We start from the raw sequence: 72089 nt of genomic DNA, 5'->3' as shown, positions 1-72089 counted from the left end.
CATCAGATCACGTCACAGTCATATCACACAACATGACAGCAAACTTATAGTCTTTCGATTAGGCCAGTGCTTTTCAAAATGCGAAGCAGTGCCTGGGAGGGCTTCCCCGCAGACGATCGCCGTGGCCAGGGATCTAAAATCTTAATTTCAGTCAATGAGCGTCCATCTAGTGTGTAGTAGCAGGCCAGGGTGTCTTTACCACCGGCCGACCTCTCCACCTTTGTTCTCATTAAGTTATTCTCTCTCTTTCTCGCTTTCGCCTCGAAGTCCAAGGTGCTGGCGCTTCCTTTGGTTTGCCCTTCGCTTCTCTTAAACTTATTTTCTTATTCTGTGCAACGATTTGATGCTATTTTTTGTTACTTTATTTTCCCACCAAATTCGAGTCAGTATTAATACGCTGATCTTCAGCTGTAATGGTCGCGTTAACAGCAAGGGCAGACGAAGAAGAAACCGCTTCTCCGGAAGCCGTTGACGAAAGCCGCTCCTGTAGCCCAACGTGCGGTAGAATACATGAATTTGTGCGAGTCTCGCACACAAGGGCCCTCAACCATCAGACACGGTCCTTCAAGCGGCGAGGCAAGGCTTCCTGAAAACAATGGCAAGTCTTTCGTTTTGGCATTCACCTATTCCTGGTTCGCCATTGGCGTCATGGCTGCAGTGTCATTCCTCACCTTTTTCGCGATGTGCATTTGCGTCCACTACGTCATGCACCCCGACCAGTACTGGCAACTCTCTCAGCGGTGCCACCTCAACGCTAGTGGTTGCCCACAGCAGCGCCCCAAAAGTAACTTCGGTGCTGCTCCAGAGAGAACGCTCGTGTGCACGATCGGGCCTTACGCGCTACAGCGGCGTGCCTACCCAGATGACGGCGTGTGCACGCTCATCATCTTTACCCATGTGCGATACGACCCCGTGACAAGCTCCATAGTTCCAGCTGTGATCGACTCCACTACAAAAAAGAGCTGGCGTATCTTCCAGAGACGCGCGATACTCTACAACAAAACATTTTTCATGCCATCCTTTGAGTGGAATGCATTTCTATCTACCCTGACCGCGAGTCTAGCCCGGGGCATCAACGTCACACTGGTGCGAAGCAACATGCTGGGATTGGCCTTGCTTGGCGTGCGTCTTCGGCTAGACGGTCTTCCCGCGGTCACGTCAGCGCTCCACCTCGTACAGCGCGTCAACCCCGGAATGTTCCTTGCGCTGGGCGCTTCCTTTGTAGGAATGACTGACGTCAACTCCGCGTCGTTTATTCCTTCGGAGTTGCTCGACGCAATGGTAACCCCTCTGAGGCTCTTCGTCTTGGAGACGCACATGCCGGTGCCAGGAAACACTTGCATTTCTGGGTACCTTACGCCTACGGAACCGTACGACGATGTTCCACGACTCACGCTTCGTGGTACCTCGGCGCTGCTGTCCCTTCCAGCATTCAGACTGGTGCAAGCGGGACACCTCATCCGTTGCTTTTCAGTGTTCGCCGGTGCCGTAGTTTTCCACTCGAAGAACCTGTCATCTCTGCAGCTGCTGCGTTCCGGTCAAAACTGCGCGTCGTGGCGTTTCGCGAGTCTCAACAGTCTCTGCAATGAGAGCCGCTTTAGAGTGGACGTCGGTGTCCGAGCCGTCTTCGGTTACGTACCCGCCGGCTTCGTCACTTTCGAAAGTGTCTACCAGGTAGACTGGAAGGTAATCACCATGCTCCAAAGGTTCCTGGATGCGGACAACCCAATCGGCTTGGCTGTGTACGGACTAGACCTTGACGTCACACCCGCGGCGAGTGTATCAAAAACGACGTGCAGCGAGCGAGATTGGTGGTGCACGCTCGCAGACTCTTTACGCGGGACACTGAAGTTTGTGAAAAGAAAGGCGATTTAAGGTGGAACGCTCATTTCTTAGAACAGTGGCATTAGTAATGTGCTGCTCAGATTGTTCTTTCGGACGATTTGGGCTCGCGGAACTTTTGATCGCCTCTTGCAAACATTTTAGAATTTATTGTGGATTTCTGGTCAACATGAGCCTTTGAAGAGGTGGTTTGGTTTTGGAGGCCAATACCGGGAAATATACGCCATTATTTAGATCAATATTTTAACCGAATCGATGGGTATGTATATCTCTACAAGAGGGCTTGATAAGGGGAAGGAGGCTTTAAAATTCAATGAGAAGAAACTTTTCACTTCTCCTTTTGTTGCTAGTTGGGCAGAAACTGAAAATTATAAGAGCTGTAAGATCACCCGGCATAACTTAGGCATTTGTTTAGTTGTTGTTTACCCTAGAAATGTACTGTGCCTAAATAAGATCGCTACACCGTGACGCCGCAGGGAGAAAACGTGCCCTCCGCATAAACATGTGAAACAGCTTCTTCGGTGATTTACAGCGCGGTTACATAGAATTAAGTATATGAGGGAATAAAAGGGATACAAGAAATTATCTGCGAAAATTAATGCACATTTCTCCATGTTAACGGATTGCAACATTCCGCCTCAAAACATGCATGTAGTGGCAGTGGAGAACGTAAAAGTAAATATACATATGGCAGAAAAGTCGAAATATCAGTTCTTGTCTTACTGCTAGTCAAGAGTGGTAAAGCGTTTGAACATCTGGGGCTTTCGCTTTTTTTTTTTTGCGATTCGATCTCTTCATTATTCCATCGGTAGTGCTGGCTTTTTGGTTAGACCTGTTACTATCGTAGTCTCAACTACTGTATTGCTAGCTTGTCGCAACCTTCTTTTTTTTTTTTTGCAACAATACCAAGGGGTTAAGGCCCTTGTTCTAGCCGATTACCTGCGACCAGGACTTACACAGATATCTCGGTCTTGCTGCAGCTCGAAGTAATTCTCTATATTCCCACTCGGTAGGGTGAGGAGTGATTTATTTTGGCTGCTCAACCGCCTCGCTTTTCTTGGTAACCAAAACTTCACTTTACATGCAACTTATGTCACAAACTGTTGATAATAAGGCTAATAATATTCTATATCTAACTGCTGCAAGGAAAACCAATAGGCTGAGGCTAAGCTTTGGTTGAACCAGGTAGAGTAGTGAGAGGTAGATACCCCTGGCTACGCGTAGGTTTTGCGTGCGATGTCAGCGCGCGGTAAAGATCCCCAGGTGGTCGAAATTCCTCCGTAGCCCTCCACTACGGCTCCTTTTTCTCTCTTTACCCTTTAACTCCCACCTCCCTCCCTTCCCTTACGGCGCGGTAAATACGTCCCTAAAAAAACAAGTGAGACAGTTACCGCACCTTTCCCTTCCTATAAATCAATCAATCAGTCAGTTGTACGCAGAAAAAGTGTGACAGATATAGCGCCTAAAATTTCTTTCCTGTAAATAAAAAATATGAAAAGACTCATATTTAAAATGCGATGTAATAGGGACCATCGCTGCAATACTCACCGCTGTAAATCTATCACTAGGTTCAAGCCATGCTTATAAACACCAACAGTTTAAAACCAAAGTGGCTGTGGCGCATACAGGCGACGTTACTTGCCCTGCTTTGTGTAGCTGTATGACGAACTACGTGGGCTGTTCTGGTAAATTCGGAGCTTCCTAATTCCTTCCTCCACTGTAGGAAACATCTTACTCGCTTTCGTTGATACTACTGTCAGCACCTACCGTCCCAACTTCTTGCAGCAGCAAACCCCAGCAGCGAATAGCCCCCTTTCTGCCTCACTCGCACAGCGCTCCCGACCTGGCCATCCCATTTGAAGCCGTGTCAGATAGTTTTCAAATTAACTCAAGACACAGCTGCTGCTCTAGCAACTCATCCGGCTCTCGTCTCATCGCTGCCACTGTGAGAGTAGTCACGTAACCACCCGCCTTCGATTCACGGCATCTCAGGACATCTTCCCGACCGAAAACGCCAACCGCTCGCCTCCGCGGCTGAGAGCAAGAGAAATAGCTATCATCACTAATTTTTCCTGTTATTAAGGCGATGGCCTCTCTAGGCTCATGGAGTGAAAATCTATGCGCAGAAGCTGTGCGCGTGATCTATACGTCGCATATGTGCGCTAATGTGTCACTCTCAAACAGAGGACGTGTGAGGAGGAGATCAACAATGAAAACGATTGATTGTGATAGGTAATTAATGAAAGTTAGACTCCGATAGAGTTATTGACTAATGCTAATGGCAAATAATAATGTATAATAATGAGTTAAGACTTTTATTGACAAATAGGTCAAACTACAGTTTGTAATGACCGCAACTAATTGAAAATGAGTAAAACTGCTTAGCGATTATTTATACTGACTACAAAGTTTAATCAAACTACCGTTCTTACCAAGCCAACCCTTTCTCAATAATAAGACGTTTTTCCAGCTTCTAATAATACACGATAAGAACCGCAGTCATTATTGTGGCAAAACCGTATTTAGGGCTATCGACCGAAGCTCGTTCAATAAGGAAAAGCGTATGATTGATCGTTCCTGACACCATTCACGGACAGCTTTTTTCGTTCGAGCGCGGCTATGTTCCCTAAACAAATAATTAGACGTTGTCTCTTAATCGCAGTAAAAATATCAATCCTCATAAAATAAATTATGTCTGGTTATGAGAAAAGCCGAAGTTTGTTTCACATGATCGAAAGATTGCCAGAAAATATCTCCGCAATTTATAAAGAATAGATGACATCATCTACCAGCCGTGTAATGTATACACCTGCAGTACGATACACCACGATACATCACGGCATACATTCACATCATCAGCAACTAATCCTCTACGTGCTGTTATTTTGTATTACATGTCACTGGCCAGATTCCATGTAGCACCACCAAGTTTCCTGATTTTCATATAAAATATATTACGCAGCAGTTTGACGTAGAGTGTTCCAGGATTTCATAGGACTTCTTGTTTAAACCCGCTCACGCTGTATATGCTGTATCAAACGCCGACTGGTGGCTCGGTCGAGGCGAGATCGAGTTCAGACCAAATTACACATTAACCTTCATGTAGGCTTCACATCGAACTTTCTGCAAACTTCGCTCCCAAACGTTACGAGAAGCATTACATTCTATGTGGAATACGCGGATCCACACGCCGTATATATTACTAACAAAAAAAAACTTAGCAGATAGGTTTCGCGGTCCACGAACCATGCATACGAGATCGTTTGCCGAGCCATTCCTACCGACGCCACTCTTCCTCTCTGCTCTAGGCGAATCTGCGATTCATTTGCGACAGTGGAGACTTGTCTTCCTAAATTTCCTAGCAGTAATTGTTGCGAGGAGCTCAAAATAGCTGATGCACCACGATATGTCTCAACACCTACGGTGATAATGGTGAACACATATACCGTGGGCTTGGGGCACTTCATAGCATCCCAGTCGAAAAAAAAAACTACAGAATATTTTCTGTTTTCACAACAAAAATTCTGTACAGTTTTTTCATAGTGAACCTGTTGTGACAACAGAAATTTTTGTAGCTACGACCAAAAGTGCTCGAGAAATACAGAATACAGAAATGTAAGACAGATATAACTGCAGACCTAAATTAGGCACCACATTTCAACATGTTTTTGTAATCCATAGCTCTATATCAGTGTTTTACGGCGGCCCAAGCATTGTTCAATTTCATTACTGCTGAGCACTGTTCTTGTCCAAGATTTCAATGTATTACATCTTTTTTATTTATTATTTATGCCATGCAAAAAATACACTAGTAATAGTACACTACCAAGCTCTCGAATATGTATGAGGAGTCGTAATCCTATGGGAACCGTAATTAAGAACGCAGTCAGAAAATCTAGCACGTGTAGCAAAACATAATGCCAGATTGTTCAAATTGATGAACTCAAGCGCACAAATGCTGCCTTTTGTTTTTTATTTATTTCTGCCTGCCACACACCGACCTGAACATGTTACCTATTTTCTATAGGCTTCAAAGCGGCAGCGAGGTCTAAGTATGAGTGTGCAACAGGTAAACTTTGTTTGCAGCCGTAAAGTATAAAGCTCGTCACAAGACAGCAGCGGATACGAGTGCCGATTTACCGTGCGCTTTGCCTTAATTTCAGATCCATCTTTAAAGTGTTCGCAGCACGAAAATAACGAGGACACGAAGAAACACATACAACAGGATGATTTCAAACACTGGTATGCGTCTCATCTCTTTATTCGTGTTTCTTCGAACGTTTTCAAACTTTCGACCTAAGAATTGTAAAGAGCTTTTCATTATAGCTATAAAAAAGCAGAAAGTATATAGGTCTGATGCTTCCTTCAACGAAGAAGTGGAAGCAACACTCTATTAGAACGCTGGAATACGTTTCAGGGGTTATTTCTTTCTTAGTTTCCCTGCTCTTCCACCCGCATCGCACGGAAAAAATACGACTGGGTCATATAAGTTTAGGAATAGGTCAACAATAGTCAAATTGACGCCATATTTCTTATGGAGTTTTGATTACCTAAAGTAAAATAATTGACCTGAAAACAATATCTTCCACTGGAGAATGCTATGACAGATCAACGTGCTCGTGCTCGGATGTTGAGGGACAGTACAGTGAAAATGTTGCAGAGGAAAACCGCATTGCATTTTATTTGCTGAGCGACCGGTACGAAAACATTCGATTATTGCTAAGTTTATCCAGAGTGGGAACTAAGTTTTAGCAAAAGATTGTTTTTCTTTTCCTATTTTCAGTACATTCCACCTGCCTTCAACTACAAAGATCCTTGTCGTAGAGACTGATGCTTTCTCCGCACAGTTCAGCGTGTACTTCCAGGCAGTAAGATGGGACGGAGTCCTTCATTTCAGGCACGACGACAAGAGTACATTCTGCAAACGTAAACAAAAGAATTGTTTGCCTCATGTGCTGCTACTTACCCCGAAAACAAAACTTCTTTCATCTTCTCTACATATAACACTAGCCGACAGTTATTGCTGCCAAGGGCACCACATGGGAATGTTTGCTACCTTCTTCGTAAGTTCGACGGGTGAGAAATGAGCAATCAGATTTTATCCGGGAACATATATTATGAGACGAAGAATTATGACATCACACCTCTGAGATTTCGACGCACAAACACCTGCGTTTTGCGTTCTGTGCTTTACCAACTGAAATACAGCGATGCCTGTCAGGTCACCTAGTTTAAACTGCACACAGCTTTAATTGATTTCGTGTCCCACTGTGACATTGCTTGTCTTTACGTCTCTGCATATTAATCCAAATACTTCGAGTAAAAATTATTGCGCCGCTACTTTTCCTCCAATAATGCCTACTGATAAACCTAAAAACATTAGCCGTGGCTGCGTTTATTTCAGTCATCGCTTGATTCTCTATTAGGGCTCTCTTTGATACCCTTATCTCTCTCGCTTTCTGCTTATACCTATTTTGTAACGCTCATTAGGATCATAAAATTGATTGCGCATTAATATATTCCACATGACATGAAACAGCAAAGCTAGAGAGATGAAACAAAGTGCTGCGGTTCTAGTAATAATTCCATCACGAAGGACAGATTGGGGAATATAAAAGTGCTAGGTGGTGATTTGTAAACTAAGAATAAACAGCGCTGCGTACAGTAATGACACGTTATGTACACACAAGCAAAACAACTTAGAATAAGAGAAAAAGTTAAGTCAACACTACTTTCGGACCACACAGCTAGTCAGCTCGTTCAACATGTATCTAATCTCTTTCTCTCCTGTGCTGCCGTCCCATAAACACATCTCACACTGCAGATATCCCTGTTCTTGTTCTTGCATTCATCATCAGCCTCACTGCACCTCCTGGATGGCAAACGCTTCTCTTATTTAGTCATGACCGAGTTTTCTAACTATCTACTATACTTGCCTGCAATTTGATGTTTCCCTCTCTAACTGCTCTAGCCTGCCTCAACCGCAGCAATACAGTTATACTTTAGCGTGCTAATGTACACAAAATGAGCCTTACGGTATCCGAAGAACTGCGTTTCCAAGACACCACATACTGTGTTGTCGCTGAAGAGGAAGCGTGATATTTCGGGGTGAGTGTAGTCTGCGAAAAAAGGAAAAGCCATCAGACTGAAGTCAGAGGGAGCCGTGAAGGTACACGTAGCCGAGGACCCGAGAATAAGGTCGGCTTGTAGTTCCGAACACAGAGTCCAGCACCAGCGCGCCGCTCGTGCCAACCACCGCTTCGTCGTCGTCGGCACCAAACACGGCTGTCGCGCGGCGCTAGGCACGTGGCATTATTCCCCCCCCCCCCCCCCCCCCGTGAAAGAAAACATCGTCCCGATGACAAGGTTCGAGGAGAAAAAAAATTAGGCGTGAGGTGAATTGTACAATAAAGCAAGGTTTCACTTGCAGGGAACGCTCAGTCACGCGAAAAGTACGGCTTTAAGCGCACCACATGCACAATTTCAGGCCGCTGGCGTCGAACACTGACGGTCACTGTTCCATCTGGAATGACTTCGTAATTAACGTTGTTTAAGCGGCGCAGGACTTTATAGGGTCCGAAATAGCGGTGGAGTAGTTTCTCGCTCAAGCCTTTGTGGCGCACCGGGGTCCACACCCACACTTGGTCCCCTGGTTCGTAGTGGGCCTCCCTGTGCCGAAAGTTATAGTGTCGAGCGTCGGTGGCATGCTGCTCCTTGATGTGCGAGCGGGCCAGCTGACGGGCTTGCTCGGCTTGTTCTGCGAAATGGGCGGCGTCGGGTTCGACCGCTTCTTCCCCGCACGGGAGCATCGCGTCCAACATCGTGCGGGCCTCTCTGCCATATACGAGACGGAACGGCGTAAACTTCGTGGTTTCCTGCGGCGCCGTATTGTAGGCGAAGGTGACATACGGCAGGATCTCGTCCCACATTTTATGCTCAACGTCGATGTACATTGAGATCATGTCCGCCAAAGTTTTGTTTAGTCGTTCCGTTAATCCATTTGTCTGGGGGTGATACGCTGTTGTTGTGCAATGCTCGGTATGGCTGAGAGTTAAGGTGTCCCGCAGTAGCCGAGCTGTAAACGCCTTTCCTCGGTCAGTAATGATGGTCGACGGTGCACCGTGTCTGAGCACAATGTCGTTCATAAAGAATCGAGCAACTTCGCCGGCAGTACCTCGGGCAAGGGCCTTCGTTTCAGCGTAGCGTGTTAAGTAGTCTGTGGCGACTACGATCCACTTGTGTCCGTTCGAGGATAAAGGAAATGGACCTAAAAGGTCCATGCCCACTTGCTCGAAGGGTGTGAGGGGTGGTTCAATAGATTGTAACATACCGGATGGCTTGAGCGTGGGTTTTCTTCGCCGCTGGCATTGTCGACAAGTCTGTACGTAACGTCTAACGCTCGGAGAAAGATGTGGCCAGTAGTAGTTCTGCCGGACTCGGTTTAGGGTGCGTGTAAAGCCAAGATGCCCTGAAGTTGGTTCGTCGTGGCAGGCCAGGAGGATTTCGTGCCTTAGCTCAGCCGGTATGACTAGCAGGTATGTTTTCGCACTCGACGTAGAATTCTTCTTATAAAGCACCCCATTGCGGAGGCAATACGACGACAACCCCCGAGCAAGATACCGGGGTATTGTAGGATGCCCACCTTCAAGATGGTCAATAATCAGTCGCAGCTCGCCGTCGGCACGCTGTTTGGAGGCGAGATCGGACGTAGTGACTGCTCCGAGGAAGCTATCGTCGTCGGTGGCATCTGACGAAGGAGGGCCGACGGGCGCGCGGGACAGGCTATCAGCATCAGTGTGCTTCCGGCCAGACTTATAAATGACATCGAAATCGCACTCCTGTAGGCGCAATGCCCAACGTGCTAAGCGGCCACAAGGATCCTTTAAGTTTTTCAGCAAACACAACGAGTGATGGTCAGTGATGACGCGAAACGGTCGGCCATAAAGGTACGGGCGGAACTTGGCAGCGGCCCATACTACCGCCAAACATTCTTTTTCAGTGGTGGAATAGTTACACTCAGCACGGGAAAGTGCACGGCTGGCGTAGGCAATTAATTTCTCGGCCCCGTCTTGGTGCTGAACTAGAACGGCACCAAGGCCGACGTTGCTCGCATCCGTGTGTAATTCTGTGTCGGCATCATCGTCAAAATGAGCCAGGATCAAGGGTGACTGGAACCGGCGTCGTAACTCGTCGAAAGCCATCTGTTGCTCGGCGCCCCAGGAAAATTATCCGTCATCTCGAGTCAGGAGAGTCAGAGGGCTGGCCATCTGTGCAAAGATTTTGATAAAGCGACGATAATAGGAGCACAGCCCCAAAAACCGTCGGACTGCTTTTTTGTGGGCGGGGACGGTAAAGGCAGCAACGGCAGCAAATTTCTCAGGGTCAGCTCGGATGCCATAAACACTCACGATGTGCCCAAGAAACTTCAATTCGGTGAACCCGAAGTGGCACTTTTGAGGCTTGAAAGAAAGGGTGGCAGACCGGACAGCTTCGAGACCAGTTCTCAGGCGGTGCAGGTGTTCCGTGAACGTCGGTGAAAAGATTATCACGCCGTCGAGATAAGGCATGTCTGCGATCTGTGAGCACAGTGTCCATCATCGGCTGGAAGGTGGCAGGAGCACAGCAGAGCCCAAATGGGAGGACGCGGAATTCATAGAGCCCATCTGGTGTTACGAAGGCAGTTTTTTCACGGTCCCTCTCATCAACTTCAATTTGCCAATAACCACTCCTGAGGTCAATGGAGGAGAAGTACTTGGCTCGGCGAAGTCGGTCGAGAGAGTCATCAATCCGTGGCAGCGGATAGACGTCCTTCTTTGTCATACTGTTAAGTTTCCGATAGTCAACGCAGAAACAAAGTGTTCCGTCTTTCTTTTTAACGAAGACTACAGGCGACGACCATGGGCTGCTTGAAGGTTGAATGACGCCATCGGCGAGCATCTCCTTGACTTGCTGTTGGATAGCGTCTCTCTCCCGAGGAGACACACGATAGGGCTGCTGATGGATGGGTCGAGTGCCTTCATGCGTGATAATCCGGTGTTTAATGACCGACGTTTGCTGCACTTTAGATGAAGACGTGAAGCACACACGAAACTCCAGCAATAGATCTTGGAGTGGCCTCTTTTCAACAGAGGAAAGGCTAGAATTGATGTCTACAGCGTGTACGGCATCATCCGGTTCAGTGCTAGGCGTAGCTTCCTCTGAAGCAAAACATTCGGCGACTTCGTGCAGATGATCGACGTAAGCAATGACAGTGCCACGAAACAGATGTCGATGTTCATTGGAGAAATTGGTGACAAGTACCTCCGTCTCTCTTCCACGAAGGAAACAAAGACCTCTTACCACAGAAACTCCCAAGGCGAGTGAGAGGGAGACATTACGCTCAACAACCCGAAAGCCGTGATGTGGCTCGTCACAAGTAACTCTGTCGAGGATGCTGGCGCGTGGTGTCACTGTGAGGCTATCATCGGCGACTCGCAGCGTGGAGTGGGACCCGCGGTACTCATGCTTTTCAGTGGCCAGTTTGGCGGAAAACGTCACCAAGCGGTTCGGTAGATCTATAGTGGCACCGTGCTCACGAAGGAAGTCGATGCTAAGAATAACATCACGAGAGCATTGGCGTAGAACAAGAAAAGTCGCAACAAATGTGCAGCCTCGCACCGTAACATGGGCTGTATACATACCCAGTGGTGCAACCACATGCCCGCCTGCCGTGCGTATGTCTGGTCCGTTCCATGGCGTCATCACCTTTTTCAGTGTCCTTGTAAGCCGCCCGCTAAGGATAGAATAATCGGCTCCCGTATCAACTAAAGCGCTGACCTCCTTCGTGTCGACGATAATAGGGATGTCCAGGGAGACCCGGCCAAAACCAGGGCCTGTCGACGTCGGTTCGGAGTGAAGTGAGCGGTGTGGTGGCGGAAGCTGGACGGCGGTTGGGTGGTCGGCATCGGGACAATTCAATGTCGACGGCAGGTCGGAGTGAAGCAAGCGGTGCGGCGACGGAAGCTGGGCGGCAGTTGTGTGGTCTGCGTCGGGGCGATTTAAGTGACACGGCGATGATAACTGGTCGGCGATGCGGACGACGTCGGGGCGATCTGGTCTGTGCGGCGAAAACTGGACAGGAATTCGGCGTTCGACGTCGGGGCGAATCGAGCGGTGCGGCGGTGGAAGCTTTACGGCGAATCGGTGTGCGGCGGCCTCGCCCCCAAAGGTCGCCGGAGCTAGTTTTCCCGATGAGGGCTCGAGGAACCATGGCGTCCAGTGGTATACCGTGGCCCAGAGGGCGAAGAGCGACGAGGCGAAGGCGAGCGCGACTCGCGACGAGGAGAATGTGGCAGACTGGCGGGTGACGTACGCTGGCGGGTGACGTACTCGGCGATGTCCTGAGGCCGCTGACCAGGCCGTGGACGAGGGCTGTCGGGGGAAAATTCTCTAAGGCCCATCTGATGATAAGTAAGCGCAATGCCGGTAGAGGTGACCTGCCTCGCCACAGTGGTAGCAGAGAGGGCGGTTATCTGGAGCGCGCCAGAGATCAGTCTTCTGGGGCGCCTGGCGCCGATCTGCCCAAAGGAGCAGCGGTGCCGCAGCGTGCACAGCGACCTGAGGTTGCGTGTAAGGCAAAGGGGTAGGTAGCAGGGCTGGGCAGCGTGTGACATCAGCATAAGTCATCCGCTGGATGGGGCCCGGGGGTGGTGGTGGAACGACTGTACTTGTTGGTGGCGTGAGTGCGTTCTGGACCTCCTCACGGATGATGCTGGCCAGGGAAGCTGCGCCAGGAGTAAATGATCCATGAAGTTGCTGGAGCTCCTCGCGAACCACGGTGCGAATGAGGTCGCGAAGGGAGCTCATATCTGCCCCGGGATTGTAGTCGGTTCGGTCAGACGGCGGTAGTGTGGAGATGGAATTCAGCGGCCGACCGTACTGGCTGCATCGCTGTTGTAGCAGTTTCTCCATGGTCACAGCTTCAGCCAGAAACGCCGCGACGGTGGTGGGCGGGTTCCGCACGAGGCCGGAAAGAAGCTCTTCTTTGACGCCGTGCATCAGGTGCCGCACCTTCTTCTCCTCACTCATGGACGGGTCGGTGCGATGGCAAAGGCGCATGACGTCTTCAAGTTACATTGCGACCCCCTCATTCTGACGCTGAACTCGAGAGGTCAGGGCACGCTCGGCATTCTCTCGGCGGTCACTGTTGGCGTACGTACCGAGGAGCTGACTTCGGAAGGCCGGCCAAGTAGAGAATGTGGCCTTGCGGTTCTCGAACCATGTCCGAGCAGCGTCTTCAAGGCTGAAGTAGACGTTCCGCATTTTCGCAGCGTCGTCCCAGCCGTTAAACGTCGCGACCCTTTCATAGTGAGCTAGCCAGTCCTCGGCGTCTTCAAACTGCTCACCGTGAAATGGTTTAGGGGTACGTGGGGGTCTGAAGGATGAGACAGGACGAAGGGGTGGAAGGGACAGTCATGGTACGGGCGGGCGGTGTCGTTGCCACAGCAAGAGTCTCTTCGTCAAGAGGGAAGGCCTCGGGGGACAAGCCTCGGAGCCGTCGGCTGGTACGATGAACAGGAGTGGTCACGAGAGGCGGCCGCGTAGGGTCGTCCGCAGGAAAAGGGATCATCGATGGCACCTCCATCAGTGTCACGACTGAAGTCAGAGGGAGCCGTGAAGGTACACGTAGCCGAGGACCCGAGAATAAGATCGGCTTGTAGTTCCGAACACAGTCACAGAGTCCAGCACCAGCGCGCCGCTCGTGCCAACCACCGCTTCGTCGTCGTCGGCACCAAACACGGCTGTCGCGCGGCGCTAGGCACGTGGCAATATATATATATATATATATAAAATGCTCACAATAGAGTGAAAAATTGCAGTCATAGCATATTGGTGTCAGCCAAAATACCAACCTTAAGCCTGCAAGCTGCTAGCCGTTTTTCATGTCCCAGACGTTCTAGCTAGCGTCCAATTCTCCTTTGTGAAATTTATTACCTCTAGTCATTTCCTCTCGCTTGAGGAGAAAACCAGCGCACCAATACTGATGGACAAATGAAATAAGTATTGTGTAAAAATGGCTTATATTTCAAAGTCTCATGGTGTGTTGAAAACAAATGCGCCCCAAAATACTACAAGGATCTCCTGCTGTATCTTCATCTTATCTCTTTCGTTTACATGCACTCTTTGTTAATGCTGGGAACCATGAGTTAACAATGAAATATTTCTTGAGGGGGGGGGGGGGATTTTATCGGAATTGAAAAAGCCTATCTATCATGCATAAAAATGCATCTTTATGCGCGTTTACGAGAACTCACCACTCAAACCCATTGGGCTTCAGTGCAGTTTTTGATAAGCACACTTTCCGTATCGAACATAGGAAACATGTTTGTCATCTATGCTCAGACAGCCATAAAAGCCCCTCTTCATACTTATTGATAACAGCTTTAAACGCCCATATTTTCCAAAGCTCCGCTCTGATCAATCTCAAGAGCCCTCATCTGCTTCGCCGCTTTCACCGATCCTCTTCGCGAAAATATTGTTGTCGTAATTTTTCTCCGCATACTCCACATCAACTTCACAGCATTAAAATTTAAGGCGTTGCAACAGTACTACTTTAGTATCTATCTCTATCCCAAAGGTGCATGTGAAAAGTAAACGCTATAAATAAACTGACATCAAATTGCAGGGCGCATGATAAGTTCTATAGCAACACCTTCGAAGCCGCTCCAGATGTAGTTTTATAAGTGCTTCAAGGCAAAATTATAACAAACGTTCGCTGTCTATTCGTACTTTGGCAACCTCGGACTTCTCTGAAGGGGGATGTGGTGGTGGTGACAAACGTTTATTGATCCAAAAGAGGTGGATCTATGCATCGGCCGGATCTATGAACATCCAGCCCTTACAGATACTGGGTGGGGTCCCTAGTACGGGACCCCAGTGGCGTCGGCCGCTGCCCGGGCGCGCTCGACCAAGGCCTTTTGGGCCTGCAGGTCATAGCAGCCGAGTAGGGTCGCCTCCAAGTCCTCCCGAGTGGGGTTGGGGTGAGGAGGAACAGCTGGGTTGGATGGGCAAGCCCACACCACGTGGTAGATGTCCGAAGACTTCTCCGCACAGTGCGGACAACTGCCCGTGAAGGAGGGATTAAAATGTTTTAGTGCTGCCGGGCCCAGCAGAGTGTTGGTATAAAGACGGAGTAGAAGCCGCTCCTCCGTCTTAGATAGACCTTTACTCGGGCGAAGGGGGATGCCGGCGTCAACTCTGCCTGTGGGCCACGCTACACCCTCCTCCAGTGCAACTGCTATGCTAGCGTTTGCATCGTGACTCTTCGTTCGAGGCTTTATTGTGAGCTAACCGAGCACTGGTAGTAGACCCTACAAGTGTCTCATCTGTTTAATCAGGGAAGAGTCAATATCTTATCTAAAGCTTATTACCGGCTTAAGAACATGTGCATCAGCCTTGCAGCTGCGCAGGAAATATACTCAACAAAGATGATAGAATAGCAGTCACTCCAAAGCTGTATTTATCTTATTCAATGTGCCTCAACGTCTTCCTTCTTGTTAGTGGTACTACCTCAGAGCGAATCAAGTTTCGTGAAATGCGCCTCTAGTATTTCGACTCAGGCGCTAGTCAAAGGAATTCAGAGCTCAACTAGCTAATTTATATTGACGTTTACTAGTTGGCTCTTAATCAACGACTCCGAAGGGTTAACTACTTGGTGTAGTACAGATTTTAACCGACAGAAAGCGTTTTCATATGGTGTCCTTAAGAGCACCATTAAACCTACTGCATTGAGTGCGATACATTGCCGATCGCCATAAGGCGTGCTTCTTCGTTTGTATACGCTACGGGTGGCGATTTATAAAAGCCGCAATGTTGCACGGTAAACTTGTAGGCCCAGACGCAAACTTCGCCTTCTTTTCTACAGTACTTTATCTGCTAATTGCGGAATACACAGCAGAATGAGAGGGATAGGTTGCACAAATTTATATTAGGGTAATCAAACGTGCAACAAGAAGAAACTGCCCTGTACCAAGCCTCTTTTTAATACCTCACTATATTACCTCACTAATGGTATAGCTCAAAGCCAAATTGAGCCGACCACTGCTCTAAAGAGAAACATGTCGAGGCTTACCTGAATTCACAATGGTGTAAGCCCTGTCAGGAGTGCTGCCTTTTGTGAAATTCACCAGAGGGTGTTTCCTGCGCCCGAAATTATCAAGATACAAAAATTTCCTTGGGCTGCCGGCAGTACAAAACTTGCCTTTCTTCGTCTCCGTCGACATTCAATGACCAGCGGTATGTTGCTGATGGTAACACCGGGTCATATTCGATGCGGGTCATAGTAATGCACTTGAGCCTGGGATCTTGATTTACATCACGAACTGCTACGGCGTAAGCAAACTTGGCGAATATCTGCGAATCCAGACATGCGCAATATGAAATCGCGCTCAAAACCTAGTGTTGCAGTAGGGTTGCTTTTTGAGCGTAGTACTACGCCTAAGGGTGTCAGCAGAAAGGAACGAAGTACCTCCACAGGTGCTGATATCGGCTAAAGGAAGTAGCAGTTGTGACAAGCCACAATCTGGTTCATTATAATAATTCATGACGCACGCACTCATGCGGCACTACGTAATGTGCTGTGTACCCATGATTTCCACACAAGGACGCGGTACGGCGTAAGCAAGTAAAGGATGAAACGGTCGCTCCAGCATGTGCAAAAGAAAGACTGGAAGGCGTGCAGCTGTCGCATTGCATCCCTTACCGCGTGACTAAAAGGACACTGCTTGTGTTGTTTTGAGCATACGCTGTTAACTTTGTCCGCGGATAGTATTCAGTGACCTTAGCCATGTGTTTGAGCTTGCACAAAAATAAAACAATCTGATGTCAGTTCGAACAAAATAGCGCTGCGCGTGTGCAGTGCTGTGCGATCTTCACTACACCTTTGGCAATGTCCTTTTGTGCCTCTTTATTGTTACGTGAAAAACCTGCCTGCCCTAAGTGCTGCTTTTCTAGAGCTACTACAGTCAGTGTTGACACCACTTTATCAGTGCAAGCCTTTCCTGTACACAGTAGTGTTAAGAGCATGCCACAAGATCATGTGGCGAGAACACATGCATTGTGTGAGGGGATATAGAACACTATATAATGTTCTGCCGAGTGTACAGCACGTAAGGGCGTGTGTTGTTCGCTTCCCTCAAAATAACAGAAACCCCAACACTTCATTCATTCTTCAGGGCATTTCCTGCCCGCGCCAAAAGAGACACGGGTACATATAACTATTTTCGGTGCACGTATGTAAATCCGATTAAGATCAGCCACGTCTCAGGTGTGTGCCTGATTTTTGGACGCTATTTTACCATACAGTGGGGCAATTTCCGACTGAGCCCGCTATGATATTCCCACCTGTATCTTGCAACAATCTCAACCTAAGCGCCGATAGTAGAACTCCACTACTGATATTCCAACACTGTATTTTAGCTGCGTTCTCAGAACAAGAAAGGACGGTTTAGCGATCAGCTGACCTTATATTAACGATAAAGGCGGAAGGTGACTTCAGAGTGCTTTCTTCATTCGTGCACTGTGTCGGATCGCAAAAGCTGGCTTGCATTCAAGCGAAAGCTTTATAACACTAGGTAGAGCCATGATTCGCGTGTCCGATATATTGACCTTCATGTCGCATTGACTTAATTATGTGTGGGTGTTCAAGATTGCATACTCATTAGTAAGCATACTACGTATTTTTACTGATTCATATGAAGCCTACAAGGAGATTGCTATTACGGCTTCGCAACATGAAATTGCTACGGCCATGCATCATAAAGTCCCTTGGAGTATTTTCGACCACCTGGGGATCTTTAACGTGCGCTGACATCGCACAGCACACGGACGCCACTTCGTTTCGCCTCCATCGAAACGCAGCCGCCGAGGCCGGGATTCGATCCCGGGAACTCCGGCACAGTAGTCGGGCGTCTTACCACTGCACCACCCCGGCGGGGCAAAAGAAAGGCGTGGTGTCTCACTTGTTTTCTGTGGACGCCTAACCGCGCCGTAAGGGAAGGGAGGAAGGTGGGAGTGAAAGTGGAAAGGGAGAAAGAGGAGCCGTAGTGGAGGGATAAGGAGTAAATTTCGACCACATGGAGATCTTTAACGTGCGCTGACATCGCACAGCACACGACGCCCCTTCGTTTCGCCTCCATCGAAACGCAGCCGCCGCGGTCGGGATCGAATCCGGGTACTCCGGCACAGTGGTCGGGCGTCTTACCACTGCGCCACCCCCGCGGGGCAATATATTTGATTTGATTTTGGGGTTTAACATCTCAAGGCGACTCAGGCTATGAGAGATGCCGTAGTGGAGAACTCCGGATATTTCGATCACCTGGGGCTTTTTAACGTGCACTGAGATCGCACAGCACACGGGCGCCTTGCTTTTCCCCTCCAGCGAGTAGTAGTAGTAGTAATAGTAAAAGCATTTATTTTAACGGAGGAGTTCGGGGCGCACAGGCCCTGGGTCCCCGCACGGCCCCACTACACTCAAACGTTCATGTTTCTACGGTTCATGACGTCGGCAGCTCGGTCTGTGGCGGTCTTTTGCCGGACCGGGTCCTCACAGCGTAGCAGAGTCTCCCATTCCTCCCAGGTGGTGAAGTGCTCCAGACCCCGCGGGGGAGGATCCGCTGGGCATTGGAATAGAATGTGGGCGAGGGTGGCAGTGGGGTGGTTGCAAAGGATGCAGGAGGGGTCGGTGAGAGTGGGGTGGTAACGGGACCTAATGTAAAGAGATGGGAGGGTTCGCGTCTGGAGGCGGCACCATATTGTTTGGTGATGATTGCTGAGGGAGGCGTGAGGTGGGGCGCCCTAACCACTGCGCCACTCGGGCGCAGATATCGCGCACAGATTTCGCGCACAGACTTCGCGCACAACTCTCGCGCACGTGATTTCGTTGCATGAGCCTAGAAATGCTTTCGCCTTAAACCAAAGCCACCTGATTGACAGTGCCATAGTATATCAAGCAGTTTACAAAAGGGCATTTCTAGCAATATAGTTAATAATATTTGACAGCATATGAGAAAAACTTTCCTGACTAGCAATGCAGAGGTGTCAATAGCTTTCAATTTTGGCGCACAACCACTCGCTGGAATTGCACCTGCTTCTTACCAAACACTGGCAACCTGATTGAATAGGATTACGAACGCTGCGCAGGCTTACCTTAAGAGCGTCTGGGACATCTGACATCGCTTCATTGCTGAATACCGGAGCAGCAGAAAGGCAAATCTGCAAGGCAACTAGAGCGAGGAGGGGATGCAGCCTTGAAGAAGACATTGTGCCAGCTAAGCGCTCTTCACAACCCGCTATTCCTAAGTGCAATATTTAAATACGCTTTTTTTTTAGCTGCGTGCTTCCACGTTGAGAGTGCAGCAGTTTAGTTCATAAGAGTTCACTGCTGTTTTCAAAAGCACTAGCCGGCAAAAACGGGCGAGCATAAATGTGGCACGGGCTTCTCACGCTGGGCCCGACTTACGAAACAAAATCAACTATGAACGCAGAGTATATATCTAGCGGTGCTCGAGGCCATCAGCTTCAACCTTTATCGCAATTTTTGCAGCCATATATTTAATTGGAACGTCTCTACGGGAATTTGACAGCTACGGAATGTTTTCATCTATTCGTGGCAAGGCCAACTCGCGAACATCTTGGACATTGCCCACATAAATTCTGGTGCCATCAAGTGCTAAATAAAACAGCATAGTTACCCTGCAGCTGTGACAATCAAAACATCATTCCAGCCTTAATCTGCCTTCATGGCTTCGCCAGCGTCCTCTCTGGAAACGTTCAACATTGCGAACAGTTTCTATGTTCCAATTTTCAAGTGTAGAAAAACCTTCAAATAAAATGAAATGTTTAATCTAGCCTGCAAGTCTGGGACGGTTGTTGTATCCATTTTTTTTTTTTTTTTTTTTTGCACAGGATATAAGTGGCCAATGACGTTAGGCGGTCTTCTTTCTTTTTTTTTTTTCAATATTCGTTGTTTCTTTTTTTTTGTGCTTACATTCGCCGGCGCAACTTCCACGAATGCGCTGCTGTGGAGATCGCGCCTTTATCGGATATTTCACGGCGGGCAGCATACGTTTGGTTCATTTGGTTCATTGAGTATCATTTACTTCCCTGCAGGTTACGTATACGCGTCATTGGTACGAGATCGCGCAAGGACGCTAGGAAATTGTCACGGGAGAGCGAGAAACCCTAACATTCATTGCAAGCGTTTCTATTCGTTAAAGCTCGCCTAGGGCGATATTATGGGGCAGTTATCAATTAGCGTATTGTTGTTCGGTTGTAGTAAACTATATGCTCTCTTCTACCCGCTTCTTGAAAGTAACTGAAAGTAATGCGGGAGATGGCTTCATGTAACCGCTAATGTTAGTGGTTCTTTGCTTCTCGCTACTCCTTCGTCAGGAGCAAAGAAGTATGGCCGGGAGAAGGGTTCTGTTGACAGTTTGAACGAGACGCCACATTTGAAACACGGCGTCCCTTTTCCCCGTGCAGCCAGCTAGACCGACTGCGGATAGTTGTAGTCGTATCTGCCTGTTGTGCATATTTGTAGATAGGCAGCATAAAGTATTATTGACTGTTAACCTTTTCGCCTTTCTACCGTAAAAGCAGTACGTTCAATTCCCGAAAGGAACCTATTAACGCGCGTCTACTTAGCCCTTGAGCTGTGACCTCATAGCAATCAGCCTCCATGTGTATTCAGTCACTGTTGACTATTAGTCGAGTGCGTCACAGACTCATCGCCAAGGTTAGAGGTTAGTTAGGGATGAAAGTGAAGGAATAACTGGCTTGGCGCAGCTGTCAGGAAGCATTAAGACGCAAAATGATTATAGAACATGAATACCGTTCGTTATTCACAATTTCATCTTATCGTATCTTTTCGTCCAAACTTATCGGCGCAGCGCTGTTAAAGGTCGTTACGTCAGCCAGATATCTTCCAGAGCAAATTGATCTTTTGTTTTCGTCTTACGGTGCCTCAGCTTCTCTTATATCGTTTGCAATAAGAGACGCTTCCACCAGAAAAGCATCTTGGTACTAAGCCACTGCTACCAACTATAAAAAAAAAAAAGCGGCATCGTAGTTTGGAAGCTTCGGCCGCCTACTACCCACCATCGTTGGTGCTCAATGGAGGTACTTCACGACGTTGCAGTTATGCCAGGTTTGTAAAACAAGGGTCAGCTAGCCGACGTTAAGAGCCAGTTACATAATGCCACATCATTACCCAAAAGAGCCACTAGCGAGTAAGACGAAAGGGATCTCTCTTTTGCCTCTTGTACCTGAAATTTGCGAGATTAAATGGGGGCGCAGGTACCGAAGATGCGGACATCACAAAAACTTAGTCACTGTCTATAGTCTAAGCGATCGCATTTTGCGTGTACGCCACATGTACATACATTTCTAACGTATGCTTTGCCGCATGAGTCATTTAAATTCAATTTTGTTGCCTTATTCATGCTCACGGACAGACTAATCACAGCGCTAATGCATCGTTCAATAAGGTGCCCTCTGCCACCACCGAACCAGTTGAGACACGTGTGCAGATCCGGCTGTCTGTCCTTCGCTTAACTCAACATCCCCTTCTTTTTAAAGGCGTAAGCATTCGAAACGTTTTATCGCGAAAATATTTCGTGATCACACTTTTTGTCCATAAAGCTGTTGCTGTTGTTTAGTGAAGCTTAGCACTTGTTGAAATATTGAAAGATAGCTTAAGCGGAATTCTTGCGTACGTTCGCCAGCACACTTCGCAAGGAAAAAGTGGAACTGCGTTTAAGTAGTCGAATACAACATCCTAATGCAAGTGTGACAGTCTACGCCGAAGAGATGAATCGACTCTTTCGACGCGCAGACCCGACCATGTCGGAAGATAAGAAAGTGCGCCTTTTGATGAAAGGTATTAAAGAGCAGTTATTTGCTGGCCTAGTTCAAAGTCCATCAACAACAGTAGGCGAATTCATCAGTGAAGCGACCACCATCGAAAAGGCACTTGACATGCGTGCCCAGCAATACCAGCGTTCTTTTGTGTCCAAGATCGCCGTCACTGCAGGTGAAGCCATTCAATTTCCCGCGGAATTGTTGCGTGATACGATCCGGGTGATAGTCAGGGGAAGAGGTGGCCAAATACCTGCCGATTCCCCCACAGCCGCAGGTCGCCGCTGTTTCTGACATTATCCGTGAAGAATTACAACAGGCGCTGGACGTGCCTGCTCCCGTCGCAATGCCCCCACCCTTCGCCGCTACATCGCCGCCCAAGACATTGAGTTACGCCACAGTCGCCAGCAGCTACCTGCCGCCAAGACATCGGTCCTTCAAAATCCGCTATGGCGTGCGTTTTGTCTGTGTTGGTGTCGCCACCTATGTACACCTATGAGCTTACCAGTGGCGCCTTATAAGCTGAAACCAAGCCAGTGGTGATTGGAACAAATCAGTTTGTGTTTGGTTCAGCAGCGGCGTGGTTGCCTGTCTCTCTCTCTCTCACCCTTCCGGCACGACAGCACGAGAACGCCCACACAACAGTCCTGAACACCCATGGGTGACCGGTGCGCGTGGCTCATAGTGTCACTTGGTGCTAACAAGGACGTTGGCACCAAAAGAAGACACTAGCTTAATACTACTGAAAGTAACTCTTTATTGGGCTCACTTTCGAACCCGACCGCGGCGGCTGCGTTTCGATGGAGGCGAAACGAAGTGGCGTCGTGTGCTGTGCGATGTCAGCGCACGTTAAAGATCCCCAGGTGGTCGAAATTACTCCGTAGCCCTCCACTACGGCTCCTCTTTCTCTCTTTCCACTTTCATTCCCACCTTCCTCCCTTCCCTTACGGCGCGGTTCGGGTGTCCACAGAGCAAGTGTGACAGTTACTGCGCCTTTCCCTTCCTGTGAACCAATTTATTATTTATTATTGGGCTCACTTGCGCCCGCAAAAGAACTAAGCAACTCGGTTTCGGCGATAGCAACGAACATACTCGTCGATCGTCGAACAAAGAATGCCCGTCACGCTGGTCAACGCTCAATTTAAATGCTGCTCAGAACAATCTAGATAACATCGCAAACAGCTACCAGCACGGGCTGGAACATTGTAGAAAGACACACGAGTGGCCGGAAACTTCAGGACAGATCTCGGTGCATCTTGCGCTACAACGAAACTGATAAAGGTGTGACTCGCGACATCAAGCATTAACAAATCCAGAATTAGAGTGATAAGGCCGTATGCCGGCGGCTGTTAAAAACAACAAATACAGTTTGGAAGGTTTCGCGGCAATAGTAAGGGCGACAATATTAACACCTTGTTCAAACCCACAGGCGCACAAGTTCGGCCCCTTGAGGCTCTAAAATTAGGTCGAGAAATTACGTCTTCGACAATCACATGTTAAAATGGCTATTGAGAGCTCGTAGCGGGACACTGATGAAAAAGGCAATTTTGGTCCAAGCACTTTGAAGCGCCCAAATCAACAACGTCGCCGTTAAGCATGCTAGCGTAGCGCATCTCGTGTGCTTTAATATTAATGGCGGCTTAGGCGAGGTAGTCTTCACTCTAAACGGTGGCGCTGCATCAAGACTACCAAGTCAAGCTCCCGACCGTCGGACTGACTCTCTGTGATGAGCTAGGGCGAAATATGATGTGTTCTTGTTTGCGTAGAAGGGTCGCGGCATTTTATTTAAGGCTCTCGTTTAATGTTTTATTGCTCTCGCTTAAAAGTTCGTAATCGGTGATGCAGGATTAAAAAGAAATATTGCAAAACCGGAGACGATGGCTTGTGTATGCACACGACCGCCATGTTTCACTAGTTTTGTTTTTTTACTGTAGCCTGCATGGATTTCAATTGCGGAAGCGGAACCCCAAAACCTGCAACTATTTTACTTCAGCCAAATAAACCAAGTATACTTCTAGTCACTATCGTTTCCAGAACACGAGAAAATAAATTTTGGCGCACAAATCAACGTTGTTTGTAATCATTTGTCTTCACTAGCTCAAGCCGAGCACACTAGCCCTACTTTAACCTCAAGTGTGGACATTCCTGCCATGTAACAAGATCATTACATATTGAACATTAAGGTGACAGCACAGCTATAGCTGTACTTATACCTGTAGTTTGCCTGAGATTAGAAATAAAACACCCCTCCGACGCTGAATTGGGCTCTGGGTTGTAGGCAAAGTTGGAACCGCCTTCTTACATGAACTCGCTGCAATAACATCGCAGTTCATTTTTAATTTATGTTACAGATGCAAAATACACCTTTTTGGACTAAATTTCAGTTGGCTTGCAAAACAGACAGTATGTAATATATGACCAAAATGGCTTTCTACGTAAATTCATGTCATGTTCTCCGGTAAGCAGTTTTAAGATGAAGATATTGTCAGCGACACATAGTTTATATTCCGCTGCATAGGAAATCAGAGTGCGTGTCCTCTCTTTACAAAGAGTGGACTCAAAAGAAACTTTGTCGATGAGTTAGGTATACCTTCGTCAATATTATTTTGCACATATATGCTGAAATATATTAGATTAGGAGAGAGAAGATGCTGCCCACCTTTTTCTTATCCCTGTGTCACATGCTAGGTGATGCGGTCAACATCAAAACTACAGTGTAGCAACGCCCTGACTGCGGCTCAAAGTTTACTTTTTATTCCGGTTTGTGCAACGTGCGAAAGAGCAATGTGCTATTCATTTCAATTCATAGAATTCAAAACAGCGTTTGATTGACCTGTGTATATAGGAAGGCAGAAATGCAGACCGAGTTGCATGAACGCTACATGTGTATAGCTTTCCGCTTCGATCTAATTATTCTTAGCAATTTCAAACTGAAACATTCGTCCACAAATAATCATTCCATGCTATTCCAATGGCAAGACTGCAATGCTCACAAAACCAATGCAGGAACACCTGTTTCAGTCCTGAGAGAATGAATAATAATACGGCTGTGGAGGACCAGTTTCATATTCTAAACTGTGCTGCAGGAGCGGCTCGCATCATTCTCGGTTCCCCTTTTAAAACAACACTTTCGGAGGGCAGAGAGGTGAAAGACGTCTTTAGCGTAAGCTATAAAATTTGCAGCCTGTAACAGCATCTCCTTGGTGAAAATGCCTTCTGTTCACCGACTGGCTACTTTGGTTCTGGTCAGCACCTGGCCTGTCCTCTTCGCCAAAGTGACACAAACCACCCTGGGACCAAAGGCACTCGATGTCGGCCCCCCGGACTCATTTGAGGTGCGACATAAGTTCGATTGGTGTGTGATGGGCGTTTTTGCAATGCACTGCACTTTTTGTTTTTGTTTTTTTACTCTTGTTACCAAAACTAACCGGCTGATTATCGGCCACTAGATACTTATAAGCTTACTCAGAAGGCAGGAAACGGCAACACCAGTGTCAACCTGAGTGCCGCTTCAGTTTACCTGTGTCCATCAGAGAAGGATCAAGCGCAGCCGAACGAAAGTCAATGCGTTTCCTCTCCGGTTAAGTAAGCTGTCGTTTTGATTAAGAATACTCGAAATAGTTTTTCAGCACTGCCTCCTTCCACGCAAGAGCGGCTTATGTAAAATATGAGCGTTTATTTTTTAATATATCTAGTTTTTGCCACCTGAAGGGTGTCCGTAACGAGTCCATGCACAGCTTCTGAACTACCACTTTAGGGCTCACAGTGCACTGCGAATCTTTCTGACGAAGAAAAACGCCACGTAGCTCGAAACTGTTTTTCTCCTCATCTTTAATATACTTGAGGTCTGCTCCGGTGCAGCCTTGCTTTTTTGTTTTGTCAATTATTTTTCAAACTTTTGATGCGTTCCGAAAACACTAACTCTGCAACAGTCTCAAGCATGCATGTGAAAATACAGCATTTCAACAGGTTGAAAATCTCTTACGAAGCACAGAACTTTTTAATGAATAAACACAAATGTAGTGGCATAAAAAAAAGCTGCTGCTCGCCGCGTGCATGAATGCAGTTTTATTTACGTTGCAAGAAAGCGACCGTTCATTCACCTGTCTTAGGTCGCAGCTCTATTTTCTGAATACATGCACACAATGCTGCTGAACGCAATGAATATCATGTTTTCAAAGGAAAAACATTCAACAAAAAGTTTATGAACACCCCTAAAGAGCCAATATTTTTGCCTGCCTACACACGCGGTCATAAACTTATGGGAATTGTTTTGCATGCCCAGAAGGAAGCGCAATGCACACGCTTCACTTTGTGGCTGCATGTTGGGACTTGGGAAAAACTGTGCTTTCTTCCAATATTTCGCCAGTCTGTTCTGCACATTTGCTTTATGCCAGTCCTGCCACTGCAAAGCGACTTATCGCAAGTAATTTTTAATGACGGTTTGCAGGTCACCGAGGTGTCTAAGCAAGATCGCTCACAGATATTCTGGGCAGCTCACGTTTTCAACACGAAGTTGTTTACGAATGCAGTTGTTTCTCTTTGCTTAACGTTTTGTCACAACCATCCCCCATATATATATATATATATATATATATATATATATATATATATATATATATATATATATATATATATATATATATATATATATATATATGTATACGAAGGAAAGAAGCCAACAGTCACCGAGGCCAAGGAAAGCGTTGGGGATGGTACTTTGTCTTTTCTTTTTTTAATGTTTACTTTGGATAATCGCAGAAATTAGTAATGTAATCTGTTTAGGGGAAAGATAATTGAACACAAAGTAGAAGAAAAAACAACGTGCCGATGGTGGGAACCGAACCCACGACCTCCGAATATCGCGTTCGGTGCTCTACCAACTGAGCTACATCGGCCGCTGTCCCCCCTGCTACTTGCTTGGGTATTTATGTTGTCTGTATACGAACCTTGAGAGTGTTCACCAGCGCCACCCTCAACCATAGCGGCGGACATGCAACGTCCTTTGTTACCGCCAGGTTCGTATACAGACAACATAAATACCCAAGCAAGTAGCAGAGGGGACAGCGGCTGATGTAGCTCAGTTGGTAGAGAACCGGACGCGATATTCGGAGGTCGTGGGTTCGGTTCCCACCATCGGCACGTTGTTTTTTCTTCTACTTTGTGTTCAATTATCTTTCCCCTAAACAGATTACATTACTAATTTCTGTGATTATCCAAAGTAAACATTAAAAAAAGAAAAGACAAAGTACCATCCCCAACGCTTTCCTTGGCCTCGCCGACTGTTTGCTTCTTTCCTTCGTGTATTATAATGAGCACCCTCATTTCCCCTTAATTGATCTGCTTATATCTATATATACAAATACTTTTTTTTTTCGAAACGCTTGTAGCTCCGCATTTCATAGTCAGGAACGCAACAAATTGGTCTTGCACTTGTGCAATGTGCACTTCATAAACCTGCAACAAGTCTGAACTGGATGCGAGTCGGTTCTAGCTTGTCTTTGAATTTTTACTTTTACCCTCTATCGCTCTTTCTAATCTGACGTTGCAGGTATTCAATATCATTGGCTACGCGGTAGCTGTGAGGGACGTGAACCCCAACCCGATATTCAAGTGTCTGACGTCGAGGCGTATCCACCTGGACACGAAGGACGGATCGTCAACGTATGTGTGGTCCCTCAACGCAGGTCAAGGCCAACCAAGGTGAGATTTTTTTCGGTGTTGAGATCAGTTCGCGCTTGTTGTGCCGCTAGAGAATTTCTATAAAAGAGTTGACAGCAGATTGCGTAGTTATAGGAAAAAAGAGAATTAGTCGCTCAAGAACTGCATATTCATATTTCCATCGCCTGTTTGTTTTACATTGTTTTGGGCATACAATTTATTATTGTTTGTTTTGTTATTTAAGATGCGTATCTCATGTATTGTATGTGTGGTGCCAATCTGTTTCAGTGGCATGGATGATCGAAGCACAGTAGAAACATGACAGCGTTTAATACACCTTTGTGATGGGATGCTTCTCACTCGTACAGACGACTGGGACGGCGGCTGTCCGTTGACGCGGCTACTTCCACTTTCTCTACAAAAAAAAAAAAAAATCCTGAATTCAAAAGCGATATTATTACATATACTTAACGTTCTAGTACTCCTCTTTCGCCTAGGTTCTACGTACACGCCCAACTGGCCTTCCGTTGCTGTCTCGAATTCACGGGTGTTGCAGAAAGGCCCGTATGAAAATTTAAACCTAGCGCGCATTTACCTATAATTTCAGGTTTGTTTGCTTTTTTTTCACCTATTCACCGAATATATTTCATCAATTTATCTCTGTTACTTGTCTGTGCCCCTTCTGCCGCCTTCTGGTGTCCCAGTGTCCCCAGAGTACGCGAAGTCGTCAGAACGGGTGGCGGAATCAGAGCGCTTTTTGATGAAATGGCGTACGTCCTAAGATAATCCTTCTCAGCTCCCACAGATAGTATCCTGTCTTTGGTCTACATCTTTGTAGAGTAACGTAGTGTGCTTGCAACGAATTCTTAGGACACAAATGGACGCCTCGAAATTGCATTCTTTCCTGCATGGTGGCATACTTCCTTCATTACAGGTAACTATTCACAACTTTGAAAATATCGTTCTTGTGATGTTTACCCTTCTCCCGAATGGCCACAAAATGAGAATTAGAACACACTGAGAGAACACACTTTCCGCATACCAAAGCATGTTTTATATGATAAACAGCATAAAAATGCAAATGTTATAATATACTTTCCGCATGCATATGATGATCGAGTGACTGCTTTTTTGATTAGACATTGCTCTTTGCTGATGTTTCTGGCTGTGATTCCTTGGTTTAGTATATTTATAATAGCATTGTACGTTTTGTTTGCATAATTGCAATGCAGATAAAGAAATACGCGTGAAGAAGAGGAATCTGTGGATTAATCACCAAATTTTTAAGCTGAAACTAAATGTCAAGAGCCCGAAGCGTGATCAGCGAAAAAACCTAGATTCTTTGGAGGTCTTGCAGCTGAACTTTCTTCTAATAGATCCTTCAGGAAAAGGTACTTCCCTCAGTGTCGTCCGGAATTCATAAAAAGTAATCCAGCTGCAATATGTAATTGCAACTGGAATTCGCATAAGCCGTGGCACAAAATAATTTAATGCGTTGTTACGTGCCAGCAGAGCACTACAAGAGCTTTATTATTTTAAGCCTGCATTCTCAACTGACGAAAATGAAAATATTTAGTTTTGATTGTGGTTCCTCTTGAGCTGCAGCCATTTTCTCTTACGAAGGTGTAATTGAAAGGCGCAATTTCAATATGCATTTTGCGGCACTATATAAAACAATTGTCTCTCATTTTTGTCCAAGAAAATTCGTACATGTCTTCTCGTGCTTTGCCGTTTCAATGACTCAAAGAAAAAGTCGCTCCTATTAATACAACGGCATAAGATCGACTCTTCATAAAGAACTACTTCTATATCTCTCTAACTTCATCCTGTTGCAAACTCATGAAACATATCGGTGGCAATCATATTCTTAAAATAATTAACAGTAATGATGTCTTAAACTCTGCTCAGCAGAGCTTAAACAAGTGATTCTTTAGTACAAGGTAATTTCTAATAATTCATTATGAGTTTAGATGATTGCTTGCCATTGTATTAACTTATGATTGTACTTTCTGCCCTCCCTGCCTGGGAGAGTAAGAAATTCGGCACTTTTGTGTTATTAGAATGAATAAAAACTACAAAAGAGGACTCGATCTCTTTCCTAACAGGTGAAGGGGGATCTATTCTTGGCTTTCGACTCCGTTTTCCTGTCCCTACGCACATGATACAATTATTCCATTTCGAGCTTTGGGATGCATAAACATTACCTGAACCAGTAGTGTTTAATTTTTTTTTTTTGCCTTCTGTCTCTGAATATTCTTCTCTTACATTACAGAAAGCACACAACTATGCACTTCTCTCAAGGCCTCACTCCTGCGACACCAAACCTGGTGGTAGACTCGGGTAAGACAGGCTTGGATCTCTAGCCTCAAACCAGAATTTCAAATTGGTATGCGCGCGGCATTGTCATAAGACTTCTAGAGATGTAAACCTTTCAACAGTGCAGCCTGTTTGTACCACCGTAAAAGCTGTAATAAGCTTAAGAGACAAGAGTAAACCATCTGTTTAAGCAGCTGACTGCTATCTCATTCCGAGTATATACTCTATATGAATTGCTAGAGTAATGAATAGCCGCTTTGCTGCATCAACCTTCGGCAAGACATATTGCACACTTGTCACTTTTTATGCCGAGCTAATGAAGTGGGAAGATGTTGCTGCTTCCCTGATTTGTATAATGTATTATATTTGCGATGTCTAGCAGCCTGTCTCTCCATCGAATAACCCTTTAGAAGTTGTCGTCGGCTACTGCAAACGTGTAAACTTCCTTCTGTGCGTCGGGAAGAAAATGATTCGATTCGCTGACGCTTTTTTCTTTAGTTGTACTCAGCAAGGGCGTGTACTTCTGTGAAAGAACTATCTGCCAACGGCTGACTTTTTTGTAACACAACAGCCGCTGTACCTCGGAGAGCTTGTTCTCTTCAGGAACGTATATCACAATTTTATTTTTAGATGTGTTCTGAAGCAGCAGCTTGTGAGGATTACTGACGTCCCGACTTATTCAAAATACGACAAGTGGCCGTAAGTTACTAGGATAATGCGCGCAATTCACTGCAAATTTAATACCAATAGGAGGGCTACTATGGTGATATAGCACGATGTGACCATAAGTGTAGCTGCAATGGTTCTGGACGGCAACAAAACCTCTCCTTTTAAATTATGAAGGGCTAACCTTCAACATACAACAACACATTTCTTAAAAGCAACAATAAACGGCGATGCGCTGCTCTTGTCCGAACATTTTCTTTATTTGTTGATCTTTGCAAGTCTGACATAGCAGTAGCTGTTAACTACCAGCCGACAAAATAGCTAGCCTTCTGGTTTTGGATAGAGGCAAACAATTCATCACTCAAATTTCAACTTAATGTAGCAAACATTTTGCAAGCGACGAAACATCCTAGACCCGTAAAGCCAACCGAGTGCTGTTTATGGTCGCTTGGCCACGCCTGCATATATTTTCTTTCTTCATAGTTAATTATACAGTAAAAACTAATTCGACGTTTTAATTATTGCTTGAATAATAGCGCGTCTACGGGAAGGACGGGAAAGGGCATCCCAAAGAAAAGCGAGTTTTGTTTTTTGGAATGCGTCTTGAAGCACTGAACGAGCAGCACGGCCGCTTGAAAGAATTGTTTTTAATTGTATGAAGGGGGCAAAATAAAACTGTTTTAAGTGAATGGTTGCTTCGTGCAAACGTATCAATTATCAATTTTTCAAGGCTATCTGCTACCTCAGAACTGACACTTTCATCCTAAAGCAAATAATTCATTAGTTACCATAGCTTTGTGTAGAGTGCCTGGGAGAACTAGAGAAAGACGACTGTTTACACGGTATGGAAGACTACTACCCTTTTTCAGTGTGGTTTCATACTGTGTTTAGTAAAATTAAAGTTTCAGCAAAAATTATATACTACAGCACACAGGACTACGCCACTTTCAAGAACCGTCAGTTACTCTGGATGGGTTGCAGCACTTACCGTTTCAAAAACATGTTGTCCAGCAACTTCGACATATGATATATAGCTATGAATCATTGGTATGGCTAAACTCTTTCATTCCTATAGCAGGTTAAAAAAAATTTACCTTTCTCATTTTTCTCTTCGCCAGTACAACATGGTGTAAATAAATAAAAAAATGCAAAAATATAATTTTGTTTTGTCGCATTATTCTAATAGTAAAGCCACTGAAAAAGGTTTACTTTTTAATTGACACAGCGATCGATGCATGATAGCTGCTCAATTTGATAATGTTTTCTCAACACTAATAAAAATTTCTTGGACAGAACGAAAACTATTGTGTCTAACGCTTAAAACGATAGCGTAAAAGGTTTCATTACTCAGAAAATCCTGTGTCAGCATCGGCGTTCTCCAGCGTAATGAACGAAAAACCATAGGCACTAAGCTTGAGTACTGTAGCTGGCAGCTGGCATGGTCAAGCACTGATTTTTCGGTGATTGAGGCGGGTTCACCAGACCACATAATATCAGAAAGTAGAAGCTAGCTACCAGCCTCATTCAGGGTGCGAAGAAAGAACAAGAATCACCCTTCCGGTGGCTCTTGGGTGGCTCTTGAGGCCTACACGAATGCCAAACGAAGAACCGCTATCGCGACATACCATTAAGGGTGCAGCTGAAGTGTCGTCCGCCTAGTTCTTTTTTTCTGCCGGCCTAATTATTTGGGACAGTTTGCTCCCTTTGTTCTCTTTTAGTAGTTAAAATTCTCAGCGCACTCCTTTAGCTTTTAACTTTGGCGCATTTGCGCTAGATAGTGTGCTATATAGCGCAAATACTTCGTGAGCTTCTTTTTAATTGGACTATGTATGTATAGACGATATATCACTGAGCTCGCGTGTAATATTATGCAAACAAGACAATTCCCAATCTAACCTACCCAGGCAACAAAAACTATCGGACCAGTATTGCAGTGGGTTGACAAAGGAATGACCCTGCATAGGGTTGCACATTGTCAAAATAGCGCCAATATTCGGCTCATGGCTTGTGCTACCTAAGTAGATGTCCCTTTCTTTGATTCCCCACTCATACAATAAATATTTTGTTATACATTTGTTACTGAGAGATTTTCTACTGTGAATGACAAATTGTTTATTATTACCAGCGGTATTCCGGCTTAGCAGACACACCACAACATAGAATAAGATTGGAATATGTGACCACCAGTTTCCCACTCAAAAGCAGTCACTTTAAAGCGCCAGTTCTTCTTACTTACGTTTGTACATTTCGTATCTGTGCTATATTGCGATACCGGCCGTGTATCTGATCAATTGCCGTAGCATTTCAGTCTACTCTTACGCCATTGCAACTCCGCGATGACCGTCATGTAAATTAAGGTCATGACCAGTGTGTGCCCACCATGGTAGTCAAGGCAGCGTGCCACCATAGGTATGATGTCATTCACAAGCGACCATAGGTCAACCAGATTCAGTGACGTCATCGCCTACTCACGTAAGCCGAAATGGCTCATCTCGATGCAATTCGGCAAAACTGCGCCTTAATCTGGAAAAAGAAGATTTGCGGGTTCTGGGGCCACAAGGGGGAAAGTCGAAGCCGCAGTCATGAGAAGTCTTGCAGGGCAAGTCCCGCTTCGTGCTGGTATTACCTTGATCAGCCATTGTGTTGACAGTCCTTGGGCACCACATGTAGGCCGAAAACCTCAGGAGCGAAGGACAAGACAGAGTCACCATTGCTGTCTGGTCCACCGTTTTGGCGCAGAGGGCTCGGAGTGGTGGCAAGCAATGCGTTACAAGATGGTTTACTAGTTGAGTTGAGACCCGGCATGTGTGCTACCCGCCCATAGCTAAAACTCTTCTGTGGAACACATGAAAATGTAGCGGCAGTGATTTTTTTCTTACAGCTTTTTCCAGTGTGACTGCTTTTTATTTATGATAGTGTGCCACATTTACTCAACTCTGTCTGTAACAATCACAAGCTGATGTCAGAAAGTGTTACGCACGTTGTACGCATAGCACTTTACATGGAAATGAGTTGCCCACGCTCAAACGTCAGCGATGCACCTTTTGTTTATTGAAGCGACTCTTTCTTGTTTCGCAGATACCGCTCATCCTGACACTGTGCGCTACCTGTACACCCACAATGACTGCGGCATTATGGAAGTACACTACTTCGGATACCGTAAGCATTTTGCATTTCTTTCCAAGTTATGGGTTTTCCACATCGCGCTCGAGGATTACGCTCACTGCATCCTGTTGGATTGGCTCGAAAACATAATTAGCAAACCACTTACACTTGTATGAAATGAGTACCTGTCAAATGTCCACAACTAGAACGCTCATTGGCGACAATCAGGTAAACTCTTGCGCATGTTCTAACTCGCTATTTGGCGAGGATGTGTACCAAAGCCAAAAACCTGCGATGAATTCCCGAACAGGCAGTTTAATGGCTGAACAGAAAAACGGAGCACTTTTAAATCGGTTCCATAGCAGAGTTTTCAAGCCTCGCAGACACCCAGCATAGTAGTTCCCGACCAGCTTCTCCCTTACATGCTCGAGCAACAGATTACGATCCTGTTTCTCGAGCGTTATTATTTGTTATTCCTTCCTAGACTGGTATTCTAACCAACTAAGAACAGATATCATACCGTAGCACTGAAATAAATTATTAGGCTACTGTACGAAGCAATTTCAAAATTTTTTGGGCGAGCTGGTACTATTCTGGTTCACTTTCCCCATTTACATTGTCATTTTTCATTGAATATAGTGGCGACAACGATAAACATATACCACTTCAAATCAGAAATTACAACAGTACAAAAGTACATATGCAGAAATCTTTATAATGCAGAATAAGAGAAGCCAAACATGGAGTTTTTGTTTCTGACAATAAGGCAGACTTTAGACCAGGACTGAAGATACTGGGTCCCTTTTAAGTTGTTAGAGCTTCTCACCCATCACAGTCCTTCATTCTCTCGTCACAGCTTCAGATGGTTATCGAAAGGTTTATGAACTTTATTGAACTATTTTACCTTACTGCTCACTGTCTAAACAACTGGGTGGACACAAATTATTACTTCAGCAAATTTTTAGTGTGTTAGCACTACGACTCCACCCACATTTTGCCGATGCTTGGTTGTCTAGCACCGCTCTGGAGTGTGCCTCTGACAGGTGGTAGTTGTAAGCTGGCATTGATTCGTCGAATGTTTCTGTGAAGTCGGAAACCCGCAAATCATGACTGAATTGGCGAAAGCTGCCAACGTGGGCAGAGATTTTGAGATGGATATCGAACACACTCGGTCGGTTTGTCCCGAGTCAGACAAACAACTCTTACGCTACGCCATCTCGTTCGTACGCCTTACAGGAAGTGAGGCTTCTTATGTTTGTCGGGTCATCTTTCCTATGTTGTGTTAGATTACGACCGCATGTTAATGAGTGTGTGGGACCCGGCGTAAAAAGCCCCACTTGGAACAAAAACCCCAGCTCTCCGCGTGTTTCTCAGCAATAGTGCGCACGGTCTGAACCGGTTTACAAAGACATCTTCTCACCCGCAAGTCCGTGCTGCACCGATACCACTGGCAGCCGTGCGCACGTGTATTGTCCTTTCTCTCCGCTCCGTCAGAAAACCAGCCATAGTGTCGCGGAGCTAACTCCGGCGTGGGTTCACTATAAGCAGTATCAAAAAAGTGTAGGAAGGACTATAAGTTAACGGTTATTAAAGAAAGCTTTGTGTAAGCAGCCCGTTGTTCTGCAACAAAAATATTGATATCAACAGTTCGTAAAGAAGACGATGTCGATGTTGTCTTAGTCATAAATATATTTCCACCACAAATATATTTCAGAGTACTGCAAAAAGTAAACTCTCAACGGTTTTAGGTACGTCTTTAGAGATATCTAACGAAACCATTGTGAAACTCACCAGCGGCAGTTGTGTGAGCTGTGAGGAGAAAAGGACTGCTGATTTAAACGTGATTGTAAGGTGATTTAATTATGAGATGCATACTGTTGCTGTATTTTTCATATAGCATGCCGAAAATAACCATACATTGTGTACGTACACCTCCGACACGCGCTGATTAGTGTATTCAATTGCTGCTATTTGAGCTGTGAGGTTCAGCAAAATCCCATTTGAGCATTTCGTTGCCCTCAGCTAGAATCTGCATTTTTTTAGCTTTCCAATCGGGATATTCGCATCACAGATAGTATGACCTTCTATGATCACATGAAAATATATATTTGTTTTAAGTATGCAATTGTTTTCCTTTCATAATTTCCACTTTCACTCCCACCTTCCTCCCTTCCCTTACGGCGCGGTTCAGGTGTCCACAGAGCAAGTGTGACAGATACTGCGCCTTTCCCTTCCTGTGAACCAACCTACCAACCAACCATCATAATTTTGGAAACATTCATTTGCCATTTCGTGCTGCTTATACCCACAGCTCGGCTTGAGCAGAGGTTTCCTAGTATTGATAGTGAACGACAGGGCTGCGTTCGTACACTGCTCTCTTAGACCAAGTGATTTTATTTGGTTAATTAAGTGGTAAATTTTAACAAAACGAAAACCAATAGATGGGGCATATTCACTATATGCGGAATGAGTGAGCTGAAAACATATAATGAATGACATGAATTGGTAAAATAGAGACCTGTGCTATTCATGTCTGTTTCTGTTTGGTGTATATTTCAGAATGCACTCTCTGGGTGGCTGACAGCGTGAAAGACTCGATTCCGGAAGAATGTCTCAGGCACCAGGAAGCCATCTGTGGCAAGAGTGTTTCACTGTATGACAAAGAATCATGCAATGAATAGATAAATAAATAAAGCATGTACCTATTTTTATATTGAAGACTTCGACCATCATCCAGGGGCTTGCGTAAACAACAAGACTCATATGTAAACATATCTTCCGCTATCAGCATTGCAGTCCTTAAAGTAGCCTCATCGTTTTAGTCTTTGGTACGCCACGCAGGCTTTGTAAAAATTTCCAAAGGCAGAAATTTATCCCGAAGTCCTGTACGGAAGTCCCTCTCGGCGTCCGTAATTCCCAACTTATTGATTGTGAAGAAGACTCATGTCGGCATCCTTGCCCCTCCTCCACGGAGTACTAGAATTTGAACACTGTCGTAAGTCCTTCCCTCCCAGACATCACAACTAACCTTGTTTACGACGAAACTTTAATCAAGGACGCAGAAGCCGCCAGCAGCCCACCACAGATGGGCACAAAGATTTGGTTTCCCCATATATTACAATAGCAATGTGAATAATATTACGCCACCTTTAATCAGATCGAATGGCCGGAGGTAATCTTTAGCCAGTGGGGTGGACAGACAAATTGACTTACCACTCGACCCTTGACCAAACATGCAAGGACTTGCATGTCTGGCAATGCTGAACATACCGGTGTGCCTACTTTGATCGGCATGAGGAAAGATAGCAATGGGAAGTCAAAGCGTTAAGGGATTCAGCACCAAGCAATGATATTGTATTTGAAGCTCTTATGCATGTGGCATGTCTGAATGAGTTATAACTGTGACAAACCGTTGAAATTCGTTTTCTTTTGCATCGTCTGATACGAATATTAGAACAGTATGAGGAGAGTTGTGATAACCAACCAGAGAGGTCTACCAATGCAGAAATGTTTTATTATCAAAAGCGGCCCCCTGACGTTAAACTTTCACCTAAATGTCTAGTTTGCATTATCGATGAAAACTTCATGCAACCAGGTTTATTACGAGCTGAATTATTTTTATAGGTGTACCAAGAAACAGGTGCATGGTAAACTTCTTATATGAAAAAGATACCTCTATCAGTCCTAGAATGTTCTAAAATGCGAGAGTTCGGTTTGCCCAAAGCTGGTGGCTTTAGTTCTTGCCAGTAAATGCAAGACCACCTTGACATTGGGTTTTATTATATCTGACCGGTGCCTTTCCTCCATCCCTGTGCTCTGTGCACACATGCTCGCAGCTCCTGGCACTGTAATATTTTGAACTCGTGAAAATCAGCATTAAATAGCTTGTTGTGTGTTGAGATATGCAAGATAAAAATAGCCTGCATAAAAGAAACTACACAATGCGAAAGACTTCACACTCACAAAGCTAAGTACATAAGGAGTGGGGATAAGTGTTCTCTTTCTTATGAGCGAACCCAACAAGAATACTGCAGCTATCTTTCTTTCTTTTCGACTCATATATTTATAAGTATATACGGACTTTTATACATCGGTGTTGCCTCTACATACTAGAAATCTGCAACATACTATTCAGGTAGTGCAGGAAAGCAAGACTGATACCCCTATAAAAGCGGGAAACTCCTTTGTTGCTTCAAATATTGTTTCAGGCGAGCAGAGTTACATGTAAGCACCATTATACGCAATGGTAAGAATAACAGCAAAGGCCTACGTGCTCCCAGGGTGCTGAAGACTGCGCTGGTGTGTTTGTTGTATTGCTTGTCTCAAAACAAAAATATTTAATAGAAGTACAATTCGGGGGTCCTTATACTCCGCCGTTAAGGGTATGACGTGAGAGCATTTCCCACAAACGGAAGTATATTTTTTGTCATATATTTTATACACCAAATATTGGCATCTGTACACATTGACTTTGCAATGTAAGCAGTTCGACAGCTTTGAGCACATTTTTCCTTTTTTTCAAATCTTTAAGTTATTTACTTTACTTGATCAATTAATAATAAAAATAATTATTAATTGAACAAGTAAAGTAAATAATTTTGCTACTTAGCCTCCTCGAGCTTCGGCTTTCCATCTTGGGCAGTATGAAATCCTCCAACGCATTTTCATGTTTCAATTATTCACTTATTGGATCAAATACACATTCTAAATTCTCTTAGCCTAATCAAGCATTGCATCTTTGAGTACCCCTTTAACAAACTTTACCGTTTCCACTTCCATTCTTTAAGTCATAAATTAATTGAAATGATTTCATTGACTAGTCATCGCTTATCACACACCAATCAAACATCCATCACTAGAACCACAAATGACCATGATACGATTTTTTTTTACGCAGCCCTCTATTTTTCACACGCGGTGCCGACTACTACGCCGCCGCCTTTTCGACCCAACGAGCTGTATAAGCTCTTGTTTAACAACTGGAGGGATGGGACTCGGAGGAAAATTATTTGTAGCACTGTACAAGGGTAGCACTGTACTGTACAATTAGCGGTGAGCGGGAGGGCAGAAGAGTTCAGGATCTCGCTACAGAGTAGATATTCAGCTCTAACCAAGGATGGCGACATTACCCTAGAATCAATGAACAATAATTTCAGAGATATCATTACTCGGTGCGCGGTAGAAGTAGGCGGTAGGATAGTTAGAGAGGATGCCGGTAAGCTGTCTAAGGAGACAGATTTGATTAAGAAACGCCAGAGTATGAAAGCTTCTAATCCAACAGACCAGATAGAATTGGCCGAGATATCAAAGCTAATCAATAAGCGCAAGGTGGCCGATATAAGTAAGTACAACATGGAGAAAAGTGAGCAGGCTGTAAAGAACGGGAGAAGCCTTAAAGTGGTAAAGAAGTAATTAGGCATAGGCAAAAACCCGATGTATGCGATAAGGGACAGGAAGGGCAACGTCTTCACGAATATGGACAAGATAGTCAAAGTAGCCGAGGAGTTCTATACAGATCTCTACAGTAGCCAACGTAGTCAGGCCCGTAATGAGATTAGCGGCAGGGAAAAGCAGTCAGACGTTTCACCAGTGACGAAGGACGAGGTCAAGAAAGCATTACAAACAATGAAAAGGGGGAAATCAGCTGGAGAGGATCAGATAACTAAAGATTTGCTAAAAGATGGGAGGGGAGGGGGGGGGGGGGGGATATCGTTCTAGAAAAACTGGCCACCCTGTATACGCAGTGGCTGGTGTCGTCGACGGTACCGGAACCATGGAAGATTGCAAACTTTATCCTCATTCATAAGAAGGGCGACTCTAAGGACCTTAAAAATTACAGACCAATCAGCTTACTGTCTGTTACGTATAAGACATCTGCTAAGGTAATCGCTAATAGAATCAGGAGAACTTAGACTGCGATTTAGCAAAGGATCAATCAGGTTTTCGGAAACGGTACTCTACTATCGATCATATCCATACCATACACCAGATGATAGAAAAATTCTCGGAATATAACCATCCCTTATACATAGCATTCATTGATTACGAAAAAGCATTGACTAAGTAGAAACCTCGGCGGTCATGCAGGCATTGCGAAATCAGGGGGTAGACGAGCCGTACGTGAAAGTGCTGGAAGATATTTATTTATTTATTTATTTTTTATTTTTTTATTTATTTATTTATTTATTTATTTATTTATTTATTTATGTATTTATTTATTTCATAATACTGCAGGCCTTATGGCCCATGCAGGAGGGGCATACCAGGTAACAATCACACACAGAAAAAACAAAAATACAATACACACTATAATTCGGCGAGAAAAAAGGAATCATAATAGTAATAGTAATTATTAAAAAATTTGACAGTCTAACAAATAAAAATAGGCAATAACACACAGCACAATTCGGCATGAACAAAGGAAACAGATATAAAGTACTGAAAAGTTGAGCAGCCTAACCAAACAAATGACCTTCCAGTGCCTTGTTAAAATTACTGCTTTGGAAAAGAAATTCTGGAAGCAAATTCCAATCAGAGATGGTCCGTGGAAAAAAACTGTACTTAAATGAATTTGTTCGGGCAAAGACAGGTTGCAGCATATGTTCCCTAGTGTGTCGTGTTCGTCTGGCAGTAGAAGGTTGGACAAAGTTAGGTAATGGAATATTAATTTCCTGTGACGGAATCTTACGAAGAAACAAAATTCTGTTCATTTTGCGGCGGACTGAAAGGAGCGGGATGTCATTTTCTACCATCAGCTGTGTGGGAGAATCAGATCTGCTGTACTTGTGGAAAATAAACCTGACTGCTTTCCTTTGTATCATTCCAAGAGCAGTTATGTTCTTTTTTGTGTGAGGGTCCCAAATGATAGAGGCGTACTCGAGCTTAGTTCGGATGAATGTGTTGTATGCCAAAAGTTTGATATTAGAGGGGGCGCAATTAAGTTTGCGTTTTAGGAAGCAGAGTGTCGAGAATGCCGAAGAACAAATTTGTGAGATATGCGGTGACCAGTTCAATTGATTGGTAAGTGTCAGCCCTAAATACCTAAGGCTTGCTACTTCTTTAATATCGGAGCCTTGTAGGGAATAAGTAAATGGGCTAAAATGTTTAATATATAGTGCTGCACAGCAACCATGGTTCTGCATAAAGAAAGTAACAAAATTCCCATTCAGAAAGGTGTTAGGCAAGGAGACACGATCTCCCAGTACTATTCCCAGCTTGCTTAGAGGAAGTATTCAGAGACTTGGAATGTGAGCAGTTAGGGATAAGGGTAGGTGGAGAGAGAGAGAGAGAGAGAGAAAACTTTTAATGAGCATAATAATCAGTAACAATTCGCAGGAGCTGGGTGGTCGGTGCCCCTAGTCCAGGGCTCCGCTGGCAGCAGCTGACTTGCGGACTAGCTGGATAATGCAGGCTTGCTGGTCCAGGTTGTCGCTGGTCAGGGCCGCCTCCCACTGCTCGTGTGTCGGGCATGGCACTAGTAACGTTGGATCAGGTTTGTCCTGGCATTCCCAAGAGATGTGATAGAGTGTGGGGCTTGCACCGCACCAAGGACAGGAACTCGTGTATTTTGTCGGGCTTATCTTATTTAAAATGTGAAGATTAGGGAATGTGTTTGTTTGTATTTTTCTCCAATCTATAGCGTCCGAGGAAGGAAGTTGTTTGTGTGGTGGTGAGAAAATTCTTCTTTCTAACCGTAGGTGTTCCACCCTGTCGCCGTAGGGTCCTAGGAGAGGGGTGGGGTAGGGATGGGGTTCCGCCCGGTTTGTGACAGCTCGGGCTAGATCATTCGCTACCTCATTTCCTTCTAGGCCTTCGTGTCCTGGTGTCCATGTAATTGTGTGCGTCTGGGAGATGGAACGTAATATTGCACACGCTCTTCTGTGAGGTTTCCCGGCCAGGTAGTCCCTGCAGGCTGGTTGGGAGTCCGTAACTACGTATGATGACTTCTTTTGGTGGTCTTGTGTTTTTATGGTGACGGCTATTGCCAGTGATTCCGCTTCCGCAGGATCCTTGGCATAGATCGAAGCCTGAATAATTGGCCTCTTCTGATGGTCAACTGCAGCTATTGTGAACTTGCCAGGCTCGCCGTAAGCCCCTATGTCCACGTAGACAACTTCCGCGTCTTTAGACAATTGTTTTTCCAATGATTTGACTCTGGCTTTCCTTCGACCCTTCTGTAACTCATGGTGCATGTGCTTGGGTATCGGGTTCACATAGATGTTGTTTCTTATGGATGTCGGAATTTGTGATTTGATCTCAGAAGTTCTTAGTGACTGCCACAGCCCTAGTTTTGACAGGATTTCCCTATTCGCCTGCGTTGTTGTTAGGCGTTGTTTCTGACTCTCTAGAACCGCCTCCTTGAGCTCCTCGAAGTTGTTGTGCACTCCGAGTGCCCAAAGACGTTCCGTTGATGTTGTTGGCGGGAGGTTTAGGGCCGTTTTATAGGCTCCTCTTATGATAGTGTCAATGGCCCTTTTTTCAGTGATTCTAATTTCGTGATATGGGAGCCCGTAGGTAATCCTTGAGAGTGGATTATACAATCAAAACACTCAAAACCACAGTCAACCAAATTTCCAGAATGATTAGAAGGGTGACCTGGCACCGGAAAGGGATGAGGGAGGAGGACACCCTCCGCCTTGTAGAAGCCCTAGTCTTTAGCAGGATTACCTACGGGTAGGTGGAGAATACCGCAGTAATCTACGATTAGCTGATAACATTGCCTTACTAAGTAACTCGAGGGATGAACTGCAAATAAGGGTTGATGACCAAATCAGGAAAAGTAGACCTAAAAATCAATATGCAGAAAACTAAGGTAATCTTGAACAGCCTCTGGAAGGAACAGCAGTTTACGTTAGGTAGCGAAGCATTGGAAGTAGTAGGCGAATATGTCTACTTAAGACAGGTATTAATCGCAGATCCGGACCATGAAAAGGAAATATCAAGAAGAATAAGATTGGGACGGCACGCTTTTGGCAAAAACTCACAGATTATGACTAGCAGCTTACCAGTATCGCTCCAGAGGAAAGTATACAAAAGTTGAATCTTACCTGTACTCACCTATGGGGCTGAAACGTGGAGGATAACCAAAAGGGTTCTACTTAAGTTTACGACAACCCAGAGGGCTACGGAACGAAAAATGGTAGGAGTAACATTAAGCGATAGGAAGCGTGCAGAGTGGGTCAGAGAAATAACTCAAGTTACTGACATTCTAGTGGAAATTAAGAAGAAGAAAGGGGCATGGCCAGGACATGTAGTGCAAAGAGAGGATAACCGATGGTCGCTTAGGGTAACAAACTGGATTCCAAGGGAAGGAAAGCGTAGCAGGGGGCGGCAGAAAGTTAGGTGGGCCGATGAGGTTAAGAAGTTCGCAGAGGTCAAGTGCATGCAGCTACCACAGAAGCGAGTTAATTGGAAAAATATGGGAGAAGCCTTCGCCCTGCAGTGGGTATAGTCAGGCTGATGATGATGACAAGTACCTGCCATTAGTGCGATATTCGTGGGTGTTAATGATCGTCAGGTGGTCTATTACTCCGGAGCCCTCTACTACACCATCTATTGTCTTCTTTCACTCCCACCTCCCTCCCTCCATCACGGTGCGGGTCAGGTGCCCACCCAAAAGTGTGACAGATACTGCGCCTTTCATTTCCAATTAACCAATTAACATCAATAACCACCATGACTTAAAGTAACCTATCAGGCCCCCGCCGGCGTGACGCAGTGGTTACTGCGCTCGAATACTGTTCCCAAGGACGCGGGGTCGAATCCCTGCCTCGGCGGCCGCTTTTCAGTGGAGGCGAAAAGCAAGGCGCCCGTGTGCTGTGCGATGTCACTTCCCTTAAAGAACCCCAGGTGGTCGAACTTTTTGGAGTCCTCCACTAAGGCGTCTCTCATAGCCTAAGTCGCTTTGGGAAGTTAAACCCCACAAACCAAACCAACCTATCAGGCGCCCAAGCGAAACGGAATGTTTGCGCCAAAGTGAGACGGGATCACAAGCTTGCCCAATATCCGCGAGGTCTCAAGGGCAAAGATATGCAAGGTACGCATCCGGTGGCACGCACACTCAGGATGAATGATTGTGCAACTGTCTGCTACTGGCGTCTGCTCATGATAAGGCGTTTCTTTTTTTTTTTTTATTCCTCTACCCGCACTTCTCGAAAAAACATTTGTCGGCTTCCAGCTGCGCCCCGCCGGGGTGGTGCAGTAGTAAGACGCCTGACTACTGTGCCGGCGTACCCGGTGGTGGTGGTAACAGCTTTTATTGCCACAAAATGAAAGGAATTATTTCGGGCAGGGGCGAGTCTAGGGTGGCCTCCAGTCGGGAGCGACCTCTTGAGCTCGCGTGACGAGGGCCAGTTGCGTAGTTTTTCTTGGGCTGGCCAACAGTTTGTCCCATTCCTCCGCTGAGGGAGCTGGCTAAGAGTGTCTTTGGAGGGGGATTGCTGGCGCATTCCCCACAGTGGCCTGCGTCCCGTCACCGCAGTGCCGGCATGCAGGGTTTAATTCTCCGTTCGTAATTAACGATAATCGGTAGGGGCTAAGAATGGCCTTTGTTTGTTGGCGTCTGAGTGTCGTGGCTTGCGCCCGGTCGAGGTCGGGGTGAGGGGCGGGGTACGTGCATCTTAGCTCGCGATAAAAGTTTGTTATCTCCGCGTATGTGCGCGCCGCCTCGACAGGCGCGTCCGTTCCCGATAAATCTCCCGTCTCCCGGTTGGTTAAGCCTCGGGCTAGACGATCGACCCCTTCGTTTCCGGAGTTACCCGCGTTAGCCGGAACCCATACGAGATTGATGTTGTGATTGAGAGATCGGTTGCGCAGAATTCGCGCCGCTAGTGCGCTTACAGAATTTTAACGAAATTTTGAACGGCGCTTTTTGAGTCGCTTAGAATAGTTTTGGTGCGGGGATCCGCGATGGCCAGTGCGATAGCTACTTCCTCTGCCTCGCATATGGAGCTAGCATGAAATGTTATGGCGTTAATGAAGGTTGACATTGGAGGGGCCATACATGCCACGTATGCTCCGTTTTTTGATGTGTTGAGCTGCATCCACGTACACTGATTGTGGATCGTCCTCATACTGCTTCTCAAGGGTCTGTGCCCTTGTCTTCCTGCGGGCATCATGTCTGCCTGGTAGCATATTTTTGGCTATTGGTTTAACAACTAGTCTACTAGTTATGTGAGCCGATAATAGGGATGTTGCGCACACCTCCTCAGAAGGGTGTATGTGGAGCGTGTCGAGAATTACGCGGCCCGCAAGGCTGCGTGACAAGCGGGTCACTTGTGCTGTCTTATGGGCTTCAATTAGTTCAGATGCGTGTTAAAAATTCCCAACTGCAGTAGTCGATCTGAGTTAGGGTATACTGGCAAGCCAAGGGCTGCTTTGTATGCTCTTCTAATTATGCTATTAAGTGCATCTTCGTCCCTACGACGCAGATGATAGTACGGGCAAGCGTGCATGATTCTGCTTATCATAAAGGCTTGAATGATCCTGCACAGGTCGGCTTCTCTCATACCCCTGCGACGTGTGGCAATGCGTCTCACCAGCCCACCTATCTGGTGCGCCGTGACGCGTAGCCGGCGTATAGATTCTGTGTTCTGCGTATTATTCTGAATCAACATTCCGAGAACTCTGGTCGTGGCTACCGAGAGTATCGGATGGTTGTCGATGTGTAACTGGATAGGTTCTCGAGAATCATGGTTCTGCCTGTGAAGCTGGTTTGTTCCTTATAACTAATAGTTCTGATTTAACCGGTGAACAGGTAAGGCCGTTTTCATGCACATAAGACTACCGTGTCGATAGCTCGTTGTGATGACTCTGTAATATCTTCATCGGAGCCAGAATTGGTCCATATGGTGATGTCGTCGGCGTATATTGAATGATGTATGTGTGGGATATCATCTAACAGACGCGGGAGGTCGCTTATAGCGATGTTGAAGAGAAAAGGTGAAAGTACGGCGCCTTGCGGTGTTCCTCTCGTCCCTAGTGTAATTTTGTCGCTAGCTTTGTCAACGAAATGGAGCGTAGCCGTACGCGCATTCAGAAAGGCAGCGATGTAGTCGTATGTCCGTTTGCCTACGTTTAACTATGAGAGGTGAGTGAGGATGGAAGCGTGTGACACATTGTCGAAGGCCTTACTAACATCTAGACCTAGGATGGTTCGCGTGGCTCTTATGTGATTTGTATCTAGAATGTCTTGTTGAATTTTCCACATGATGTCCTGAGCCTTAAGACCTGCTGGAAACCCAATCATGAACTGGGTAAATGTGCCTTCCGCATCGGTGTGCATAAGGAGCCTGTTTAAGACAACGTGTTCCATTACCTTCCCGAGTTTGCATGACGTTATCGCGGTTGGCCGGAGGTTCCCCATCTCGAGTCTTTTGCCCGGTTTAGGTATGAAAATAATTTTAGCGTGCTTCCATTCCTCAGTGACGCTGCCCTCTGTTCAGTACCTGTTGAAGAGGTCCGTAAGAGCAGAGCCTCTACTGACTAGTCCTCTATATTGAGCAACATCTTATTGGTGATGCAATCTTCCCCCGGTGCCGAGGTGGTGTTAATTTGGTTCAGAGCGGCTCTGACCTCTGCTACGGTAAAGACGCTATCCATGCGAGGATTATCCAATCCTGAGTACCCATCTGTCGTGGATATATCCTGGGAGGTGTTAATGTATTTATTTTTTTAATGTGGTCATGAGCTCTTCGTCGGTGCCTTGGAAAGATTGCGAGATCCTATGTAGGTTCTTGTGGGATTCGGCCTTAGTTCTCGTAGGATCCAGTGAATGTCTAAGTAAAAACCATGTGTTTTTGTTGCCCAGTTGCTTCGATCCAGACCTCCGCGGCTGAGTTTCGATGGAGGCGAAATGAAGAGGCGTCCGTGTGCTGTGCGATGTCAGCGCACGTTAAAGATCCCCAGGTGGTCGGAATTACTCCGTAGCACTCCACTACGGCTCCTCTTTCTCTTTTTCCACTTTCATTCCCACCTTCCTTTCTTCCTTCCCGTACGGCGCGGGCAAGTGTCCACAGAAGCAAGTGTGGCAAGTGTGGCCTTCCCCTCCCTGTGAACCAATTATTATTATTATTCCAGCTGCCTGCTCGCTTTAGCTCCATGCGAGAGACGACACATGCAGACCATGCGCCGCACTTTCTGTATTAGCGTCCTCATGTTCTTTTCGCGTAACTATTTTCGATTATTTATGCCCCTCCTTCCCAATGAGCATTTGAGATGTCATCCCCTCAGTGCAGACAATGGTAGTGCTGCTTTAATGCGACACCATTAAAAGCATCACCATCAACAACAGTAGCAGCATAACTACAAACATTGCTAGGCCTATTTTATATCCCTTAAATTAGCCTGCTCTTGTGCCAGCTGTATCAACCTGGTCCTCTGAAGTTTTCTAATCTAATCCGTTCACTTAATTTTCTGATGTCCACTGCTATGTTCGTCTTCTTTAGAAATCTAGCTAGTTAACCTTAGTACCCATCGCTAATGTCGCCTTCACACTACATGCCCTACCCGTGCCCGATTCTGCGTGCCCTAAAATTTCATGTCAGACAATTCCAAGCCGTGCTTATTATAAAATTTCCCGAATGATCGAGTCAGCGATTACATCAAAGGGCCACATGACATGGGCGAGCGCTGATTGGCTGACGGGGTTGTGACCTCATAACACCAGGTGACGTCACCTCGCTGGCGGGTGCGACATCACATGCCATTTGGAGTTGAAATGATCGAGCGCGCAATAGTAATAAAGGTGTGGGCTGTTATGAGACCATACAACCTGACCGAGTTAGTAGGTGCGCTGACACTGTGCGGTGCGCTGGTCAAGTTGAGATAGCATTAACATCCCAGCTAGAATCACAGATTGGTTAGTGATAAAAGTATCTGATTAATCGAGACAGCGATGACGTCCCAATGTTATGGAACGTTTCCAGTGAAATAAAAATTCAGTCAAGTCGAAACCGCACAAAGTGTCGCTTGAACGCGCTGTTTCATTCATTGGAGAAGACAACGCTGATGCCCTCACTGGCACCTGCAGTCTAAAAACGACGATTACCATCCCCGTCATCCAAAAGCTCTATAAGCGGGCGGGGGGATCGCGCTCACTCGTTTTGCTCGGTTTGAGAAAACTCAAAGCCACTTTCATTAGCTGATGGCAGACAAAACCTGATGCACATGGGCGAGGTATTGAAACCACAATTGTCTCATTGCCCCGCCGGGGTGGTGCAGTGGTAAGACGCCCGACTACTGTGCCGGAGTTCCCGGGTTCGAACCCGACCACGGCGGCTGCGTTTCGATGGAGGCGAAACGAAGTGGCGTCCGTGTGCTGTGCGATGTCAGCGCACGTTAAAGATCCCCAGGTGGTCGAAATTACTCCGTAGCCCTCCACTACGGCTCCTCTTTCTCTCTATCCCCTTTCACTCCCACCCTCATCCCTTCCCTTACGGCGCGGTTCAGGTGTCCACAGAGCAAGTGTGACAGATACCGCGCCTTTCCCTTCCTATGAACCAACCAACCCAATAAGCATTATGTCATCACGCTTGCCATGGCATGAGTTGGCCAGAAAAGTTTGCTTTAAAGCGCCTAAACAATATTGCACCTCGTATAAATAACGGGTCATAATATTTCAGACTATTCGAACGTAAACCATACAATTTTTCACACCGATTTCTGCTTAACAGAAAAAGTCAGAATTTGCAGATTGAGTTCTCCGCTAAAACCCATTCTGAGTGCGAAGAGTGAGAAAGGTATAAGTGCTCAAGGATGCTGCCACTTCCTAAGAAAGTCTTCATAACACCTGTTATGTTGCGAACTGCGAGCTCTCTTTGCCCTCACTGGCGATAGCAGAGAACAAGGCGGTTAGGTGGCACACTCCCAAAACGAACCCAGCTACCTCCTGAATCGAGGCAAGATGGAGGATGAAAGGTTTCTAAGTAGCCTAAAGAAGCAATTTTCAGGTGAATTTGTTTTTAATGATTTCATAAAAACACATCCCGCAAAAACACGTGGGCAGTACATATAAGTGATATATATACTTATAAGTACTTATAAGAGGGCAGTACTTATAATGTCGTAAATATGCAGGACAGGCATAAATTTATCTCACGATTCACGCAAAAGTCAGACGCCCGATTCCATTTCTGTGCAAATTTACACAAAGGTCGTTTAAGCTCAGTTGCTGCCTTGAAAAGCGCTGCTAAGATTACGGATATAGTGATGATATAATTATGATTGCCGATATAGTGATGATCCCCACCTGAGCATGCGCAACAGTGTAGCCCTAAAAGATGCCAGAATTTCTTTTCTTTGGAACGAGCGTCTCCATTAGACGCTCAATATTATAACGACCAGAGTCATCGAGGTATTTCCTGTGCTAGTTATTTGAATTTCGTTTACCATGATACACTCTTTCCCAGGTAGCACAGAATGTGGGGCCCCAGTAGGTCCGATGTAGGCAAGTGGGGCTGTGACAACCATCATAAAACCTGCATCGGTCCCCGATGGGGCAAATGTGGGCAAGCCCCATTTGGGCTTGCCCCTGCTCGACCTGCATGGGTCCCATAGCGGCGTTTCTTGGGCTAATGCAGAGCACATTCCTGCATCCAGACCACAAGGGTCCCTTGCCGGATATTTGAGGGCAATCCAACCTAAATGTGGGCTTTTTATGGGAAAGCCCTCATAGATCCGAAGTGAGGCCGCCCCCATTAAATCTTTGTGGGACCAACATCGGCCGTAGTGGGGCAAGAAAACGGACATACCCACATGCTGCCCAAATCGGCCCCTTGTAGGTTACTTGAGGGCAGGTGAAATATGAATAAGGGCTCAATTTGGGCAAGCCCTCGTGAAGCCCAAATGAGGCAGCCTTAGCTAAATCGCTTTAGGTCCCACATAGGCTGTAATGGGGCTGGAAGGCGGGCGTGCCCGCATGGTACCAAAATCGGTCCTTTGTGAGGGCTTTGAAGGCTCGTGCGACAGCAGGTGGGCTCTAGGTTCAAAAACGACATCCAGCCCAATTGGGGCTGCCCACATAAAACTGCTTTATATCCCACATGGGCCGTAATGGGGCTGGAAGGCGGGAGGGCCCGCATGATACCGAAATTGGTCCCTTGTGGGGAATTTGAAGGCACGTGCAATAGCAAGTGGGCTTTAGGTTCAAAACCAGCACCCAGCCCAATTGGGGCTGCCCACACAAAACCGCTGTAGGTCCCACATCGGCCGTAATGGGGCTAGAAGTCGTGCGTGCAATTGCGTAATCATTGTTTCCAACTTTTATTTGCATTAGATGTTGCCCTAAATTACTGTTATAGATGATTTGTATAACAGTTGTGGCCATGTTTAGTCGATTAGAAATTTACATGGCTTTAGTTCTCGCGCTCGTGCAAATTGCGCTACAAATACTAAAACAAACTGATTGCTAACTGTTGCCTCTTATGTGGTTGCTTTGGACAGCCTGCAACTCGCAGTACAATATTACTGTTCAGAACACACATCTCCATAGCCTGAACAAGATGTACATGAAGTCATTTCGGCTAGATGAATGTTATGAATTATTGTAAAATTTAATATTGTGGCTGTTTAGAAAGTGCAGACATGCATAAAGTAATTACCTAATTATGTGCCTAAATATTGATTGGGAAAACTTGGACTAGGTCTTTCCATCCATTTCCTACGTCGGACCCCTATGAGAATAATGTGGGCAAGCCCAAGTGTGGCTAGCGCTATAGAACCCGCATTGGTCCTATGTCATTTTCTGAGGGGCTAACTGAAATAAAAAAAAATGTTCCTCCAAAGTGGCTGCCCAAATCGGTCCAAAGTAGGACCATCGCGGGGAGTTGGTGGGATGTGCCCTTTTAACAATGCCGGAAAAATGAGGCCAGCCCCGCAAGGGCTGCCTGCATCGGCCCCTAGTGGGGCCAATTGGGGCTTTGTCGACAGCCCGCTTCGGGCCTACGTCGGCCCCTCTTGCAGCACCCACATTGAGCCCACCGGGGCTGTCCTGCATTGCCTACATCGGGCCCACCGGGGCCCACCCTTCATAGCCCACTTTGTGCTACCTGGGTTGCCAAGTAAGTCGCATGCATCTTTATCCAGTCTCAAAAACGTTTTCTGTCTGTATGAACATCTGATATAGCGAGGCTAAATGGCATGAAGCAGGAACGCCAGTCTTACAACAGTAATGAGCCAAAGCAGAATCATCAGCGGGGGAGGGGGGGCTAAGTTTTCATCACACAAGGCTAAACAAAATCTGGTTGTTATCGCGTGAAATTGAGTTCGCAAGAGCGGTCACTGAGTTCGCTGCTTCTAACTGTATCAGCGACAGAATTCATAAAACGAATAACACTTCAAGTATTGCCGTCATCTTTAGAAAATTTGATGATAATAGGCAAGGCAAATGTTTAAAGGTTGGCAGAGTTCAAGATAAGGGGGAGGGGCAGACGTTTAAAACAGTCATTGGTGCCAGGGCTAACGCAGTCAATTCGAAGAAACCAGTTTTCAAATTGATCAAGTTCGTTATATCAAAAATGCGCTCTTTATATCTACTAGACGTTCTAGGCTTTCACTTGTCTGCACCCGCAAAGATAATACCTAATATTTGATCATTAGTCAACATCATTACCAGTAATAAGTATCTTATTCATATCGCGGTAAAAATAGAATATTTCACACAATAGCGTTATAGGGAGGATGGAGTAGGCGCACAAATTACTTTTTCTCAACTTCTTTCACAAAATATCCCCCTCCGCTTCTTGGCATAAAATGAGCTTTAGTGAATCTGATAACATACAACCTTGAAAATGTAGCACCAATCCCTTTAGCGCTGTACCTTTTCGCTATGCAATAAATTTCTCTCAATTCAGTTTTTCCTCCCTTCAGGGTGCTAAAATTTTTATTCATTGTGCTGGCAACCGTATTAGGCTCGTTGCAACTCGCCGCTGTATTGGATTGAAATGGATTGAATTGCATACAACTGCACTGGGATTATATCATTCACCGATCGACTGAATGTAATAGTTTTCACGTTAAACCTACATCTAGGTTATTTTGTACAGAGCCCGTTCCAAATTTAATTGCAAAGCTCATTAATCACGTTAGGCTGACCTGCCATTCTCTGCTGCTTTTGGTAAAGGACTGCCTGAGCTTTTCACATTTGCTGACTTTCGCCCGTTTTACAAGCGCGAGTACTTGCAACTACGAGATCCGTCGGTGAACACTTCAGGTTGCGCCAGATTCTTTATTTTTGCTTACGATACCACCTGTAATCTGCCTGAGCAGCATAGGCTTGCGGACGAGCTCTCATTGGAACACCTCCCGGCCTCGATAAGTTAAATTCGTTTCCCGGAACTTGTGGTTACACCGCTGAGAGTGTGCATCCTTAGCAAGACGACAAATGCAGTGCGACGGATCGATACGGAGCATCCCGGGAACTTTAACGTAGATGCGAAGCAAGGAAACCTTCGAGGAGTTTCGCTGCAGTCTGCTCTCCCGGCATCGTCTCAGTCGCAACAATGTCTTCGCTTGGACGATTTCTTCTCGTGGCTGTGGGCGCCATTCTCCTTAGCTCTGCGCCGACGAACGCCTCTCCTGCGGGAAACGACGTCCAAGCAGACACTCCAGATGCTTTAGAGGTAAGGGTGATCTTTCGTTGCCCCTTTGTTTGTTCTTATTTTCTTCTCATGTCATGTGCTGACAAAAAGCGAAATATTCTAAGGCGAGGAGAATGTTCAGTGCAGAAGTGTCGTTCCTGGTTTCGTTTGAATATTTGAGACAATCTATGGGCCGCACGTTTTTCAAAATGTTGAGAGTGAATATTTATCGACAGGAACCACTGCCTTCGGCGTTCGCAGTCTAGTCATGGAAAGAACGCATGACCAAATATTCAGTGTATTTTTTATCTGAACCCGGCTTTGTACAATAACAGAAGATGTTGCGCTATTTAGCACAGATTGCAATGAGCCGACAAGCAAGCTTCCCTACCACAGCAGCTTTTATTACTTCACCGCTATTTTAATAGGGAGTACCTATGCCAGAGTTATAGACCTTAATTGTCATTGTCGAAAGAATGTTCAAGGCTAATATCGCCAGTTGACGCCAACAACCTAAGCTTACAACAGCATGAGCGCGTGACGATCATCATAAGCTGGACAATAAATTATTTGTGTGTGTGTGGTTCTTTTTGCGGGTCACATGGCTTCTTCTCTGATTCTATTAAGACTGGTGCTTATAGACGGCTACTAAGCGTAACATTCAAGAAGCATAAGATAAACTGGGAACGCATTCTTTTGCATGAGATGTGCAATACAATTTGATCTTGCAAAACAAAAAACTCACAAAAAGGGGCCTGAAACGAGTCACGCGCCATTTTTTCTCATAGGTTCACTCTTTTGTTACATCTGTCGTCTTTCGCAGATGATGGCAGCGGTTGAATATGCTGTGGCCATCAGGGACACAAATGAAGACCCCGCGTTCAAGTGTCTCACTGCAAAGCGCTCCAATTTCGACGCGAAGGCCTCGTCGGCCACGTATGTGTGGTCGCTCAATGCAGGAGAAGGCGAGAAGAGGTAAGGAATTTCACGTATTATAATTGATATGTGGTATCGCCGAGATGTACTAAAGGTGAAACCACTATACTCGGGGACAGTTTTTCTTGGCAATGGAGCCAAAGCTATGGAGCCGAAACGCATCATCTTCCCGCGCAGCTGAATATAGTCTCTAGTTACATGATCAATCTCTGCAAAAACAAATTGAAGTCGTAGCGCTAGTTATTTACGGTACATTTTTTATCACGGAACTGATTTTCTGAGATGAAGCTGTTATACCTAAAACACTTTTCTTGGTTCCATATGGGTTTTCTCGTCTGATGTCTGTCGCGGGTTTTTCAGACGCCCTGACTTTGCAGGCAAGATGGCGACAGCTGCCTGCTCGGGTCGTTCCGGTTGTTCTGGTCGTCCACTCCGCAATAGCAGGAAGCGTTTTCACCGGACAAGATTCGAGTCAGGTTGAAGAAGCTCTGGCTGTCGAAGCAAACGAAGGAAATGATCTGCAAAGTCTATGCAAACGGAAACCCGCGCGGTAGAACTGCATGGCGGAATGACACGTTTAAAGACGCCCCGCCTCCCTACCTTCGCGCCTATTGCCAAGAAAAAAGTGTTCTCGAGTATAGGCTTGAAGCATGGGCTACATGAAGAGCTAACAATGGTAACCCACAGATTACAGTACAGAAGAGAACGAAAAAAAAAACGAAGACAATGTAAAACAAGTCATGTACTATAGCTTCTGATTTATTTTCCTTTAATCTGCGCAGCTCTTTGCTTCGAAAATAAATGGCAACTCGCCCACTACGCCATGATGTAACGGGGTGATGTTCCACGTTTGGAAACTCCTCTTTCGGATCAAAGTTAATGGTCATGAAAACGCCAACAAGTCGTCAAAATAGCAGCTGAGTGTGAAACTGGAAAGGTGTTTCAAGACATGAAACAACCGAAGTTTAAACAAGATGGCTGATAAAAAATGTTTTAGTGCTAGCTGACCGACACGAGTTTGAATTGTGAAACTCGTGTCGGTCAGCTAGCACTAAAACATTTTTTATCAGCCATCTTGTTTAAACTTCGGTTGTTTCATGTCTTGAAACACCTTTCCAGTTTCACACTCAGCTGCTATTTTGACGACTTGTTGGCGTTTTCATGACCATTAACTTTGATCCGAAAGAGGAGTTTCCAAACGTGGAACATCACCCCGTTACATCATGGCGTAGTGGGCGAGTTGCCATTTATTTTCGAAGCAAAGAGCTGCGCAGATTAAAGGAAAATAAATCAGAAGCTATAGTACATGACTTGTTTTACATTGTCTTCGTTTTTTTTTTTTCGTTCTCTTCTGTACTGTAATCTGTGGGTTACCATTGTTAGCTCTTCATGTAGCCCATGCTTCAAGCCTTAGTGAGAGACCGGAAAGCGTGGCGTGACATGGTCCATAGGGTCACGAAGAGTCGGACACGACTGAACGCCTGAACTGAACTGACCGACACGAGGAAAGCCGGATGGGGGGGGGGGGGGGGGGGGGGGGGGGGGGAGGAGCACAAAGTCGAATGCAAGGAGACTACAGTGCACATGAAGATACTGCACGTGGAGGTGCCTGCGTCTTCTGAGCAGTGGTAATAAGGTATCTTCACTTCAAGACTGCCTTCGACCTCTGGTACCAGAGGAATGGTCGCTAAGATGAAAACAAACTTATTATTCAGCATCCCATTATCAGCAATCCAAGCGCAAACGTCTGCACAAAACAAGCAGAGAAATGAAACTTAATAGCCAAAAAGTAAGAGCAGATCGGCGGTATACTATTCAAAGGCTGGGCAGTCCGCAGAATACAACACGAAAGACTCGAGTACTCAAATCTGTTCAGTTGCGATTTAATACTACTGAACTTCCGAGTATGGCACTCTAACGTACGCTAAAAGAATGATGGTCATTTATGACACAGCGAGCAGCAATGAACGCTGCGGTTATTGTGGTGCCTCCTCATCATTATACTAGCCTTATCAGTGCAAGTACATCGTTCTTGTCGGTTCTGAATTAAAAGCGCGCTTGGATTCTGTTTTGAGCACCCTTGCTGATAAAAATAAAAAATACCGTTCTCACTTCTCTGCAGACGTGCATGCCTTTTTTATTTACAAAGTTGATGGCTTGCACTCTTTCTACAAAATTTGCTCGAATACGTGGCAATACCCTGTATCGCGCAGTACAGGTCCATGCGCCTGATCAGAGCGTATTTTACAAGTTGTACTTGCCTGCAGGAAAAATGCTACATTCCAGTATGTGCCAGGTGACAGCCCGAACACTGCTCGAGTCGTTGTGAACTCAGGTAAGGGACTCCACCTCTCTGTGACCTTGTAAGTTTACTGTTCACATTGCACTTTTTTTTACAGAAATTCAGTTGGCGCGCGAAGCAAATGCCTACATTTTTTTTTTTTTACTGAGAAATGCATCCGTGTAAGATTCCCAACAACTCATGAACAAGACACGTTGTAGACATTCAAGGCGTTTATCTGTGAAAGCTTTTACTGAAGAAACGTACTCAATTAAATTGCGCAAGACGCGGCAGTCGACAGAATAGCGTAATTTCGTCAATATACAATCAGAAGGCTTCAGCCATTCCTTTTTCTAGAGAAATTTGTACCGCATATTAAACTGGCACAATGAGACAGCCACTAAATGCGCAACTCACGCAGCTATATAATTCACTCGAAGCCCGAAACTTCAGCTAGGCGTTGAAAGAACGTACAACCCGGACCTGTTGCATTTCGGCTGGGCAAAGCAGATTTTCAGAACCACAATACACAAAATGCTACATTACAAGCTGGTGGAGCGCTGTACCACGCACTAAAAAAAAGCTAAGCATAGAGTAGATGCTCTTGGGAAACGAAATATGGATTAATCGTGTCACTTGTAATTAATTATGAGGCAAAAGTGTGAAAACAGTTCAACATGCGCACTCACTTAATTATTATGCAACTTTCAGGCAACGCAGATGCATACTAAAACACAAAAACACCTCCAATAAATGCAGCTTTGTGAGCTCACATCTCCCTCCATATATCTCTCAGACAGGTCGATGGTTTCCTTAGCGTAAATATTATTTTAGAAATATTCAAGTGTTTACAAGCGAAGGCACGTACATCTCAAGCAGGCCTTGTCTAGTAATTCTTCACTCAAATCTCTTTCATGGCTTCAGTTCCAATTATACAGTCTTGAATATGAAGTGTACAACGTTCAAATTTTAAATTATGCCGTTAGAAGCCCCAAAGCTCAACACACACACAAAAAAAAATCAAGGATGATTTCAACAACCTAGGGCTCTTTAACGTGAAATGACACCGCAGAGTACAAGGGTGCATTTAGGTTTCCCCTCATTTAAAAGCTACCGCCAAGTTTGGATGGAGGCATAAAGCAAGGCTCCCGTGCACTATATGTGATGTTAGCGCATGTTAAACAACCCCACGGGGTCGAAACTTCTGGAGTCAGGTTTGAGCCCGAGTTCCCTCTCCTTAGCAACCGAGTGTCATAACCATAGAGTCACCTCAGCGTGTTGCACGATTATTCCCGTATATGCGCTGATAAATTTAGTGAAAACCGAAATTCGGCAGTAGGCTTGTCCGTGACGGCGACCAGCTGTACAAACAAGATCTTGTCTAAACTCTTGTGCATGTGGATTCCTGACTTTTGTCGAACTAAACTTATACAAGATCACTTGTCTGTCAGTTGTATGGAAAAATTATTGCTAAAACACGTTATGAACAGATAAAATAATCTAGAACACTGCTCCCTGTCCAGCAGCCAAGCTATCAGTATCAGGCAAGCACTTGCGATTCCGACCAATTTAGAGTTCTGATAGCGGCTCTGGCTCCAACGCGCGTTAACAGAAAGAATATTTTTCTGCATAAGATTTCACCACCAAATCGTATATCCTTAAGTGGTGTGTAGATTATGGAACCAAGGCTTTACTCAAAAATGTGGTTTTCCATATTTCGCAGACACCATTCACCCCGACGTTGTGAGCTACCCCTACACGGACTTCAAGAGTTGCGCCGTCATGGAAGTCAACTTCCGCGGGCACCGTAAGGGTCATAATCTATTATTTTAAGACGAAAGCTTCCCTAGAGGCTCACGGGGCGAAAATCTGCGTGGGATCTGTGCGCGTAATCTGTGAGCTGATGTGTAACTCGCGAATAGCGGACGTGTGAGGAGGGAGATTAAAAATGAAAACACCTGATGCTGACAGGTAACGAATTAAGGTTATAGATAGACATCGATAGTTAGTGACTAATGTTAATGACTAATAATGATAATTAATAATGACTGAAGACGATTTGTAGTTACCATTTGTCAAATTACAACTTGTTTTAATTACAACTTCTTTCCAGATTGCATGCTTTGGGCGTTGGATGAAGCCAAGGACTCAGTCAATGAAGAGTGCTTGAGAAAGCATGCTGAGATTTGTGGACAAGGCGTCGCCCTATACGATAGAGATACGTGCACTAAATACAGAGTTTAAAATAAGCACATTCGAGACTGAAATCTAAGGAAAATAACCGCGAAATAATTTCATGGCATTTGATCACAATAAAGCGAAATGGAAGAAACGTAATAAATATCACTCAGAAGCAATACGCATTCTTCTTTATAATCACTACTTACAGAACGTAACCGGTCGTGAGCACAACAAGTGGGAATGATTTGCCCACGCACAGTGCAACGTCTGCGGAACGAAATTGTCCCAAAACCAGAACCACTCTAAAAGTTACTTCTCATAAAAAAAATTGAGAAACATAGACTAACTTAAATATGGGCTGTAGCTGCTAAAGTGGAATAAGTGGAATACATCAGGTAGTGGGAACAGTTTAAAATGACCTAGTGCACACGTGCATATAACAAATAGCAATCTTTAGAGCTTAACAAAAACACCACTAAAACATGCCTTTCATATAATTTATAACAGAAAATTTATTATCCGCGTTCTTGCATTTCGCTCAAACAACTCGCCCCAAGTTGGATTCAACCCCAGGCCGAAGTAAATATAGCCGCTTAGTGGGCAACATCGTAAGTATCCTTCACCACCTCGCTATTCGGCTTCCTCACATGTTAAGGTTACAGTATTTCCGGATGTTTCTACTCGGACCAGGCGGAAGAAGCCGCAATCGCTTTAGCCATCGCTACAACAGATGCGGACATAATTGTCAGCAATTCAAAGCCTGCCATATGTAACTTCTCGCGTGGCAGAATATCAAATACTGCCAGAAACATCCTCGCGGATACCAGACCCGACAGAGAGATAGAACTCGTATAGACACCCGCCCACTCAGGGAACCCAGGCAACGAGGCTGCTCATCAACACGCTCGAGGTTTTGTCGGCCGAGCGGTGACACCTAATGCCGAGGAACTTGGAATGGAAGGATTGCTCTCCTACAGCGACCTTAGACAACACTTCAACCTCTCTAGGAGAGTGTGCCCACCATCCCACAAATCACTAACAAGACAACAAGAAATTGTTTGGAGGAAACTACAAATGAACTTCTTCCCCAACCCTGTGGTTCACGCACACATTTTCCGGACAGCATAAGCTCATCCTGCACTAAGTGCGGAGAGAAAGCCGACCTTAATCATATCCTGTGGGACTGCTCAGAGGACTCGCCTCCCAAGGCTCTCATAAAATCTTCCTCACTCTAATCCTGGGAGGAAGTGGTGCGTAACGAGAGCCCCGATATACAATTAGGCGCCGTAAACCGCAGTGAAGAAGTCGCCGCAAGCCACCTGCAGCTAACGGCCACTTGGCTCTTCCACTGAAACCCAGTAAAACTACTCCCGACAGTAAATTTTTCTCTCTCCCTCTCCTTCTCTCTCTTTCGTTGACTTCAACTCCTATTTCAAAAACTTGCACTGAAAGCCTCAATAAAGTCTGCTGGATCCTAATAAAGGAAAGTATAAATCACTCTTTAAATAGCTAAATATGACCACGCGCGGCAATGCAAGATTGAATGAAGCAGCGGCAAAGGGAGTGTTAGATATTGCTTCTTACATTACTAAATTAATAAAAAGGCATAACAAAGGTGACCTGGTATGGTACGATACCAATCACAATATTGTGAAATGATTTCGATGCAGTCTAGAATGAGGCGTGTCTTTATAATATCAAAAAGAAAATTAGGCTAAACAAATAATTAAAATAAAAACAATATTTTGAATACACGATCCACTCACCTCAACAGTCAGCTTTGGCTAAATCGATACGGCAAGCGCCAATGCACCCGCCGTCGATCAAAATTTGACTACGTAAAGAATCTGCCTTCTGATAGCTGCACGAGTCACTGTATTGACTGCGCAATCGAAAAGTCGCTATAGAAAATACCTGCAATAACATTAAGAAAGCTTGTTGCTCTTATCATTTTGCGGCACTGATAGGCGTTGATGCTTGCATATTGCTTGGCAGGGCGATGCAGAATTCTGTGTGTAAGAATTGGAAGTGTTGAGGTTTCTATAGGAAATGCCCTAATTATGGCAGAGGCAGTGTTCGAAACAGGCAAGACTGGTTTCCACGAAACAGTTAGTGACTAGCGCAATCCTTTCTTCTCGATACAATTATGTCATCTTACATTTGCACGTCGAGAACACAGCAAGAGCCACGATTCCTAAGCTTTGAGAAAAAGCACTCAAGATGTCCATACCGCTTTCATTTTCCAATTTCTCGACCATGCTCTATACTTACGGACCAAAACCGATCAGTGATGTAAGCTAGACGGTGTCGCTCTACTGCCGCAGGCTGAGCCGTCTGAGGATGAAAAGAAGGCTTAGTATCCATAAGAATATGTGGACCCAAAGTATTTTAAATTGGTTTTCGGAGTTCACAGTGCACCGTGGATGTCGCCATTTGGTGCAGAATAACTATGAGCATCGTGGAACACATTGTAAAATTAGCAAATATCCTTAGAAAGCAGATTATTTTGGAAACCGCTAAACGCAAGAGGGTATCAGGCAGAATTATGGCCCACAGAAACAAATGAAAGACAAACTTATCGAAGTAGATTTTTGGTTTTTTGATTCCCTTACGGTGCGGTTCAGGTGTCCACAGAGCAAGTGTGACAGATACTGCGCCTTTCCTTTCCTGTGAACCAATTATTATTACTATCATTAATGAGCGTTACTTTAAAATTTTAGTGGCTGTCTTAGTTGTCGCTAAAGAGGAGAATGTTGAAAGCCTATCCTTCATCTCCCATGACTTGCTTCTCATTGTATACATATTATCGGCGGTCATTGCAGTGCTACATATAATTCTAATTGGTTTACAGTAAAGGAAAGGTGCAGTATATGTCATACTTTCCGCGGCGTGTTTGGACGGTACACCATCTAGTTGTGTCGTGTGGCGTTCATTGGATTCAAGTGTAGGATTTCAAGTGTTCAAGTGTAGTATTTCAGAAGCCAGGAACGCTGGGCAATAATAGATCTCGCAGAATCTCACGAAATATGACACATCTCGCGCACAGACAGCGCCATGGAGGGGCGGAGGTGGTGGCGGGTGGCTGTTCCTGGCCCTACGGGGCTGTTGTTGTTGTTGTTGTTGTTGTTGTTGTTGTTGTTGTTGTTGTTGTTGTTGTTGTTGTTGTTGTTGTTGTTGTTGTTGTTGTTGTGGCTGTAGGAAGAAAGAAAAGAAAATGTACGAGCCTGCTACTGGCTGGGACGGTAGGTCAACGCCACTTGCGGCGGCGGCTAGCCAGCCGACGAATTTTATCTGTTGCAGGCCGTCTTTGCACCCGCCACCGCTTAGGTGATGGACGACGGCTGTTGCGGCGCGCGTCTTTCGGTCCCTCTTCTTTTTCTTTCTTTACTTTCTCTCTTCTGTCTGCATCATAGAGTTTCTTGTCTGCATGAGGCAGCGGAGGTGGCTCAGCAACAGAGCCAGTAACAGGCTCGTGTATTTCCTTTTCCTTCTTGGTTTAATGTGTGGGGTTTAACATCCCAAAGCGACTCGGGCTATGCGAGACGCCGTAGAGGAGGACTCTGGAAATTTCGACCACCTAGGGTTCTTTAATTTTCCTTCTTCCTACAGCCACAACAACAGCGCCATCTAGAATGGCACAGCTCTTTGCACTTTCACTCCCATCTTCCTCTCTTCCTGAACAGAGTGGTTGATGTGTCCACGAAACAAGTGCCACAGATGCTGCGCCTTCCCTTTCACAAGTATAGAACCTTTGATGTGAACCATGTGAACCAATCATTTTGTAGCGAGAGCTACAATGACAGCTGTCGCATTTTCGCTGTGGCGTTGGCCGCGTCGTGCCATTCAGATGGCGCTGGCCGTACTCGTACTGCTTCTTGCGCTGTTGCCTAGAAACCGCTGTTTTCTGTGAACACCAGAGCCGCATAGCAACAGTACCACTTTGACATTGTGTTGGTTTATAGGAACGAAAAGGCACAGTATATGTCACATTTCTTCATATGGCTCTTCATTCTCCCTTTTCACTTTCACTTGCACCTGCCTCCTTCCTTCTACGGCACGGTGCGGTTCAGGTATCCGCGTTATGCCCATGTTTGGAAGGCGGGCGAAACTGTGGCACCTTCTGGAGAACGACAGTATGAGCCATCGAAGGCTTTCACCTCAAAAATGTTAAATATACGGCAGACAGAGGGCACTAATAGTTTTTTCCCTGATACCATTACTAGCTTTGCATAGCCTGGCTTATTAGGATCATTCTGGACCAAGGTGTAGCTATACCGTGAAGCCATTCGTGAAACGTTCTAAGACCAAAAGGAAGAGTTAGGGCCACCCTAAAAGAGCACGCCAACAAGAACAAATGCTGTGATAACGAACCAAAATAATTACTTACCAGCAAAAGAGGGAAACTGGTCTTACATCCGTCCAGAATCTTTTTTTTTTTTTTTCAGTAATAAAGTGCACAGGTAATCCGCGTTCCGAGTCACTTTGTATTTCACAATCCATAACGATATGATTGGTAATCTTCTGACCAAGAATACATCTGATTCAGAGGAACTTCCTAGGCAGGACTCACCATGAATTAGATTATGAACTGAATGTCAGTCAAAACTCATATAGAAACATGAGTCTGAAATAACACTCACGACTGAGATCACATCAAGATCTGAATGGAATTTGACTCAGGCCTCACCCCCGCGACTCTTATGACCTGGATACGACTCTGGACTCACGACGCAGATCATAATCTGAATGTGAGTCCAGACTCACTTACCACTACGATAATTATTTCAATGTGAGTATGGACTCCCGCACTTTTCAGATCATGATCTGAGTTCGAGTCCGAACTAACTCATGGTTCAGATTATGATCTGAATGAGTCTGGACTCACTCACAAATAAGGCAATGATCTCAATGCGAGTCCGGACTCATGCGCGACTCAGATCACGATCGGAGTGTGAGCCTGAGTGATCCCGAGTGAGCCGACTAATGAGTGATTGCGCCAATCTATGCTTCCACTGCACATTCCGAAGACGTACCTATGATTGCACTCTATTCACACGCTGCCCCACTGGTTTAGCCATCAGATCAACGCTTTGGAAGGTTTACCTTTTTCAGTCACTGTTAATATTGTCTTTACTGCTATCAGTTGTACACAGGCCGGCCAATACGCATAGGAGGCATTTTATACAGCGTAATATTCCGCGTACATACACCAGTACGCCGACCTAAAATATTGTTCCCATACAAATCGCACTTTGCGTTTTCTATGATTTGAGTCCGAAGGAAACGAGTTAATCCAGTGGCGCGTGGGGCTGCTTGCCAGAAAATACTCGCGTCGAAAATAAAACAAGCATTTATTTTCCTCCACTTTATGGCTGAGGCCGTAGCGCGTTCCAAAAAATTCTTCCTTTTGAACGTGTTCAGCATTTACTCAGTGACATAGTGCCTCTACCGAGCGACGGAGAGCCTTTTATCGACAGATCAAGGTGGGCGAGGAAAGAGAAATGTTTCATCGATGCACAATGACGTGAGTAATTATCTAAATCTAAATCCAGTACCAGGGCACAATAATTCGCACTGCTGTTTTGAACTCCATGCTCAAATATTTCGCGAAACGTCTTGCCGCTGTGGAAAAAGTACACCGCTGGCAGGAATTGTCGTGCTTGTTGCCCACCAATGACGACACACATGTCGGTGTTGCTGAGCCAGCAGGGAGAAGTATAGCACATATCGAAGATGCTTCCCCTGCCCGGAGGTCCACCGTATCTGGACTCGTTTGACAGCTGTAAATCTGGAGGTGGTCCCCGGGAGGTAGGAAGAGCGTTAGTTTCAGCTCTCCACGGTGCTACGCTCAAGGTAGTACATATCTTGTATTCGTTACCCACGTAGTCTGGGGCTCCACGCACGAATGTACTAATAGCCGAGGCCAGCTGCCAACAAACATTGTAGTCCAAGGGAGGCAAGGGATTTATGGTGTTTGTTTCGAGAAAGATGTAGTCGACCACATTGATGACGCTCGCCACCAGTGGGTACCCAGCACTACGGTCCGCTGGCACGATTGCAGTGATGAGTCCACGGAAAGTGTTCAGAGCGAAAGTCCTTCGGAGACTGGTCAAGATTGTGAGCAGAGTGCCAGCATCGTCACCACCCTCACAACCTGGCTCAGCCGGCACCCAGTGGACAGCGATGCCGTCGAGACCATGTGAAAAGACGAGCTGCATCATCCCACCGACGAAGCGGGACAAGGAACGTGAATCCTTGCTCAGAAGAGAAAACTGGGGATTGTCCTCGCGATATCCGCCCACGGCTACCAAAATCCCAGAGGTCGCGTTTTTGCTTCTTATGGTGTCTTTCAGGACTTTCAGGCCGTACATGTTATCAAAATTTTCCGCCCGGCTCTTTGGGATTCCGTACTGTACACCTATAGACCAGTAAACAATGAACTGGCAATACGGAAGCGGCAAGTTAGATGGCAAGAAGTCGTGTGTTCCACCGCGGAGATACCTCGAGTTGTTGTACAAGCAAAAGAAATTTCGACTTGATTTGTTACCAAAACTTTCTGAATGCTGCGGCATGACATTCTGAACGTCATCCACGATGCTGGATGTTCGGCGACAGAACGCCGGAACTAGAGCCCGTGGGTCCACTATCGTCCACGTTGGCCACGTGGGCAAGGTGAACAGCGGTGCTCCGCCATGCTTGGTGGCAATGCTGGAAAACGGCGTGGCGTTCCTCCCTCCGCCTGGCGTGGCGAGATAGGACAGCAGCAACATTCCTAGCGGTATCGTCAGTATACCGAAGGCCGCACCACAGATGGCCCAAACCTGGACGAGAGTAAGCCTCCGCTTCTCGGCAAGTCTCTCCTGCTCAGATCGCGACTCCGTCGGAATTGAAAGCAGGGGCGAGGGGTTCTCGCCGTTCCGTTTAGGGACAAGTGCGGCACGCTGCTGCAGTGGTGGCGACGCTGTGGGAGAAACAAAGAGGTGCACTTCCTGCCATTGGTTTCTCGCTGATGCTGCCGGCGGAAATATCAGGTTCTCTTTCCGGATGTCCGGGAGGGCATAGACGGCCTGCGGTGCAGCATGCGACGAATCACGCAGCGTGGGAACGACCACGACATGCGTCTTCTGCGGACTGCGTAAGGTGTCGATGAACATGGTTCCCGGCTGAAGCTGTGGGCTCAGTGTTTTGAAATGCGAGAGATTGCCGGTGGTGTGCTGTCCGGGCTGTTCTGTGCCCTCCTTTTCGTCTCGGTGGGCCAGGCCTAATGGTGTCAGAGGCCATGGCGCTAGTGCTTCTGCTCGCTGAGTTTGTCTCCTTGGTATTCGGAGGTTTAGCTGCCTATCCGCCGACAAGAAATGGGAAGGGGCGTGAAGCTCCGCTTTTGCCGCTGTGCTTTCGTCTGGACATCGCCAAGCATGCCCCGCTACGTTAGCTGTTTCAGTGCGGATGGTATACCGGGATTTGTTTTGGGGCATTTTCACGGAATGGCTCGAGAATGTGGCGGTCCTTGTTCGGCTGTTTCCCAGCGATGCTGCTTTCTCGCTGCCCCGCTGGGAACTTTGTCGATGCTTCCTGATAGTCTGTACAGTGTTGAGCTTCTCACTCCGTGATATCAACTCCAACAGGCTATGAGCTTCCTTCGCGGGAAGATGTGAAAACTGGGCAGCACTCCCGTAGCTGTGGGTAGGAGGTCCGGCTTCGAAGTTGTCATGCATTTGTTCAGCGCTGAGCCGCCTATATGGCGCCACTTGCCTGAACGCCACAGTTGGCGGTGCAGAGGCTTCATGCATTGGTGCTCTCGGGAACGAAGGACGACCGCCTGTAGGACCAGCAATCGGCAGACTTTCGCGATCATCCGACATGGCGCTCGGCTGAGCTGTCTTCTTCTGCTTCGTGCTTTTGCACGCGACCAAGAGGATGCTGTCCTGCGCGTATCTCTGAAAAGATGGGCGCAGTCTTAAGAAATTACCCTTGATGCTTGTATTCTATACGACCTTTAACACAATATTTTTCAGTTGAATCTGCAATGTACCGAATAGTGCTAAGAATATTTTTTCATTGTGTACTTGTCTCACTCATCTGAACTTACTAAAGTCGGGTGGTGTATACATTCAGCTTAAATAGTGTCTTCTTGTGAATGTTTATTATCGCTTTGCATTCTGCCATTAGGAATGTCTTCCAAGCGCAGTATTTTGTGGGTTCACAAATCAAACTAAATAAATATCAGAGGGACGCGTAACCTCTGCTGCGAAAGGTATGCCGTAATAGCGTTTCTGCACACAGACGATGATGTCTGTCGCTGCCTGCAGGCGTTCCTTCGTACTCGCATCGCTCCCATGGTTGTTTGGGCGTTTCAGGCGCTACCAGACCCTAAGGACAATGATCTGTACAAACACTGTGGGGCGAGAGGGACCCTTGATGACATAATTTGGAAGTGCCCACAATCTCCAGGGATAGGGCAAAATATTACAAGTAGAGTAGCCTGGGATACCCAGCTGCGAAGCGCGGACCCTGCGATCCAGCACCACACCGTCCATCTGACGGAAGAGGCCGCAACAAGCCAAGGGCTACCTGCCAGCCTCTCATCCGCGGGCGCACGACTCCCCGTCTTCCCCGGCACGCGTGCCGGGGGGCGTATTTGGGTTTGCTCGGTACGGTGGCTCCGCAAGGGACAAAGCAACAGAAGAGACGAAGAAAACGGGCTGTTCCGACTAGCATCTACCGCCCCCAGGAGCCGAGCAGCCTAGCGAATAGCGGCGCATGCTTTTTCAATGGGCGTCACGTTGGACGCGGCACTAGCTTGAGAGAGCCTATAATATACTACTACTACTACTACTACTACTACTACTACTACTACTACTACTACTACTACTACTACTACTACTACTACTACTACTACTACTACTACTACTACTACTACTACTAAATAATAATAATAATACACAGTAATATTTCTCTGTTAATTGTTATTATTAATATTAGGGCGGGGAAGAGGACGCCCATTTCCGATGGAATTAAAAGTTGTGCAACCAACCAAGCACACAGACGATGTTTATCGCTCTTTATATTTTTTTCATGTTCATTTTTCTGTTTGTGGAACTTTGCCTTTCCATATCGTGAGCAGTTGGCATCCTTCTTGAATATACTTTTCAATTATTGTCGATTAAGTCATTGATCAATTACATTCCAATTTTTCTTAGCATCATCATGGATTGGCATTTTATTCTGAGTATATTGACACCTATGAATAATATTTTGCTAATCTTAAAATTTTCAATTATTTCAATCAATTATTTGATCATTTACACATGTAAATTCTGCAGTTTGTCTTGATTAGCTTTATCAAGCATTAGCTTTTTTTTTCAGACTATCTTGACATCTTCGAACCTCCTTTTTTCATTTCTTTCATATTTACAATTATTTCAAATAACTACTTATTCAATTACACACTAGACGTCTTTCATTATCATCATCGTGAATTTCATTTTATACTGACTGCTTAAGCACTTCTGAACGAAATTTTGAATTTCCTCTTTTTTATTTCTTTAACCTGAGCAACTAATTACAGTGGTTTCATTAACTCGCCATCGCCTATCACACCCCAATCCGTCACCAGTCACAAGAACCACGAACAACAGTGATACGATTTTTTACACAGCCCCCGATTTTCCGACAAGCAGTGCCGATTACTACTACTACTACTACTACTACTACTACTACTACTACTACTACTACTACTACTACTAATACTACTACTACTACTATACTATGCCAATGTTTTTTAAATAAAACGGGCTGTCTGAGTTATCGCATGAAATAGAGAAGGAATACGAGGGATTACGAGGGAAGCCTCCGGTTCAAATGAAGCGAGAAGAAAATGACGAGGCAACCTTACTTACCTTGCCTCAGGCAGTGGTCGGTGTGCCGTACCATTGTCCCCGCAATTACTGCAGAGTCGCGCATAACTATTTTCAGGAGAAGCTACATTGGGGAAGTGACTGCAGCTATACGAAACAAAGTGCACACGATGAGCGCTCGTACCAAACATTCCTAGCGCGTTACGAATTTGATCGTTGGCAACAAGTGACCGAAAATTACCGGTCACTGCAGAAACTACCTCTGGAGAAAGCGAATTCATGAGCGCTACGTGATGTTTTAACCAACAACCAATCACTATCACTAACTACATACCATTTATTATCTTAGCACTTATTCACCCCTGACTATTTATGCCATTACTCATTATCTCATCACTAATTATGTTAGCTCTAATTAGCCTGGTTATAATCTTAAATCTAAGTATGTTATCACCAATTACCTTACACTATTTTCACAGCAATTATCACTAGTTGTCATTTTAGTCATTTTATCAGTACTTTTTTTTTGTTATTAATCAGTACAAAATGACAAATAATTCGAGATCACATCCCCACGTGATGCCGTCAAATCCGGCTAAACATTTTGATGAGAGATTTTTGGATCAGGTTTGGCAGATTCAACAGATCCTAATATTGATTTCGCCTTTAAAAAATTAAGGGATAAATATAGTGTCCTGTGGGGCGAAGCAGCCCTCAACTATCGCTCCTCTTTCTTGAATGCGCGGAGAGGAGACAAACCAAGCGTTCAAGAGTCAAAAAAGGAAGTTCGGAAACTTAAGGAAGTGCGTGGTTCTGTGCACAGTCTGCCAGAAGCCCTTAGGAGTGGGAGGCTTCCAATAGGTCCGCTTCGTAGTGGTGCTGTCGCTTACGGATCTACGAAGGTACAGTTTTTGTCAGAAGTACAGAGCCCATGGGGTCTGCTTATTAGCCACTTCGTGAGGCCGGGGTGGTGCAGTGGTAAGACGCCCGACTACTGTCCGGAATACCCTGGTTCGAACCCGACCTCGGCGGCTGCTTTTCGATGGAGGCGAAATGAAGAGGCGTCCGTGTGCTGTGCGATGTCAGCGTACGTTAAAGATCCCCAGGTGGTCGAAATTTCCGGAGTCCTCCACTACGGCGTCTCTCATAGCCTCAGTCGCTTTGGGACGTTAAACCCCACAAACCAACCAACTTCGTGAGGCTTGTAATGCATTCCTAGGGTTCCCAATCTTTTGATGATAAAATGAATGTCTGCCCTACCCTCTCCAATGGGAAGCACCTCCACTAATGCTAAATGCGCGTCACTACACGGCTAAGAATCAGACCCCTTGGGCTCTATACTTCTGACAAAGGGTATACACAGTCTTCCACTGCAGCGCACGCTACTAAATTGACGGCGCTCTTCCCTAGAAAGAAGACCACTTAGCCCTAACTCAGCCGATTGGGGAAATAATGACTGGTTCACAGGAAGGGAAAGACGCTGTATCTGTCACACTTGCTTCTGTGAACACCTGAACCGCGCCGAAAGGGAATAGAGGAAGGTGGGGGTGACAGAAGAGAAAAATGACTCACTGAGTATGGTGGACGGGGGGTGCGTTATATAGTTCCAGCATACCTTGGGTGGCTGCAGCTAAATAAATACAGCGTGAAAACGGAAATCGAAGAAGAAAGAAACTGCGTGCCAATCTCTCCGCAGTGCGGCGCGAGTATCTTTATTTTTCGAATTTTTAGCTCTTTGCAAAGGTATAAAGGGAGTAGCAATGCCTAGAATGATGTAATCAAAGCAGTCAGAAGATGGGTACTCCCTCACCATTCACTTAGCAAGAATTTTTCAGCTAGCCTCATTAACCTCGGAGATATCGGTGATTAAATATGACGCTCGTCGTCTTCATCCACAACTCAACACTTATAGACACCAAAAAAAATAAAGAAAACTCGGGGACACCGCTCCGCCCAAGAAAGCATCATAGAGTAACGCTCGGTTCGTAATAAGTATAGTAATAATAATTGTTTCACTAGAAAAGAAAGGCGCAGTATCTTTCACACTTGTTCTGTGAAAAATTAGTTTTATTTATAGGAAGGGGAAGGCACGGTAACTGTTTCACTTGTTTTCTGTGGACACCGCAACCGCGCCATAAAGGAAGGGAGGAAGGTGGCAGTGAAAGTGGAAAGAGAGAAAGAGGAGCCGTAGTGGAGGGCTACGGAGTAATTTCGACCACCTGGGGATCTTAACAAAGGGATAGCGTTGCGTTTTTTGAACTTCTTTCACATATGATTCAGGAAGTCCCAAGCCGTAATATGCATGCGTGTTCTTACTGATGTACATTCATCGTCAGAGCCAGAAACTACGCTGCAAAGTATCAGCAAAGCAGCTCGGCACATGCAATTCGGCAGCGCGAGGTATCACCGATCTCCGCGGTAACACTCTAGAATCGTGCACAGAAGAGAGCACGCGAGCTGCTACGCTAGGAGCAGCAAAGAAACGTGTTCCCGAGAGGTTTTTGTGGTGTAGCAAAGCTGAGAAGCTTGTTGACGATGCGTATTTCCGGGCGAAGGAGACGTGTTTCTAGAAAATTCGTGCGGATGCGGTGTGATATGGCAGCCAAAACTACGCGAACACGCTGCTGACGGAGAAAACTGACAAGCTGTTTTCACAATGAAACGATCATCGACACAGACATTTAAGATAGGTGCATTCCCAACCATCGTATAGTTAGAGTACTGAGGTAAACTTATGCCAAACCTGAACCCTAATCGGTATTGTTGACACCTGCCGTGTTGATAGTAGAAACGGCAGCTGCGGTACAAGCAAGTGTCGCTGAACTCAGTCATCAACAATTTCATGATAATATTTACAATAAGGCAGTGTCATGCGTAAACTGTATTTGCTATTGCGCTGGACGATTCCAAAATGTTGTCCGCCGTGGCTTCGATGCCAAACATAGAAGGGCTAGCGAAAAACGGGGAGCAGCGCTCGCGAAGGGCACCTCTGCTGTAACCTCGCGGCCTCCGGTGCTGCACCTAACCAGTGCGAACTTGTGTACGTTCGCAATTCAGCAGAGGGCAGGCCTTTTTTAAGCACTTGCTTGTAACGTGCCGCGCGAACGATAGATGCTGCAAAGAAGGAACGGGACTATAGTACGCTGTACTATAGTCGCTGTCGGTTGGTACGCGAATGTTGACACCGCCTATTTTTTGTACGGCTCCTGAAACATGATCTGAATCAGAAGTGTACAATCGGTACGGTGTTGAATCAGGGCGCGTTTTGCACTCAGGCGCCGACACGCATTTTCTGTCCACAGACGCCAGCACATTCTCCGTGAACGACGCGAACCTAAGCACCAAGCTCAAGGGTTCACGCATGCAGCGTGTCTGCTTTTCTAGGGCAGGAAACCGTTGGCATTTGATCTGTACAATCCGAAAGCAGCAGATGGCTGCGGATCAAGAGGTCCAATAGGGAGCATTCTGTTATCCGGCTTCTAATCTGCCTCGGAGCGAGAAGGAGGGCATGGGGGCGCTTCTATGACGTCACGGAGTCCAAGTCATGTTAAAACGTCTCCGGCGCCGAGGCTTCTCCTCAGTGTGACGAAGCCATACGTCGCAGCCCCGGGGCTTGTAAAAGGGCGTCAGGCGCTCGCCGGCACTCGCTCGGCTCAGGTCGTCGACCACTGTAGAAGACCGATCATAACACAAGCAATAAAATGAATAGCAGAAAGCCGTTCTGTTTTATTTAACTCATCATGACTTAATGTAATACAAATACATCTTTCAGAAAAAGAAAAAGCTAAAAGATAAAGGTAGGATTACACAAAAGCACTGATGAGGTGTTTTCTTGCTAGTCAAAGCACCCAGCTGTCGTTACCCTTTCGGGCCCTGATTTTACCTTTTTTCGGTCTAGAAGAACACCCCTTTTCTGTTCTTTTGGTGAAGCGACAAAGCGACCGATTTCTTATTGTCTGGGCTTAGATATCCATTGCAATTTCTTTACAACCAGAGAAAGCTAATCCAGAGGTCATTAACAAGTCTTGTGTGCCTTAAATAGAAAGTAGGCGTTTTTGAACATGAACAGAGCCGCACAAGCAAGCGTTTTAGTATTCACATTTTGGCATAGGGGCTCTGCGAGTAAAGCCTATTTCATCAACTTTTACTGTAAATCACGTCTTTTTGCCCGATGACGGTTATTCGGTGACTATAGTCCTCGCATCGTGGCTAGTTTGTTGCGGACTCCACAAAATAGATTCTACGCTGGCCATAATGTCTCTAGGTTTCGTGTTTGAAATAACAGGCAGCGCTATTCGAGGCGTCCTCAATCATTATGACCCCTTGCAGCTCCTGAACTTGTTGTGCCGTCGCACAGACCACGGCCGTGTGCGCATTTTATTATGATGAAATGCGGCCGTAAACGCATCAGATACTGCACATTCGCGGCGGGTAAAACTAAAATAATTGTCACGGCAATCTGCACCTACAAGAGTTCTCATCCAGCCCAACCGTCACAAGTCAATAAAGCAATTTATTATAGTGGCTCTGGAATCCGAGCGGAGGGTTCTACTGAAAGAGCCCGTGAAAAGCTATTTACTAAAACTAGAAAACGTGCACTAGCAATAGGTATCCAATAAATTTTAACGCAAATTTTTTTAAACTAGCTTTATAAGCACAGAACATATGGGCGATTGAAAATGGTGCCCCTTCTCTTCCCCCTCAGCTCAGCCCATGCTGGCGCGCAAGAAACAAAAAAAGTCAAAGGTGCCCCGTTTCGCTCCGTCCGTCCCGCGT

The 72089-nt window shown here is 45.8% G+C and overlaps 2 protein-coding genes across 3 annotated transcripts; both read left to right on the top strand.

Annotated features, from left to right (window-relative positions):
• Positions 1 to 24823: 24823 nt before the first annotated feature.
• On the top strand, positions 24824 to 36183 carry LOC146207977 (uncharacterized). Its single transcript, XM_084587195.1, has 5 exons — positions 24824 to 25070; positions 27287 to 27438; positions 29669 to 29736; positions 33457 to 33537; positions 36043 to 36183. The coding sequence occupies exons 1-5, from the start codon at positions 24945 to 24947 to the stop codon at positions 36162 to 36164; spliced, it is 549 nt and encodes a 182-aa protein (XP_084443321.1). The 5' UTR covers positions 24824 to 24944; the 3' UTR covers positions 36165 to 36183.
• Positions 36184 to 51853: 15670 nt separating this feature from the next.
• LOC146207976 (uncharacterized) lies at positions 51854 to 57632 on the top strand. 2 transcript variants are annotated; one of them, XM_084591688.1, is made up of 5 exons: positions 51858 to 52100; positions 52882 to 53033; positions 55262 to 55329; positions 56999 to 57082; positions 57389 to 57632. In XM_084591688.1, the coding sequence occupies exons 1-5, from the start codon at positions 51981 to 51983 to the stop codon at positions 57517 to 57519; spliced, it is 555 nt and encodes a 184-aa protein (XP_084447814.1). In that variant the 5' UTR covers positions 51858 to 51980; the 3' UTR covers positions 57520 to 57632. The 2 variants fall into 2 exon arrangements, with proteins under 2 accessions (XP_084447815.1, XP_084447814.1); XM_084591689.1 differs by lacking the exon at positions 56999 to 57082 and having other exon boundaries at positions 51854 to 52100.
• Positions 57633 to 72089: the final 14457 nt, after the last annotated feature.

The sequence above is a fragment of the Amblyomma maculatum genome, chromosome 1, assembly GCF_055883805.1.
Source record: "Amblyomma maculatum isolate TAMU_Amacu chromosome 1, ASM5588380v1, whole genome shotgun sequence".
Lineage (NCBI taxonomy): Eukaryota > Metazoa > Arthropoda > Arachnida > Ixodida > Ixodidae > Amblyomma > Amblyomma maculatum.
Note: the sequence above shows the minus strand (reverse complement) of the source record. Positions and strands in the feature narration are given on the sequence as shown.

What these genes read in the sequence shown, in the direction of transcription:
- LOC146207977 (XM_084587195.1), top strand. Translation starts at nt 24,945, where the DNA reads ATGCCTTCTGTTCACCGACTGGCTACTTTGGTTCTGGTCAGCACCTGG. An exon ending in GCCCCCCGGACTCATTTGAG is followed by an intron (nt 25,071 to 27,286) that starts GTGCGACATAAG and finishes CTGACGTTGCAG; the next exon opens with GTATTCAATATCATTGGCTA. An exon ending in GCAGGTCAAGGCCAACCAAG is followed by an intron (nt 27,439 to 29,668) that starts GTGAGATTTTTT and finishes CTTACATTACAG; the next exon opens with AAAGCACACAACTATGCACT.
- LOC146207976 (XM_084591688.1), top strand. Translation starts at nt 51,981, where the DNA reads ATGTCTTCGCTTGGACGATTTCTTCTCGTGGCTGTGGGCGCCATTCTC. An exon ending in GCAGGAGAAGGCGAGAAGAG is followed by an intron (nt 53,034 to 55,261) that starts GTAAGGAATTTC and finishes ACTTGCCTGCAG; the next exon opens with GAAAAATGCTACATTCCAGT. An exon ending in AGTCAACTTCCGCGGGCACC is followed by an intron (nt 57,083 to 57,388) that starts GTAAGGGTCATA and finishes ACTTCTTTCCAG; the next exon opens with ATTGCATGCTTTGGGCGTTG.